The sequence below is a fragment of the Cupressus sempervirens genome, chromosome 4 (assembly GCF_028749045.1).
Source record: "Cupressus sempervirens isolate cs-2001-9-10 chromosome 4, ASM2874904v1, whole genome shotgun sequence".
In the NCBI taxonomy this organism is placed as follows: Eukaryota; Viridiplantae; Streptophyta; class Pinopsida; order Cupressales; family Cupressaceae; genus Cupressus; species Cupressus sempervirens.
The window spans coordinates 634,286,868-634,354,916 of record NC_143121.1 but is presented as its reverse complement, the minus strand read 5'-3'; the positions used below and the strand labels follow the sequence as shown (position 1 = coordinate 634,354,916).

Below are 68,049 nucleotides of genomic sequence, written 5' to 3'. Positions count from 1 at the left end.
TCTTGGTCTATACTGTAAAACTGTCATAAACATAACTTGCATTACATAATGAAAACATTATCAAATGTAAACACACATAAAACATTCATCATAGTTTTGACACTAGGATTTTATGTGGAAAACCAATTTGGGAAAACCACAAGCAACATGTTACTCTTTCAAAGTGAGCTCTGTTAAGAGCCAACCCTTTTAAAGGTTACAAAACACATTATTAAATGTGATCTGGTTAGAGGATTTACTCACCTTGTTAGAAGTGGCATTGTAAGAGGACTTTGATCATTCCATTTAGAATGTCACCTAGTTAAAGAATTTACACAGACTATTAAGTCTTCAAATGACTAGTAGGTTGATGCAGGAGCATCAAGTTTGGATTTTGGTGGAGTTATGCTTTTCATGGTTAGGGATGTGTTGGAGATACATTGGATAACCTTTCCTTGTGATTTCATAGAGATTGGATGGATTGATTTGAAGTTTGAGTTGTTTTTACCTTTATGCTGGAACTGTGTTTTTCTGGTTTTTGGGTGCCAATTATAGGCTATGTAACTAATTTTTCACAATGAATGAGAGGATGAACTTTTCAAGGATTGAAAAGGGCCAATATTAATATCTATGATCCAAGGTGAAAGTTCTAATTCTTCATAATTTGGGAGATATGGTAATTCTCCCGGAGTATCAATTTCTTGGCAATTTGCGAAACAATTTTTTGTGCTTGACTTTTGGAATGGATGCACACTTATCCTTGGTGAATCAGCCTTTATACACTTCACAGGTTATAGAGGACATAAATTAATAACCATGGTTTGAAGTGTGAGTTATAATTCAATAAGAGCTAGGAGATATCGCGATTTTGCTTGGATATTGATTTCTAGACATTTAATTGTTCTCACAGGCTGACTTGTGGCTTTTCAAGTATTTAATGTTAAGTTTTATTTAATTTGCAATTGCTAGGCTGAATTGTGGCTTAGATTGGTATAAGTAGGGGTTGTGGTGAAGTCTTTTAGTCATTCATTGATGGAGTAATTCATTCATTTAGAGGAGAAGTAAATATGGAGAGTAGTTGAAGTCTGTGGACAAAGCGTCGAATGTGAGGTAGTTTACAACAAGATTATGATGGAGTTGTGAGTGTGTGGATAGAGTGCCAAATGTGAGGTATTTTACACTTGGATCTTGGAATAAATTTTGAGAAGAGCTAGTAGTTGTGGCTTAGAAAACAACGAGATTGCTTGGTGGGCTTGCGAGCACAAGTTGAGATTTCCTTGGAGGTTTTTACTAGGGTGTGGATCTGGACTAGCTAGTGTTTGGGTTGGATCTTGAGGGATCTTGTAGAACTATTATTGTAATTTCTTTGTATTTGGTCGTAACCAAGAAGGCCTTATAGCTTTGCACATTGCATGTAACAGTTATTTTATGAACAAATTATTGCGATTTGATATCAGATCTTGCATTGTTGCTTCTTGTTGTTGTGTTTTTGTTTTGTGGTTATATTGCTAGGGGCTAGGACATCTCCATTGGGGATTCTCTTGCCTTGCACTACATCATAGGTCAACCTCTGTTAAATGGATTTCAATACAAACATTTCACAATGACTAGAAAGAAAACAATAGGTTTTTGATCTATGTGATTACAACTCACTTTTGTAGGTTCGTATCTATGTTTGGTCCTTATGTTGGTTTACTGATAAGCCTTCCATTGACATCTCTGATCTTGATTTTCTTGGACACCCTTCAAGAAATCATTCCACTATTCTCAATAATACTTAAGCCTTCTACTCTAATGTACTTATCAATAACAACATCATATTTGCAAGCTTTTTTCTATTAGCTTCACATCCACTCACACTCTTGTGTATTTTTTATCAACCTTGTTGATCTATATGTCTCTCTTCACATACACAATCACTCTCAAGTGCGCATGCGCGCGCACACATGCACACACACACACACACAAACTTGTACTCTTGTTTGTTTGGCTTTGTATCTCTTTACATAGGCAATTTGTGCTTTACCATTTTCTATATCCATCGTAGATCTTAGCATTTACAATCATATTCAACTTGATTCATTATATCTATCCATCTTATTGATCTTCTTCTAGAAACTTCTCTAGAATTTTTCTATTAGGTCTTTACCTAATCCTTTCCCTGAATTTAATGATCCAACTCAATAATATTATCTTTAGCATAGTTTATATCTTCCAAGAAATCAACTGAGTCAGCTTGATCTCATTATTTCCTTGAATTCATTCTTATACTATCACTCGACAATCTCTAAATTTTGGTGCTCGGTCATCACTAAAATACTTTGTTGTTGTAAAGCTTTCTGGCTCAACATCAACTGTCTTGCTCAGTCGATGCTAATGCTTGGTCAACACAAGATTTTCTCTGCACTAATTGTAGCTTGGTTGACACTAGCATTACTCGACACTAACTATATTTTATACTTCTAATTTGCTTTTCTTAGCTTGCTTGACATAAACAATCACTTTGCTTTATCAAAGTCTATCTAATCAAATATCCATTCTAACTTCCTTTTCATAACTCAACTTTTCCTCTAGGTGCTATTTTTATGAGCAACTTCTCAAATCCTCTTCATTAATCAAATAGATATGACATTCAGAATAGGTAGAACTATGTCTCATCAATATATTTGACATCAATGGCAAAACAACAATTATTCCAATTGTGAGTTTCCAACAATCTCCCTCCTTGGCATTGATGGTAACATCTCAAACATCTTAATTCTAATTGTAGCTTAGTTACCATACAATCCAAAAGATTTTGTTACTGGCATTCTGATTCTTCTTTATTAAATTTCTCTTTGAATCTCTCTTAGGAGTAATTACTCCCTCTTTCTGTAATCTCTCCTTCTGAAATTTTTTGAATTTCTCTCTATAGTGAGTTCTCCCTCTTTCTATAATTTCTCCTTTTGTAAATTTTTGAATTTCTCTCTATAGTAAGTTCTCCCTCTTAAGTAATCTCTCCCTCTTTGAAAACAATGCCAAAGACTTGTAGTTGTCTCAGCTTCAAAGTCTTCATACATCTAAATTATGTAGATTTAGCATGTGTGGCTAATATTTGTCATCTGTCTATGATTGAGCTTTTATGTTGCACTGGATTATCTACCTTAGACACTTCCCAAAGTAGAGTTGTATTGCATCACTGTGTAGGATATTCTAATTGGTATATGTGATGCAATGCACCTTGCCTGCTTAAGTAGCTTTATTTAGGGGAATCACCCCTAGCTTACCTCTAAGATATTCATGAGCATCTTTAGGTAAGGGTTTTGTGAACATGTCATCAATCTATTCCTTAGTATTCACATATTCTAGCTTCACTTCTTTGTCTTGAACTAATTCCCTCAAGTAGTGATACTTGATAACAATGTGCTTTGTCTTAGTGTGCATCATTGAATTCTTTGAAATGTTGATAGCACTTGTGTTATTGCAATTGATAACCATTGGATCCATGATTTCTTCTTTCATACCTTTTAGTAACTATTTGATCCACATAATATTTAAATAGTTCATTGTAGTTGTTACATACTTGGCTTCAGTTGTAGATTGGGAAATACAATTTTTCTTCTTGCTTGTCCATGACACCAATTTCTTTCTAAAAAGATTTCACCTCCACTAGTGCTTTTTCTATCATTAATATTTCCTACCCAATCTGAGTCAGTACACACACTTAGTTCAAACTTATCATTTCTTTTGTAATATAATCCATAGTCTTATGTGCCTTTTAGATATCTCATTATCCTTTTCACTGCCATCATGTGATTCTCTTTGGGATTTTCTAAAAATCTAGCAACTATCTCAACTACCAAAGCAATATCTGGCCTACTATGAATAACATATTGAAATTTCCAATCATGGATCTATATAGGGTCTGGTTCACATAAGTAGAATCATCAATCTTAGATAGCTTATGTCTAGTAGAAATAGGTGTACTCATTGGCCTATAATCTTCCATACCAAAAAAATTTAGTATCTCCTTGATATATTTGGATTGTGTAATAAAAAAACCAAAATTCATTTGACACACTTGTAGTCTACCAAAGAATTTGATTTCACCAAATATAGACATTTTAGATTCCTTCTTCATTTCATCAGTAAATGATTTGCATAAAGCTTCTCTTCCTCCAAATATTATATCATCAATAAATATTTCAGATAACAATACTTCATTGTTCTTACCATTCTTCAAATGTAGGTTATTATTATCATTTGTCCTTTCAAAACTAGTCTGCAACAAATAGTTTTGTAATCTATCATACCATGTTCTTGGGGCTTTCTTCAATTCATAGAGGGTTTTTTTCAATTTACATAGCATGTTATTCTTGTTTGGATCTACAAATCCTCTAAATTGTTCATTGTATACTTCTTCCTCTAGTATACCATTTGAAAATGTAGATATGACATCCATTTGATATACCTTGAAATTTTTATAGTTTGAGTATGGAAGTAGAGTTCTGACCCCTTCAAGTCTTTCCATTAGAGAAAAAGTTTCTCCATAATCAACTCCTTCTTCTTGAGCATAACCCTTGCATACAAGTCTTGCCTTGTTTCTTGTTACTTCTTTGTACTCATTGAGCTTGTTCCTAAAAACCCACTTTATCCCAATTACATTTTTGTCTTTAGGTCTTGGCACTAAGGTCCAAGTATTGTTCTTCTCAATCTACTCAATTTCTTATTCATTGCTTAGATTCAATCTTCATTATCTAAAGCATCCTTTATTGACTTGGGCTCAAACTCACAAAGTAGACATGCATTATCTTTGAGTCTTCTTCTTGTCATAACACTTGATTCAACATCACCAATGATTTGTTCAGGTTTATGATGTTTTCTCACATATTTTGCTAGCACAAGTAATTTCCTTCTCTGATCTATATGTTCATCTTGAAAATTAATCTCAAGTTCATTTTGTCTTACTTGCTCTAGTTTTGGTTTAGGTTTTGCATGCTCGACATTTTCTATTTGATGATCGACATTGCCTATCTATGACTCAACATCTTCAGTCTATTACTTGGCACCCACTCACTGCTACTCACAAATTTGCATTTGCATTCTATTAGTTCCTATATGATCGGAGCTTGTCGCTTGACTTGTCTGCTCATATTAACTTTTGGGAGCATCATCATACACATAGATGAATGTATTGTAGTCTTTGAGTTCCTCATTACATGAAGTGTCACCTCTTTCTGCAAACTCATCAAGTCTCACATTTGCACTTTCCACAACTTTGTTAGTGTTAGAATTTAAGCACTTATAAGCTTTTTTTTTTGTGGAATAATCTAGGAATATTCCATCACTTTTTTCATCGAGCTTTCCATTCCTATTATCTTTTAGTATATAATATCTACTACCAAGGATTTTGAAATATTTAACATTAGGAGCATAACCATAGCATAGTTCAAAAGGTGTAGCATTTTTACCTTTCTTGATTTGTACTCTATTCAGGGTATAAACAGTAGTACTAACTGCTTCTCTCCAATATTTGTGTGATACATTTTTCTCCATCATCAATTCTCTTACATATCCATTATTGATATGTTTCTCCTTTTAGTTATTCCATTCTGAGGAGGGGTCCTTGGTGATAACATCTATCTTTTGATTCCTTTGTCATTGTAGAATGTATTGAACTCATGTGAAATAAATTCACCACCTCTATCAGATCTCAAACACTTCAGACTCTTCCATGCTTCTTTTTGAACTCTGGCTAAATACCACTTAAATAACTGAAAAGCATCAGATTTAGCTTTAAGAAACATCACAATCATCATTCTAGAATAGTCATCCATAAATATGATGAAAATTTGATCTCCACAGTAACTTTGAACACCAATGGGTCTACAAAGGTCAATATGAACCAATTCCAAAATATCATTAGCAGTATATGTTTTGCTCTTAAAACTAGACTTTGTCATCTTTCCCAATTGACATTGTTTACACATAGCATTTTTAGGTTTCTTTAGTTTAGGCAACCCTCTTACTTTCTTCATCTTATTGATATTCACCAAATTGTCAAAGTTCACATGACATAATTAGTTGCCATAACCAAATATCTTCTTGTTGTGTAAACAAACATGTCTCATTTGATAGGTCTAGATAGAATAAGTTACCTCTTGTTTGCTCACTGGTTCCAATTAGATTACCATCACCATCATGTATCTTGGCCTTTCTATTGTGAAATTCAACTGTATAACCTGATTTTTTTAGTTGTGAAACACTCAATAAATTGTAGTTAAGTCCTTCAACCTTGTAAACATTGTCACATGTTATCTTGTCAATCAGTTTAATAGTACCTTTACCTTTTATATCACATGGGATATTATTACCAAATTTAACACATCCACCATTGTGTGAACCAATATCATCAAATTTATCTTTATCACTAGTCATATGATTGGAACATCCACTATCAATTATCCATCCATCACTTTTGTTCACATAAGAAATTAATGCAATTTCCTCATCTTCATCAGAATCTTCTTTCGTAGCAACATAGACAACTTCATCATCATTACTCTTAGATTCGTTATGAATCTTTTATTCAGCAATATAACAAGATTTCTTACCTTTTTCATCCTTGCTTCTCTTGTATTCTTTGTCATCTTTTCTTCATTTGTACTTGCTTTCCTTCCTTTCATCCTTATCATTTTTGTCAGGACATCTAGCAACAATATGACCAAATTTGTTGCATGAAAAATAAATGATACGTAATTTACCTTTGTATATATTTCTTCCTCTTCCAGACCTTTTTGCAATGAGAGCTTCAAGTTCATCAATCTCATCATCAGAACTATCACTTTCACTCTTCACATGTTTTCCTTTCTTCTTACAAAGAACTAGTTGTGACTTGAAAGCAGATTCAATTGTAGTAGGTGTGTAGTCATCAAAGTTAGACATCTCAAAAGTAGTAAGTCTACCAATTACACCTTCTAAGGTCAAATTGTTACCTGGTGTACATCTTACTTCTTGGATTGCAAAGACTCTAATGGCATAGATAGGGACTAGTGTCCTCTATACCTTACTTATCACTATTTCATCTTTGATTTTCCATTTGCACCTTAAATAGCATTAACAACCTCTTTAACTCTTGTGCAGTATTGAACCATGTTCTCACCTTCCATCATTCTCATCTCATCAAATTTACCTCTTAGGCTTTCTAATTTTTCTCTTAGAACATTGTCATCACCTCCATATATGGTCTTCAATCAGTTACTTAAGGTCAATATGTAGCACTTGAACAATTAAACAATAAACACTTCATTGTGTTGCTTATCCTATTGTTTCTTAGTCTATATTGTAAAACTATCATACATAACTTGTATTGCATAGTGAAAATATTATCAAATGTAAACACACATAAAGCATTCATTACAGTTTTAACATTAGGATTTTATGTGGAAACCCAATTTGGGAAAAACCACCAACAACATGTCACTATTTTTCACTCTTTCGAAGTGAGCTCTGTTAGGAACCAACCCTATTCAAGGTTACAAAACACACTATTAAATGTGACCTGGTTAGAGGGTTTATTCACCCTATTAGGAGTGGCCTTGTAAGAGGACTTTGATCATTCCATTTAGAATGTCACCTAGTTAAAGGATTTACATTAAGTCTTCAAATGACTATTAGGTCAACCTCTGTTAAAAGGATTTCATTACAAACTATTTACAATGACTATAAAGAAAATAGTAGGTTTTTGATATGTGTGATTACATCTCACTTTTATAGTTTTAGATCTGTGTTTGGTCCATATGTTGGTTTACTGATAAGCCTTCCATTAACATCTCTGATCTTGATTTGCTTGGACACCCTTCAAGCAATCAATCCACTCTTCTCAATAACACTTAAGCCTTCTTCTCTAATGTACTTATCAATAATAACATCACATCTACAAGCTTTTCTCTATTAGTTTCGCATCCACTCACACTCTTGTGTGTTTTTTATCAACCTTGCTCTGTATGTGAGCACACACACTTGTACTATTGTTTGTTTGACTTTGTATCTCTTTAAATAGACAATTTATGCTTTACCGTGTTCTATATCCATGTAGATTTTAGGGTTTACAATCAAATTCAACTTGATTCATTATATATGTCCATCTTTTTGATCTTCTTCTAGAAACTTCTCTAGAATTTTTCTGTTAGGTCTTTACCTAATCCTTGCCTTGAATTCAATGATCCAACTCATCAATCTTATCTTCAATGTGGTTTACATCTCCCAAGAAATCAATTGAGTTAGCTTGATCTCACAATTTCCTTAAAATCATTCTTATATTGTCACTCAACAATCTCTAAATTTTGGCACTTGGTCATTGTTGAAATACTTGATCGATGTAAAGCTTTATGGCTCAACATCAACTATCTTGCTCTGTCAACACTACATTTGCTCGACACTAACTGTAACCCAATTGACACTAGCATTACTTGACACTAACTATATTTTATACTTATGCTCAACTTTTCTTATCTTTCTTGACATAAATAATCACTTTGCTTTATCAAAGTCTATCCAATCAAATGTCCATTGTAACTTCCTTTTCATAACTCAACCTTTCCTTTAGGTGTTGTTGTTATGAGAAACTTCTCAAATCCTCCTCATCAATCAAATATACATGACATTTAGATTAGGTAACAACATGTCTGATCAATAGATTTTGACATCAATGAGAAAACAACAATTATTCCAATTGTAAGTTTCCAACAAATAAGGTGTAGACTTCCTATGCCTTATATTATATTCATTGACTAAGGTTGTAATAAGTGTGGAAGTAAATTGTGCCCCTTGATCTATTACAATTTCCCTAGGGAATCCAAATCTAGTAAATATTTCTTCACAAAGGAATTATGCTACCTTATTATTCCTAGCATGTTTCATAGGTTTAACTTCTACCCATTTTGTAACATAATCAATGCATACAAGTATGTAAGGCTTACCATTTGATGGTGGATTAATCGGACCTACAAAGTCCAAACCCCCCTTAAAAGGTGCAATAACAACTTGCTGAAACAAGGGCATTTCATCTGATCTGGTTGGCCTACCCATTCTCTACCATTTATCACAATGCTTGGTGTATTGTTGCATCTTTATGTAATGCTAGCCAATAATAGCCAACATTTAGAATCTTCTTTGTTCTTCTTTTAATAGAAAAATGCCCCCTACAGGGCTCAACATGATAGACATGCAAGATATCATAAGTACCCTCCTCTCTCACACATCTCCTAATATTCTACTTTGGTCCAATATAAAACATACAATATGCAAGCCAAGAAAAATTAAAACTTTTCTCGACCAACAACCTCTTCTCTTTAGGTGAGAAATGAGGAGTCCTTCCTACAACCAAGTAATTTGCAATATCTACACACTGTGGTTGAATTACTTGGATTGCAAACAAGTGCTCATCAAGTAAAGAATCTTCTATGACTTTAGGATCATCTTACCTTTGAATTCTAGTAAGAAAATCTGCAACTACAATGGCCTTACCTAGTTTTTCCACTTTTGTTATATCTGACTCTTGGATTGACAAAAACCACCTTGCCAACCTATCTATGATTGAGATTTTATTCATTAGATACTAGATTGCTATAGATCAATATGGACAAAGATGGAACAGTGTGTGATGCAGTGCCTGAACTTATTGAATGAATATATTATGGTCAATATACCCTTCTCTAATATTGTATAATTTAACTCTCCTCTTTGCAAATTCTCGCTCACATAATAGATGACATTCTCAGTTAAACCACTTTTCCATCCCAAAACAACTCCAACTACATAGTCTAATGCATTTGTGTGATTATGAAAAGGTAATGACCAATCTAGTCCCTTCAACATAGGTGCATTAGTAAGAGAAAATTTATGATGAAGAAAATCTTTCTCACAGTCTATTGTCCAAACAAACTCTTCATTTTTTGAGCAAAGTATATAAAGGTGCTATTGTTTGACTAAAATATTTAATAAATCTTCTCTAATAAGCAACATGGCCTATAAAACTTATTTCTTCCTTTTGCTTGGTTGGAGAAGGTAGATTAGAAATAACTTCAATTTTGGAAGGATCTACCTGTATTTTAGCAACAAAGATGTAATGACCCAACACAATGCCTTCTTTCATCATCATAAAACACTTATGATTGTTCAGAGATAAATTGTGGTCCTCACACTATTGTAACAGTTTTTCTAGATTATTCTTAGCCTTGTCGAATGTAGAACCATAAACAACAAAGTCATCCATGTAGATCTCCATATAGTCATTTGAAATATCTACAAAGATGCTAAGAATAACCCTTTCGAAAGTTGTTGGAGCATTACAAAGATCAAAAGGCAAGACCGAGTAAGAAGATGTACCTCAAGGGCATGTGAATGTGGTCTTTTCTTGGTACTCTGGTCCAATATTTATTTGATTATAGCCATTGAAACCATCAAGAAAAGAGAAATACTTTTTCCTTTGTAGGATATCTCAAACTTGATTATAAAAAGAGGAAGAAGCAAATGGTCCTTCTTTACTAATGTTTTAAGTTCTTTGTAGTCTACACATACTTTCCACTTACCCCCTTTCTTAGGTAAAATAACTAGTGGAGAAACCCACTAGTTGTTTGAGATGGGGTAAATAAAACCAACATAGAGTAGCTTCTGCAACTCTTCTTTGACTATTTACCTTAATGTTGAATTAACTCTCCTTTGTGGTTGTCTAATAGGTTTAAACTCACTATTAATAAATATTCTATAGGTGCACAACTTTGGATTTAACCATTTTATATCACCGTAATCCCAACCAACAAAGGTTGTTTTATGGGCATAGATCATTATTATAACAAAATTTTGTTGATTAATAGCAAGTTTACCATCAATGTTCAATGTTTTGCCTTCAACTACTTCTACTTATGAAGTTAACTCAAGCATAGACACTTTTGATAGGAAGGAAATCTCTAATTTATGAGGCAACAATGTGTGTAAATAGAAAAGGCTATAGGATAATGGGTTGCAACTGAAGAAGGAAGAATGGTCTACAAAGAACATGAGCTATTTTCACATTGAGGGGTTTCTAGGCCATAATTATTTTGAAGTACATTGGACATGACTATTTTTTCTTCTTCTTTTTCTTGTTTGTTGATAGATGGAGTTCTAGTAATCATCATCAAATTAGCAATAGAGTTGACCTCCACTTCTTCTTCAATGTCACCTAAATCAAGGCATGTTACTTCTTCTAATTCAAGTTGAGGTTGGGTTGGTGCATATAGGTTTAGTTTCTTGGAACTGTACCTATCTGAAATTGTCATTTTTCTATACCTAAAACCTATATAGGCATCTAATGGTTAGCCAAGGTCTTCCTAGGATTACCAGGTACCCCATTAATGTGGCTTTATGAGACACAAATCTCTTTTTCTTGCATGTTGCAGATATCATAAGGAAAAATATGTTGCAGATTCAAATACACTTTCACTATACTTTAGAGGATTGGAAACTGTTTCATATGTGGAGACTATTGAGCAGGTTCGCACTTGATCACTTTTGTTGAAAGTCATCCTTGCTAACAAAGTTGACTCTTCTAGACAACCAAATGATTTATGGGTTTTATAGATCTCGTAGTTTCCAAAGAAGTTAGTGGGATTCAATAGTTTTAGAGATCACTTGACAACTCGTTCACAGGCTTGTATTTTGCAAGGTATATCATCCTTCCTTTCTTCATTTCAATGCACATTTCTATTTCCTTATATTTTAGCTTTACATTGCATATCTATTTTCCTAAAACCCTCTTAAGGTGGAGGTGAGGGAGAAGTAAGTCCAAGCAATTCACCCTTTTGCATTAGGGTACAAATTGACACTTCCTCTTGTGTTAGTCAAGCTTACATTAGGAGGTAAATATTGATTTTACCCCTTCATTTGTGGTTAGGGTGGTTGATTATATTTCCCCCCTACATAATCGCCTTATCATGAAGAATCAAACCAAGATAGAGGATATTGATGATCAATGAAGGGAATGACAGGAGTAAATGCTTTAAAAAAAAAAAGATTTTTTTGAAGGTATTATTTATCCTTGATAACTTAGATGACACAAAAAAGAAATATCAAGAATACTTGGTGAAATGGAGAGATATAGCCATGGAAGAGACTACTTGGATGAAGAAATTAGAAATGGCTAAAGAAGGAATTCTTGTTCTAAAACACATAAATGTTCTTGATTCTTCAACTCATGAACAATTTCTTCAAATTGAGGCACTTAATGTGTGGAAAAATATTATTTTAGTTCTTGATTGTTGTACTAGGGAAGTAACAAAGCCTATTTTGAGGGCAACTAATCAAACTCTGTCAGGCTTATTTGTTGGTAGCTAGTGGAGAATGTAACAAGTTGGTTAGATTGATTTATTGGTAGCTAGTTGAGGATGTAATCGACTATTATTTTAGGAAACAACTTAGTTGAAATATTCGATGTAATTTATATGGGCATGTTGTAGGTGTTGAGAAAAGAGAGGATCATATCTCATAAGGAGTTTTGGTGTACAACGAAGGAAGTGGCAATTTATTGTAGATTTTTCTTTTTATTTCTAGATATCATAGTTGGTGTTGTGGCTTCTTAAAATTCTTCTTCTTGATCATTTTGTTGTTTGTCGGAGTTTTATGTTTCATGTAACAATGACCTCAATGAACAAGGACACAATGTGTCTAGTTCCTACCTCTAGTAGTTTAGTTGTTTTGATTTGTGTTGTGGATAGTAGTTTTGAGTTTTGTTGAGTTTAATAGAAAGAAGTAATATTCATGTAAAGTGTTGTTTAACAATTAAAATAAATGTTACCAATTTTTTTAGAAAAAAAAAATGTTTTTAGAATTTCTAATTATCTTGAAGGTACCAAAAATTGAAGATAGATTTATTTTATGAACATGCTAGATAAATAATTTCTTCCAAATTTTTAAAAAATCAACATAAATTAAAACTACATACTTAAAAAAAGATGTTGAAAAATAAAATGTTAAAAATTTGAAGAAAAAGTCGACAATTATAATTTTCTTTTAAAACTTTATAGTTCCAAAAAAAATTGAATAATAAACTTTTTTTTTTTAATGAATAGTGTCCTTTTCTATTAATAAAATATACTCAGATTACAATTCACAAAAAAAGGGCCGGGGGATACAAGATCACCTCGCAAAAGAGTTCACACGGGTGAAGTCAAACTAAAAACACGGCCGCAGCTGAAAACAGAAACTATTCATTAAAAAAAACATATAAGGCAACCTCAGGCTGCCAAAGTAGTGCCATCCGAGGGTGGTGGATCATCTTTGTCTTGAAAACCCCAATCATTTTTAGGATTGGGGGGTGGGCTGGGAATAATCCACTCATCATTAGCAGCAGTATCAATAGTGGAAGCCTTCGCATCTTTAACCTCTGGCTATGGAGGAGAGATCACTAGGTCCAGGCGAGGCCACTTCCCAGAGTGCACACGATGAGAACTAGGAGGAGGAGCTAGGGACCAACCAAAACCAACACAGGGTGAGAAAATTGAGTGGCGCCTCCATTTGCTATCACCACCACTGGGAGAGCGGTGGTGGGAAGCTTGGGAGCGCGGGGTGTGCGAGTGGTGGTCGGAGGGGTGGCGTCGAGGACGACGGCCGCGAGGCGTTGAGGTCTCCGCTGAGGCATCAAGAGGAACTCTGGCGATAGTGCAAGGAGCATTGCCCCAGTGATTGAGCATCTCCTGCAGGTGAGCTATTTCAAGTGCAACTTTGTTAGCTTGTACCTGAATCTGCATAATTACATTATTACAAATGCATGCCTTAGTGTACATAGCAATGTTAACATCCCAAAAATTGTGTGTGAAAAGAACAACATTCCTATATTTCCACAAAGAAAACAAAATCTCTACCCTAAAGGTATGCCAACTCTAGGCAAATTTCTAAGGAAATCTTGGAGAGTCACCCAGTAAAATCATGTGCCAAGAAAAAGACTTAGGTTTGAATGGCTTAAAAAAATCATGAATCCAGTGCCAATAATTCTAAGCACGCTTGCAAAACTAGAAAATATGCAAGAAAGACTCTGGTTGTCCACAAAAGGGGCATCTAAGATCAAGAACCCCAATGTGTTTGAGCCGAGGCCCCAGGGAAAGACCTTGGAAGGCCAGGCACAAAGCAAAATGCGCAATCTTGGGTTCAATGATAGCATTCCATATGGTATCAAAGCATTTTCTCTATTGAACAAACAAATAATTGAACCAACAAATTAAAAAGTTGAAGTGCATCAAATGCTATAATTTCCTCCCTAGGAGAGGAACTAATAAATATTGTGGAGGTTTCAAATAATGTCTCTCTTTGTTTGCAATCTACTTTATTTTCATTGAATATTGTAAGCTATCAAGTCAACATCCCTTATTGAATCATTAACTTTATATTGCATCATATAGAAAATTTAAATTAATGAATAGAAAGGATAAATATATTTTTATAATATTTGAATAAGAAATTAATTTAAATAATTTATAATTTATAATTTTAAATTCTATATAATTGATTAACTAATAAAAAAGTTAGGTAAGAATTCCTGAGTCGCGACTCTGGCAGACCGCAGGAACTGTGAAGTTCAATTCAGTTGACACAGGGTAAAGCCGATTTAAATATTTTTCTTTATAGAAATCATGATCTCGTGTCCAAAGCGAGGAATTATGCCTTGCACGACAATGCATATATAATCCTTGCAGTCAAAGTTTTTCCCTCTGCTACAGAGCAGGATGACTAAATAGGAACAAAAATGATCATGTAAAACAAAACGAATGAAGCAATCAGGGAAACAGGTAAGGAGGAAAATTGCGATTGAAATTTCCGGAAATTGATATTCCTTTGGTAAGAAGGTATTCGATTCTTTAAGCACTTGAGTCAGTACTTTTTATTATTCGGAGAATTTGATGCCTACTGGAACTCTGCAAAGCATATTTCGAAAGAAACTTTATCTGTTCTTTCAGCAAAGCACTAGGATGGATAGATAGCCGTCCACGAAGGGTGTAAAAACTCATTGTCGAATGACTTAAAGGCATATGTGTTTTTTGGTAGATTTGGTAGAAAAATATAAGACTGGTATTCCTGGTGCTCCATGTTTTAGGGTGGGCTGTAGAGAGCAGCCGCTGATGGCAAATGGGTCAATGGGTAAAGGCTTAATTCAATTCCATACTATTCGTATGTCATTGCCGAACATTTCTCCCCGCAAAATGTTTTGAATTGAAGGAAAATGGATTCTTTATTATGTTCTGATTAAATGTTGTTGGTATATGTATTTGGTCAATTGGTGGTATGGCTAAATTTATTGATACTGAATTGTTTAAGTATCTAAGGAGTTTTAAATGAAGGTCGTTTTGATTTGTCTGGATGGGATTGAATGTTTGGTGTGGTATTAACTGAATATTGTGTTGGCGGACTGAAACTCATTAGATATCTGAGTTTAGTATTTTTGGTTGTTTTGGGCAATTTCTATCACATGAAATAGTTTGGGGATTTCTACCCTTTTATCCGTTCGGTTGACCAGAAAATATTTTATTCATAAAATTGGTCTGATTACCATATCTTTATGGTTTGATAGAATGATTATTCACGTGCATTAACATGCCAAGTTCAATTGGATAGGGCAACCTGTTTGCCGAATGTACAGAGTTGAGACTACTGGGCTTAGGCTGAGGCAACTTTTCCTGTGATAATGTGTAATCCTGGGTCATAGCGATATCCTGTTTTCTGTTGACTGGTGCACCTCCCATGCAAGATAAGTCCTCTTTAGCTAGGCTTTGAAATCATGTGTCTTGGCGTCCTGGCATCCTGCAAACCCAACACCCCCCCTCTCCCCGCCGCCGGCCATCCCTGTCCAGAAAACTTGGGGTAACTTTGAAGTATATCTTGTTGGAAAATTTGGGGTGGGGGGAAAATCTTTAATATTAAAATCAAAAAAAATTACATGACATGGGCAGCTTCAGTATGGAGGGACTGATTACTAAACTCCATTGGGATGCAGAGTTTTCTCTAATTATATTTACATATACAATTCTCAAGTTGGATTTCTGTAGTAGGCATAAGCAAATACATTATAGAAGGTTGCATAGATAATTAATCACATCACAATCTTTTCCTTTGCAACAGGTTCATAGAGACTCTATTGAATCTACTTAATCTTTTTTCCTTGAGCAAATTTATATTTGGATTTTCCTTCGTAAGTTTGCCTAGATCCTAATGATCAGTTTCTTGATCAAATCAGCTACCTTATGCATCGTGTATAGTTACACCACACAGGGCTCCATGACAAATGTTAAGACTATTCTGAGCCCCATTATCACTGTTCAAATACATGAAATATAATATAATACCAGTGTTACGAGGAGACCCGTCTCCAGACCCCTGGGATGCGTCTCAGGTACCAGTACTCGTCTCCCATCTCGGAAACATCTCCGGAGACTTAGTGGGTAATTAAGGTTTGGGCAATGATGTCTCCTGGCATCTCCTGCAGTCTCCTATTGAAAAATCAACCTCTCCACATTGAAAAAAGTCAAAAATGAAAATTGATTTCTGATTTCTGTTTTTCTGTTTGTGTATCAGCATTTGCCATTTAACTATCAATATTTTTGGATTTCAATATGTAATGATAATCTAATATGAAACATTGAAATATGTAGTGTGAGTTTTAAAATCTGACACAATGTCATTTTACATTTGTTTATTTAAACTTAATATTATTTTCTGTTCTTTCTCTCAAAACTCCACGCCATGTTATTTTCTAGAGATTATGAAATTTAAATTATAAGAAACAAACATTGACGTCTCCAAGTACCCTCGTCTCCTTTTTTTGAAAATTTGACGTACCGGTACCAGTCTTCGAAGTCTCCAAGTACCCCCCCATCTCCTAGTAACCTTGTATAATACAATACACAAACTCCTTTTCAATTATATTTGAACTTGATGGAGGTTTTTGCTCAATCAAGGAATATCTTCTAGTCAGGACTGAGATTGCTATCCGCAATCCTATTTTCCATTTGAATTTTTTCATTAATATTGTGTCTTCCTCCCTTATGCTTTTTTTGGGATTTCTGTCTATTCTTTGACTAGTTGTTTCCTTCATTTGCTTGAAAGTCAAATCTCTGAAGTCCTGACTTGTGTATTCATGAATACTCAAGATAAATAGTGGATCCCCTTTCTTTCCAGATCTCAACATTATTTGCTACAGATTGCACCTTTCTATCTGGTACCGCATATTCTTGGTTACCTGGATCATTTGATATGTTCTTGATCTATTTCCATCAACACAATTTTCATCAATGACGTCCAAATTTTCTTTAAGCCACAAGCATCTATCTAGTATAGCTTCATTTTTCTAACCAGTTATGTTTTTCAATACAATTGAGTTTCTGGTGGACATTCTGTCTTTTCTATTTCTTTATCTTGGTTGTTCTTATCTCATTCCCCTCCTGGTATTTACCTACAAATACCTCATTTTTGGCCTGATAAGCCCTCATTTCAATCTGGGAATCTCTGATGGATTTCTGTGGGCATGTGAGTTGCTGGGCCAAAGGGCTTTTTCTTATTGAGTGTGCATTGTCGATTGCATTTGTTGTCTGCAATGCATGCCCAATATATTCCCCCTATGTTTAAGTCAATACTTTTTGGAAGTGGTGTAGAAAGATCTAGTAATTACCTAGCATAGTTTGTTAGCCCCTTTCCATGAAATGGTTTAAATCTCTCTACAATTCAATTTTCCTATGGAATTTATGGTAGTATCAGAAACATAATTGAAGGCCTTTCCTTTGATTTTAGAGATCTCCGCAATTTTTTTATGGAACTTCCAATAGTATCAAAAACATAAGTTAAGGCATTTCCTTTGTTGGTTTGAACCCAAATGCAAATGTTTAATGTAGAGGGCTGTTTCAGAAGGAGTATGGTCCTCCCCTAAGGACTCTACCATGATCAGATATATTAGTGAATACTGCAATAAAGTGTCATCTTGGACAAACAATAATCTTGTATTCTTCATAAATATTCCATTTTTTCTCGATACACAAGTATCCTCATTAGTAATTTATGCCCTAAGGAAAATGCATATCAGGTTCCTACCATATAGGATATTAGTTGTTCTTCTTGATCCTCATTTTCATTCAAACAAATTTATCTTCAAGGATTGTTTGCATATGTTTTTATAATTTTATTCTTTTATACACGATCATGCCTTTGCTTTCCTGCAACCTCCTTGAGTTTCAAACCTTCTCAGTGAGGGTGAATCTTGTGCTCTCACCACCATGTGTTTGTAAAAGTTATCTGGGAAAATGCAAGTCCTGCGACCTTAACCTCCCTCTTCAAATTCTATTCATCCTGGAAAGCCGAAAAATCCACCCTAACTAGAAACAAAGGATGGCTTCTGTTTTACAGTGACTGTTATTTACTCTTAAATATCTCAATTTTTGATCTCATCATTATTTATTATGGCTTTGTCACTATTAATTATTGTGTGCTTAAATGTTTCATGTTTCGAGGATCAGTCCTTTTGTGCAAGTTGACTTAAGTCTTACATGAACTAAAAATCTTTTTATGCAGATGAAGTGTGCTGTCAGACAAGGAAAATATTAAAATTTATATCAAATAGTGACACTCTTTCCATTTCTGATTCATACAGGCATACCAGGTGATGGTAGATGTTTGTTTCGGGCAGTTTCTCATGGTGCCTGCTTAAGAAAGGGAGAACCTTCTCCAAATGAGAACATTGAGAGAGAGCTAGCTGATGAATTGCGGAGTAAAGTATGAATTCTAAACTGTTTTCCTAGCATTTTGGGTCAAGGAACATCTTACCTTTGCAGGACTTCACATTTAGGCATCTAGCATTCAAGCAATTGAAGTTAATAGTACACTTAGTAACTATCCTTTAAGAAAAGATGAAGCATTTTCAGGAACCTAAATGGTTGAATTTTGGATACCCTCATGTGGATTTTGCTTTCATCGTGATTAAATGCTATAAGATTTCCACAATCTATATGTATAGTGCAGAAGCTTTTGGATCAGAATGTGTGCAAGTTTTTACACCAATGTGTTGGATCACACTCCGCGATCCATTGTCAGGATGCAAGAGAGATCAGGGAGAGAAACTGAGAAGTTACAGACCTTGAGTCCAAATAAAAGAAAGGAGAGGGAAGGGAAGAACACACAGTCCAAGGAGAAGAAAGACATGAAAACAAAAAACTGAATAAAAAATTGGTCTTTCTTGTCCTTGGACTTGCACACATTCTGATCCAGAAGCTTCTACGCTATTCATCATGTATGTATGCTCCAGGAATATTATTCCAGGAGCATTTAGAAGTATCTTCCCGTTTCATGGTAGCAGATGAATTTTGCAAATTAACAACTTGTGTATCTTTATATTTAAAGTTCTATAAGGTGCACCAAATGCTTATTTATAGAAGATATACATAATCATGCAAAATATATGAGCAGTCACTTATTCTTTCAACCTAATAGGGGAGAAAGGCACTTCAGACTCTCCCCATTTTTAGTTTCCACTTCATTTTGAGGCCAGAAAGTCTATTCTTGCAGTATTATTGCAGAATTAAATGTTAGCTTTGACTTGTGTACGTACAACTTCATTTCTTGTTGAAAGAAAGTTTGTTCCTCTAGATTTTATTTAAGATTTAGCCAAATCAACTGCTACATTATGCTTATTTTCATATTATGTTTGATGACAGGTTGCAGATGAATTTATAAAGAGGCGCAAGGAAACAGAATGGTGAGTTATTTGACTGTTTACTGATGAAAAGAGTTTTCGGGAATAATCTAGTTAGGGTTCAGTTATATTTGTTTCTGTGCTTTAACAAATTTTATTTGATATTATAGTTGCCGTTGCCACAAATTCATTTCAATTTTCTTGTACTTTGTATATGATATCTTCAAATAAGAGAGTAGCAAGTTCATCAATGTTATTTTATCTGTAGTGATATAACTGCCTATATTAAGATTTGACTCCACATAAAGTAGAAGCAACTATACAACAGTTTGACATGGTCATTCTGTTAATGTTCCTTGAGGATATTATACTGATTGTTTATACTTCATTCCATAGTTACCAGACTCAGCAGGCTGATTTTTGGCTAGGACTTAAACTCATAAAAAACCCAGCAATTTAATAAAATTTTGGATCAGATTCTGGTGAAATCAGCCAGAAAGGACTTGTTTTGGCCTGCTTGGTCTACATCTCAACAGCCTCTAATAATTAACACCGTAGGCCTTTCCTTATATGAAATGCCCGATCCCATTTGGAGGATGAACAGTTGATAGTGCTGGATAAGGGTGGATGACCATTGAAATCATCTTTGCCATTCAAATTATTACCTGTTCAGATATTATTATTTTAAGGGAAGCGTGGGTTGGTAGCTGTCACCATCAATCTCCCCACCCAAGTGTGAATGGAGGCACGTAAACAGTGTGCCTCCTACCCCAATACATGACAACATTCTCAATATTCCTGTGCAACGTGAGACCTGCGACAACGGGTGAATCAAACGCCCAACACCCACATTTAAATTCTTCCCATGGCAATCAATCAGAGCAACCTCTGTTTGACCCAAATTTGGCATCTGCTGAAGTGCAGCCTGTGCCTTCACTCCCTCACTGTCTCCCCTACTCGTAGTTAGACATCCTCAACAAACATCGTCCCTTCCATTAAGACTCCAGAAAGTTCAAAATTTGACCATTGTAGCTTTCGCAGACTCATCCATGTATTTTAATTATATGATGTTTATATTATATAAACATTGTGAGACACTGTTCAAATATACAGTGCAACAGTCAAATCAGTCGCTGGAATTCTGAGTTATAAATCAGGAGAGTGGAAGAAAGAGCAGCCAGAGGACACACAGACGTGGCTTAAATGCTATTAAGAAGGAATGGCTGGCACATCTGCCAGCACAACATTGACTCGGCAATTTCAAGAAATTTGTATAAAAATATATATGTACACATTCTTGATCGTTAATCACAATTTCCCTCTGTAACAGAGAGTCTGACAACATTTATAAGGAATTAAAAGAGCTAAGTAGTTAGTAGGTGACAGTTGTAACAAAACAAGAAGAGACTTTTTAAGAAACATGTGGTTTGATTTACTTATTAAATAGGGGAAATATAACTATACAAATGGATAGTTACAATGTTAAGTGGTATTATTTACATAATCATTTACTAAAAGATATATATTATTAGAATGTTAATAACTATAATTATAGGGTCATAATATTTATAAAAAAAATAATTATTTTGATTATATATATTATAAGTGTAAAATTTAAAATGGTCTTTTATTCTAAATTTGATGGTAAATAATAACGATCTTATAATGGCATTGTTAATAATTTTAATAATTTTGTTGGATAACTACCAAATTATCACAAACAAATATATTGTATAAAGCCTGCCTCACACTATTTAGAAAAATATAGAATTGATTAAACTAGGATATAAGATAAGGGTAGATTTAATTGTAATGAAGATTACAAAAATTAGTGGGGTCTCTTGGAGAGATAAGGTGCAAGTGTTGGAGTTAATGTTCCAACAGTAGTAAATAAATGATTGTTGCACAAGTGACAAACCTTATTTGAGTTGCTGGCAACATAAGTTTAGTTCAGGGGTGAGTCATAGAGTTTGAGTTGTAAACAATGACTAGTTGTAGATGTGTTGAGTTAGGTGTTCATAAGTTCCAGTTAGTTGTCAAGTTTATGTGTGTGTTGTCAATCACGAAATAGTTTGTTGTCAATCTAATTAGCAGTCATTTAGGAATGTTGGTGGGTCAATCTGTTGTATAAATATGCATCTATTATTCAAGAATAATGAGTTGTAAATTCTTTCTTTCTTTGTTTTAAATCTGCTGTTCTATTTTTTCCTAATAGTAAGGAGAGGTAAGATAAGATATGTGGGAAATAGGGAGTTGTTGGAATGATAAGGGTTGTATTATAGAGTGATAAGGAGAGTTGGAAAGATTAGGTGATGTAGTGCAAGGTAGGAGAATCCCCAAAGGAGATGTCCAAACCCCCAACAAATAACCACATAGCAGAAACACAACAACAAAGCAAGATCTGATACCAAATCACAATACTTTATTCATAAATATAAGTGTTTACATGCAATATGCCCGACTGTAAGGCCTTCCGAGTTAGGGTCAAATATAAAAGCAATTACAAATGTATGTAGGGTCAAATGGGGTTGCAAGCTTTGGGTTTAACTATGGAGGAAACTCTGTAGTTAAGCGCGCTCAGGCTGGAGTAGTACTGGGATGGGTGACCTCCCGGGAAGTCCCGGTGCTTCACCCCTGTGAGCATCACCTAGATCCAATGAGTGCTAAGTGTTCCATTTATTCTCATGAGAGATGGATTCATGTTGAATCACTACTCATGAAACATGGGTCATCGAGTTTGACTCAAAATCACACAGTTAAATCCTGATATTCATATCACAATTTGACTAGCTGTGGAAATTATCTCCTACTTATCAATTACAAAATAGTTCTGCAAGATCCCACAAGATCCAACTCACAACACTAATCCCAGCTAGTCCAAATCTGTAACACAACAACACTCTGGTCGAAACCCTCAAGATCTCAACTTGTGCTCGCAAACCACCAAGCAACCTCTTTGTTTGTAAACTGCAGTCACTAGCCCTTCTCACAAACGCGCAACTCTACCACAATCTTGCTGTAAATTGCCTCACATTTGACGCTCTGTCCATAGACTCGGGAGAACTCACCCTTCAACTACTCCACGCTGAACTCAAGATCCGCTCCCTCTTAAAAATGACTCACTCCATCAAATGAAATGCCTAAAGACTCCACAAGACCCCCTACTTATACCCAACTAAGACACAAGTCGGCCTAGCAATTACAAATTAAATAAACCCCTTGCATTAAATGCATATTTAAGCCACAAGTCAGCTCACAACAAACATTAAATATAAAATGTTAACCGTTGCATTAACCCATAGTTAACACACGATAACCACATAAAATACTTAGGACAAGCTCGAAGTTTGCAACATTGATTATATGCACATAGGAGAGATAACCAAGACCACACATAGGTCCATACAAACTCCCAAATCGATCCACGTCACGATCACATGCTACATGCATTAAATACACCAAATCGGCCAAGGAAATCCACAAGAACTCCAATCGGCACCAACACATTGCCAAGTGTCAACAAACTCCCAAGCGTTGCCGAGTAAATTATACATGTTGAGCACCCAGTACATGCCGAGCACCACAATATATGCCGAGTTTCCAGTGCATGTTGAGCACCACAGTATATTTTGAGCTCCATAATGAATGTTGAGCTCCCTTCAATGACCAAGCACCACTCCTTCGATGGAGTATTAGTCCAAGCACCCTCCAAAGCAACTACTGAGCCTCCTCCTATGAACTCCAAAGTAGCCACCAAGCAAACCCAAGATGTTCTTGCATTAGACTCTCTAGGTAAATAGAAAAGTGTGTCCCGCACTTTGATGCCCAAAGAAAGATCAACAACCATCTTCATCTTCACCAAAGGCTTCCACTCCAACATGGACAAGAAAACCAATGTGCAAATCATCCACATCTGCATCATTTTGTCAAACACTAGAATCTCAACCATCCAATCAACATGCTCACTCCCAGGATGAAACTGAACATAATGCTTCATCAACAAACCCTCATCCACATCAACAACTAATGAATCCACACCAGCAATAACAGACTCCATATCCACAACAATGTTTAAATCTCCATCAACACATTCCAAACTCACAACACCAACAATCTCATTACTCACAACAAGATGCTCTGCAACACAGAACTTACCACCAACAACAACTAGATCATCCACGACCAAGTGCTTTGCAATCTCCATGTCAAACCCAACTGATTGATCATGAAAACCAATCTCCATCCTAGCATCAACAAGGTTAGGAATATCCTCAACAACAACCTCAAGTTGCTCTATAGGTTCTGTATTAGACTCCACAAACTGATCAACAAAACCAACCTCTTCCACCTCGACCTTGCTATGCCATCTTCCCTCATGACCAAGTCTCTTAACCGGCCAGACAAATCTCTTCTGGATCGGTAGACTCCAACTCCACAAACATCTACAGAATGCCTTCCTTATCCTGTCCTTAACTCGATAAGCCAAACTAGCGTCAAATTGAGCACACACCTCCTTAGCTCGATCAGCCAATCTAGCTTCAAAACAAGCAGACAACTCAGAAAACCTCCTTTCCACCACATTATGAAGATTCACAATCATCCTAGGGTCCAATCCTCTTGGAGCCATGACCCAAGATCTTCACAAACGCTCTACAACAAATCTTTCCCATGCTCCTTGTGACAACCCGAATTGTTTGCAAGTCAAATTGCAACCTACCACCTTGCATGAACAATCAGGAACCAAATAACGTGTCTGGGAACACAGATCTGCAATACACAAACTCTCTGCAATCATGCCTCAACAAGATCAACCTTCCATCTTCGCATCCATCGAGGACTCCAAAAAGAACAATCCACCACTAGATCAAGATCTTCTCAGATCAACTTCTCTCAACCCAATTCCTTGTGCAAACTGCCTCAACTTCGGCGATCTATCTACACGCTTAGGAACAACCTTCTCTTTGAACCACCTGCTGTAGTGCAAGGTAGGAGAATCCCCAAAGGAGATGTCCAAACCCCCAACAAATAGCCACACAATGGAAACACAACAACAAAGCAAGATCTGATACCAAATCACAATACTTTATTCATAAATATAAGTGTTTACATGCAATATGCCTGACTGTAAGGCCTTTCGGGTTAGGGCCAAATATAAAAGCAATTACAAAATAGTTCTGCAAGATCCCACAAGATCCAACTCACAACACTAATCCTAGCTAGTCTAGATCTGTAACACAACAACACTCTGGTAGAAACCTTCAAGATCTCAACTTGTGCTCGCAAACCACCATGCAACCTCCTTGTTTCTAAAACTGTAGTCACTAGCCCTTCTCACAAATTCAAAACTCTACTACAATCCTGTTGTAAAGTGCCTCACATTTGACGCTCTGTACTCCATGTTGAACTCAGGGTCCGCTCCCTCTTAACAATGAATCACTCCAAATGAAATGCCTAAAGACTCCACAAGACCCCCTACTTATACCCAACTAAGCCACAAGTCGGCGTAGCAATTACAAATTAAATAAATCCCTTGCATTAAATGCATCTTTAAGCCACAATTCAGCTCACAACAAACATTAAATATACAATGTTAACCCTCGCGTTAACCCATAGTTAACACACGATAACCACACAAAATACTTAGGACAAGCCCGAAGTTTACAACACTGATTAAATGTACATAGGAGTGATAACCAAGACTACACATAGGTCCATACAAACTCCCAGATCGACCAACATCACGATCACATGCTACATGCATTAAATACACCAAATCGGCCAAGGAAATCCACAAGAACTCAAATCGGCACCAACACACTGCCAAGTGTCAATAGACTCCCAAGCGTTGCCGAGCAAATTATACATGTCGAGCACCACAGTATATGCTGAGTTTCCGATGCATGTCGAGCACCACAGTATATGTCGAGCTCCATAGTGAATGGCAAGCTCCCTTCGGTAACTTAGCACTGCTCCTTCAACCGAGTACTAGTCCAAGCACCTTCCAAAGCAACTACTGAGCCTCCTCCTATGAACTCCAAAGTAGCCACCAAGCAAACCCAAGATGTGACTACATCATTAGGGGTAATAATAGATGGTAAGAGACATAAGGAGACTTGAAGCGCTAGAGTAATAAGGGGAGTGTGAAATGATAAGAAGCTTGGAGCACATGAGCTTAGAGTGCATGCACATACATAATTTTATACAATATTTGTGACAATAAATTTCCTCGAACTACAACCTATCCAATACACTGTGTTTAATAATAAATCCTCTAAGAAATTAAGTAGTTTTCAGAGTTGGGGACATCTGAAAATATTTCTCTCTCTTCTTTGATTTTTCAAACCTAATATCAACAAATCGAAGTAGAGATGGAGATCTGAAGGACGAATTCCCCACCATGGAACTGAAGGATATAGGCAGCTTCTTGTGTAAGGGGCAGGCAAATATCCTCTATATTTAGGAAACTCTCTTCTCATCATTGCATTGGTGACTCTTTTATCTATTCCTTCCTTCAAGGACTACTTCAAATGTTGTTACCCCTACCCCTTATTGTTGCTTCTTCTATTGTAGTTTATATGAATATTTAATTCCTTCATTTCATTTTCATTTATCTTTGAATTTCGAAATTCTCAAGACAGGGAAGATTTGGGCTATTTTGAAGGTTTTGAAGGAAAATTATGTTTGGAAGATTGATGAGTGTGTTTTTCATTGTAGTTAGTCATAATACCATTGACAAATGCATCATTTGTAGGCACAAAAGAAGATGTAGGTCTTGTTTTAGTTGCTTGCACATGCCCTTCCTTGTTTGTAGTAACAGCTTATTAAAAATATTGTAGTGCTTCACACTTATGTTGTGCAATATTGGCAGATCCCCATACACTTTCAATATCCCTTTTTTGTCCTTTCGCCTAGGTGGAATTGGGGGAAAACCTAATAGATCCTCTTTAAAGATCCTATTTTCATGGCATTAAGCTCAAGGTAGGACCTACCCTCCTAAGTCCTCCCTTCCCTTCATTTAATCACTTGGAATCCGCTCTTAGTACTAAAACGACTATACTCAAACTCTGTGTCTAATTTATGTGGTCCCAGACTTGTTTTGGGATTCAAGAGGGATCTCAGAGGTTTTGGGCCCTAATTGATAGTGAAGTAGTGTGCCCCTAGCTAATTAGGGACACAGTGCGCCCTTGATGGGCCAATCAGGGACGTAGTGCATCCTTGATTGGACCCTATTTTGGGTTCTCTATTTGGGTCCCGTGTCCGGATAGTCTCAGGGTATTAATTTCTAGGCAGCTTGGCCTGCGGGAGTTAGTTAGTTCCGAACCCTTTATAAGCCCTTCCACTTGCTCCATTTCTCATCCCAAACATTCTATGATCAAAGGCATTTACAAGTTCAAGCACAATCATTCAAGGCATTCAAGCTATTAAAGGAGTTTATGTTAGATCTTATATTGCATTTTCAACATTCAAGATCCTTTGTTGCATCTTTTACATTCATCCTCTCAAGATCTACATTCAACTACATTCATAAGACAAATTTCAAGCACATTCATTCATGAAGGTTTTGGTTTCACTTTGATTTCCTTCCTAGTGTTTTGAAGTCGAGTCAAAGCTACTATATCTGCATACATGATTATATTCCAAATTCAAGAGCATATTCATAGATTTAGATTGCTTAATGTTAGATCCATCACTATTACTTGCTAGCATTATACCTTTTATTTCAATTCAAGGTTAATTCCTAAATTAGGGTTCACTGAGGCAACCCCCCTCAACAACAAACAAAAAAATCCTTTATTTTGCAGGTTTTAGATCTTGGATTGGTGATCAGGTTGCAGTTTTGGATACCCTTTTCGACTTTCTTCAAAATTGTGAGATCAAAATCAACGTCACACTCATTCCATCATGGCCGATTAGATCACCCTGATGCTTCAATGGTGAAGAGGTCACCCTTGATGATCCAGTTCGGCTCTGATAGATCGTCGAACTATTTCTAGGCTTTGTCCATCGTGTAGTCTTTAGCTAAGATCTTGGATTACATTAGTTTCTAACATCATTTGGCAGCCTGTTTTCAGGTTTGTATTTTGTGAGGTATATCATCTTCGCCTTTTCTATTTCCATACTTTACATCTGAGCATCACATTATCTATCTTCTTGCTTAAACCCTCTTAAGGTGGAAGTGAGAGAGAAATGAATCCAAGTTATTCATCCTTTTGCATTGATACTTCCTTGTGTGTCAGTCAAATGTAATCATACGGATAGATCTTGGTCTTTCCCCTTCATTAATGTGTGGGTTGGTTTGTTTCCATTTTCCAACCATACAATAACTAAACATGCCCGATAACCATAGGGTCAATTGGAGAATTATTAACATGCTTTCATTTCTCTTCAAAGATACATGTTATGAACAGTCATAACCGTCCATCTCGTGCCTCTTGAGACAAATATATATGATGATTGGACTCAAGAGATAAACATCTAAATCCATAAATGATTCTATCTCTGCAGTTCGGGACTCAAGATCAATAATCGAATTATATTCAATCTTGGCTAGCAGTTTTCAGTATTGATTTAATCCATATCATTTCTACTTTGATTATCACTTGCAAGCAAAGGTTAGATTAGTATCCATCAAATCTGTAAAAAGCCATAATATATATCAGTCTAATCATAGGTTCGATTTACATTCACATGGTATCAAAGCCAAGTTAAGGGAGATCCAAAATCAAACTTGAGAAATCAGATTACTTACCTCAATAGTATAGTCACATTCAGTTCTTTAAAATGACAAACATAATCAGATTTTAGGACTGCCTTGAAGGTGCTAACAAGTTCGCAACATGGAAGTTAAGAATCATGATGATATTAAAAGAAAACAGGTTAGATTCAGATGTAAAAGACAAAAGGACAGAAGTATTGTGGAGGCTGCAAAATCAATGATGTATGGCCAAAACTTAGACACCTCATTTTGCGCAAAAGCATCTAGACCAATTGTTTACATCCAAAACAGATGTCCACAATCATATCTTAATAACGAAATCCCTGACGAGGCTTTTACCAGCCTAAAACCTGATACAAGCCATCTAAGGATATTTGGTTGCCCTTTATATATTCATGTGCCCAAAGAGAGAAGAGGTTAAAACTAGAACCGTCCAAGAGGAAACAAATTTTTGTAAGCTATAGTGAAACCTCAAAAGCCTACAGGATTTACATTCCTGGACAAAGATAAATAGAACTGAGCTGAGATGTCATATTTGCGGAAAACATTTCTGTCAAAAGGGAAAAGTGCTCAAATGAGTTAGAAATTTAGAACTCACCCTCAAACATGGAGGACGACCCTTCTCCTGAGATTCGGAGGGAGTGTCCAAAAAAACCTCAAATGAAATCCAACCTAATCCTAAGAATCAGAGGGAGCATCAAGAGGAAAATCAAAACATCAACAATATGAAAATACCACAATGGGCTAAGAAGTTTGTTGAGGAAGCTGAAATCTTTGCAGCACCCAAAGTCACTTTTAGAAAAAGTAAGAGGCCTAACAAATTCTGAATTTATGTGGCCTAAATGAGCGAAATTATGAACTCAGAACCTACTAGTGTAATAGAAGCTTTCCAACAACAAGTTTGGAAAGATGCCATGACAGCAGAGTATCAATCCATTTTGAACAATGATGTCTAGGACATAGTACCTAGGCCTTCAGAGAAATCTGTTGTCTCATCTAAATGGCTCTTCAAAATTAAACATGTTGCAGATGACAGTATAGAGAAACACAAAGCACATTTTGTTGCTAGAGGGTTCTCTCAAAAGGAAGGAATTGATTATGAGGAAACATTTGCACCTATTGCCAAATATACTTTTGTTAGAGCAATAGTAGCTATTGTAGCAGCTAAAGGTTGGAAGATACATCAAATGGATGTGAAAACTGCATTGTTAAACGAGACTGTCAAAGAAGAAGTCTACTTGGAACAACCTGAAGGGTTTGTGATTCAGAATGCAACATCTCATGTGTGCAAATTAAAGGAAGCCCTATATGGACTGAAGCAGTCTCCCCGAGCTTGGTGCGAAAGGATTGACAACTATCTCATGGATTTAGGGTTCACAAAGAATCTTGTAGATTCAAACCTTTATTTTAAAATTATCAAAGGTGACATGCTAATACTAATCCTTTATGTTGATCATCTATTAACTGCAGGAGAGGATCATCTTATTGCTCAATGAAAAAGGGACTTGGCTTGAGAATTCAATATGAAGGACTTAGGTATTTTACACTACTTACTAGGTTTGGAAGTCTGGTAGAAACCTGATGGTATTCTTCTGAACCAAGGAAAATTCACTAATGATATTCTGAAAAGATTTGGGATGTTAAATTGTAGACCAATTTCCACACTCATGGAAACAAACTTACATTAGTTAAAAGAGGCAACATCAAAATCCAAATTTGTAGATCTTACTCTTTATAGATAGATTATTGAATCCCTGATGTACTTGGTCAACACTCAACCTTACATTTGCTATGCAGTGAATGCCTTGGGTCAGTTTATGTGTGAATCACGCGAGATACACCTTGTTGCTATAGTATCTAGATTTTCAGATCCTACTCTTTATAGACAGATTATCGAATCCTTGATGTACTTGGTCAACACTCAACCTTACATTTGCTATGCAATGAATGCCTTGGGTTAGTTTATGTATGAACCATGGGAGATACACCTTGTTGCTGCAAAACACATATTGAGGTACCTATAGGGTACTATTGGATATGGTCTCAAATATAAGAAAGTTGACCTAGATCTACATGGATTCTGAGATTCAGATTAGTCTGTGAGTGTGATTGATTGAAAGAGCATGCCCGAATGTTACTTCAATTTGGGATCAGCCATGATTTCTTAGATAAGCAAAAAATAGTCTTCAGTAGCACAAAGCAACACGGAAGCATAATACATTGCAGCCTCTATGGGAGCTAGAGAAGCAATATGGTTTATAAAGTTGATTGTGGGACTATTTGGTGAGCCCCTGAAACCTACCACTATCCACTATGACAATCAAAGTTGTATCAAGCTCTTAGTGAATCCAGAGAGATTCCTTATCACTACGTGACAGATATGGTTGAAAGGAATGCAATCCAATTAGAATATATTAGCACAAGTGATCAAACAATAGATATTCTCACCAAGCCTCTTTCTAGAGTTAAAGTGGGGCACTTTAGCAAGGAACTTGGTATGTTTGAAATGTAATTTATTAAGACTAAGTCTCAAAATTATTTTATTTGCACTAATATATAGTCTCAAAAACATTTTTTGGTTAATTTCAATTTGTGATATTGCATCTAGATTTAATTGTGTAGTTTTTTGAGTCAAACTCATTGACTCATGTTTCATGAGTAGTGGTTCATATGAGCCCATCTCTCATTAGCTAAGTTACCATATTTGCTAGATTTGCTAGGGATTTGAAAGTCGATTCGTCAACATTCAAAGTCAGTGTGAATTCGGTCCCACGTCGATTTTTATTTGTGTAATTTTCTACAAAGTCACAACGCGGGACTCTAGATGAATGGAAAGCAAATTTGATCTAATTTTAAACTTTCTAGGCGAGTTGAAAACGCATTTGGGTGATGTTGGTATTGTCTTTATTAGAGTTTTTTAATATTCTTTTTTGGTCTTTCACTTTCATGAAACCTAAAGTCTTTTGCATTCTCAAGTTTCAATGATACATGACATTTGCATTCTCAAACACGGGAATTAGGAAAAATGTGGACATCAAGGAAGCATCCACAACAAAAATGCGCGCACAGGTTAAATTCGTATGTTCCAACATTAATCGATTCTTCCCTAATATGAATATTTATACCAATTGATATTATGTAGTAGCATAAAAATCTTCTTGTCTTATTTTTAAAGAAATAGTAATTTCTTTTTCTATTTGTAGGGATGCTCTGAATATATTTACTTAAAAGCAGAAATATCTTAGTGTGATTTTAATTGTTCAACTTTTTTCTTAATAACGGTGCTACTGCTATATGCTCCCTTTCATATTTATTATTTATCAATGGCGAAGCCTCGTTGGTAGTACAGCATAGAAATGGTGATCCATTGTCGTTACCTTTTTGAGTAAAAATCTATATATCTTAGATTAGATTTAAAATGATATCGAGTGACACATGGCAAATGCCTTATTAGCATGCCCAACCATTTGATTAAAATCTATTAACTTGGTATGATAAAATTTAAAAATATAGGATTTCCAGAGATTGAATTCAGGAGCAGCAGTAGGGTGGACGACAGCCAAATTATTTAGAGATCTCTGAGGAGTTTAGGCCATGGGCGACTGCCAAGGTTGCTGAAGTGCCTCAAAAGGGGCTAAGGCAAAGATGATTAACAGTGTTAATGCCGAATGCTGTTCAATGGGGAAGAAAGGTGCTAACTAAGTTTGCGTACATAGTCCAAAGAGGGGGGAAGAGATTTTTTTATTTTGGAGCAATTGGGAGGAATGGTGACATGGAAAAAATATGGTGGCAACTGATGCTGGTTGCAGCCATGTTAGCATAAGAAAGGATCAAGGTGGATGTTCATGTAGTTCGGATGGGGAGGCAAAAACCTCATTTGATGATTCAATAGTCTGGCAGGAGGAAGCTGCAAAGGTGGAGGATGGTTGGCAAGTTGTGAATGGGAAGAAGGATAAGAAGACAAAGACGGAAAGAACCTTTTATATGCTCCTTCGTTCATAGACTAAGGGATGAGAAAATAAAAATGTTTAATGTTTTGACCTGTCAATAGGTCTTTAGCACTGGGGTGCCTTGTTTATTTGGGGAGGTGGTTCTCTGTCTGTAGCCACTCCTGGTTTGGGTCAAGTTCAAAATCCTAACATTAAAAATTGTGCAGAGACACCTTAGTTTGCTTTTACAAATCAAAAAAACATTTTGTTCTACCAATTATATATTATCTCTAGAAGAATGGTTTGCATATTTTAAAATGTCATGAAATTAGACTCAAAATAAGTTTCAATTCTATACATGGTTACGTGGAGACCCGTCTCCCCCCTAAAAGTCGTGTCTCAGAGACTTTTCGCATCTCCAGAGACCTCAAAAAAGATTGGAGACTTCATGACGAAGTCTTCTAAAGTCTCCCAGTCTCCTAATCCAAAGAGAGAAGTCTCCCCGAAGTCTCCTAATAAAATATAAATATAAATTATAATATTAAATAATTTTACGTATTTTAGCCCTCAATTTTAATGTTTTTAATGCAAAAATTAAGACCAATGAGATACAATATGTTGAGTTTTGAAATATTTGGCTCTATATTAACGTGACATTACTATTATTATTTACTTTAGTCTTTTAGTTTTACAATATTACTATTTTCATATTTTGTATTTAGTATTAGCCTCTTTAAACTATTAAAAAAAAATTCGTCTTTAAGTACCCCCGTCTCTTATTTTTGAAAATTTGCCATACCGGTACCACTACCAGTATCAATATTAGAGACCTCTAAGTCTCCCCATCTCCCAGTGATCTTGATTCTATATTATAAATTAGGATAACTAATTATTAATATGTCTGATATAGAAAATTTGTGAAATTACTTTTCATTATTTATTGTTAAATTAAATAAAATTATAATAAATTTAATCATGTTTATTCAATTTAGCATAGATATTTTGAATACATCTATATAAGAGATATGGAGATATCAAAATCGTTATTGAGAATAAACAAGCACCTCATGCTGATATCTCTGAGTGTCTTTTGGGTAGATGTATATAAGATATCTAAACTAGGTAGATTTATCTCACAAAGTTCTTTTAAAATTTAAAGGTCTCTGAGTTTGGACTATGTTTTTGCTAGAGTGAAAGGGAAGTAAGAACATTGAAGAAATTTAACCCATCAGTTTGTTTCTTCAAACTTATTTTGCAGCAATCAATAAAATTTTCCAATACTTGTGATGTTAATCTGATAGCTCTGTAGCATCTCGAACTACAAATTTGGAAAACTAGGTTATAGACTGACTGGGATTCTCTCTCTCTGCTACTGACTGCTTTGTTCCTCATGGCATACTTCCCCTCTTTGAAGAGGCAATTCCTATTACTGCTCTATTCTTTGATATGGAGCCAAATTAACTTCTAAATCACGACCTTATCTGGGGCATAGAAAAGTACCTTACCAACATTACTCTACAGCAATAATGAGAAAAACTCTCATGCATCTGGTGGTTTTGATTTTGATAACACGTTGCCTTGCTTTTATTAATTTGTAAATAGAATTATGTTAATGAACTTATTTGTTCTTTTGGATGAAATTACATTTTGCTTCATTTCAAGGTATCAGGATTGAAAAGTTTATTAGGCACTAACTTTTCAACAGTTTCTTATACATTGATTTAGTGATTATACAATTGCTTCAGTGGCTTGCCTTTCCCAACTTTTTAGAGGTGTTTATTAATGATTGCACGTTGGCTGACATTATATGCAAATGTTCTTGACACTTGTACAAGATAAAATCAGGTTATACAATTTTGCTGCTGGTTTTTTTTAATCATGTATGGCACTTCAAGCCATGAATGTTTACATCAATGGTAGCTTATAAATTTATAGCATTTTCATTTATTTTAGTTGTTTAACTTGCCTACATTGTTCTTTCGATAACCTGATTAATTGTTAACATCGCTAACCTGTAGTAAATGAACTAAGCTTTGTGATGGGCAAGTCCAACCTATTCCGATATTGCTTGTGACACTTGAATTTTACAATTTGTGATTTTGTAACATGCCATGCTTCATTCTGGAATACCTTATAGTGTCTGTTACGTGGGGCTACTTTTCAAGCATTTATGTTCAACACACTAACAATTGGCATATAAATTTCCTTTTTTAACTGGCAGGTTCTTGGAGGGAAACTTTGATACCTATGTGAAGCAGATAAGAAAGCCATATGTTTGGGGTGGAGAGCCGGAATTACTTATGGCTTCACATGTCCTCCAGTAAGCCTTTTTGTTTAGCTTGTAGCTTGATGTAGTTTTTGTCTATATTTCAGGATTTTTTAAGCGATTAGGATGTGCATTTCTGTCTTGAGCTATATGCTATTAGCAAATTGTTATAATGACATGGCTTGTGAGAATTGTAATTTTTCTGTCATGATCTTTACTACAGATATTTTGAGCTCATCAATTTAGCTCTCTTTTTTACACGTGCAGGATGCCAATAACTGTCTATATGTATGAGAGAAACTCTGACAATCTTATAGCAATCGCAGAGTATGGTCAGGAATATGGAAAAGAAAATCCTATTAGAGTCTTATATCATGGATATGGTCACTATGATGCTTTACAAGTACCAAACGAAGGGACTAAGCGGAAATTGTGAAACTGTCAAGGCTGCGTGCCAGGATTTAGTCTCTTTTAAAATGAGAGAGTACAATATTAATTTTATACACAGCTGTTGTAGTTATCCTAAAATGAATTCTACCAGAGTGCATGCACCCCACAAAAGTGTAATAATGTTACACGCACCTTGCAGAGTCTGTTCTATTCTGATTCTTGGTGGCCCACAGAAAGTCAGGATGAACATTGGAGTTATAATTATACACAACGTTGAGCATTTTTAAGGAGCATAGTCCTTTGGCAAATTTAAACTTTGGTTGCTCTTTATTTGACTGTGGCATGGAAATAGAACTGTTTTTAATCTCCAGGAAACACACCCCTATTCATTATGGGAATCACTTATTTTTTCCTCCCATCTTAGTTCTAATAATTTTTGCACCAAACTGAAGACAACACCTTACTACAAAGTGGATACTATTTTTGGAGGTTCATGCAGAATGTCCTCAACTTTTCTGAGTAGAGAACATTTTGCACAGGAAAAATGGTATGGTTACTCAATGCACATACACAAAAGGAAGAAAACTAAAATGAGATTCAACTTGTGCTTGAACTTTCTTCTGAACTGATGTTCTACATCCTATACACACCCAAAATCATCAATCTTTTTCCCCACGACAATGCATTTTGTTCTCAAAAGATTCTTTCTTCCAAGGATCTTGTGGATAGGGGGTTCCCAGTACAAATACATTTAGTACTTTAAATTGTAAGAGAGAAATGTTAATAGAATCACAACTTTGAAATACCATTGGCCAATGGTCCGATACCTCTAATCATCGACCCCTAAAATCTGCCTCAAACTTCTCATCACTTTACTAGTGGACTCTCAAGCTTCTCCAAATCAGCATTGACCGTCCTTGTTTGTGTTGCATCATCATCAATTTGTGCTCACACTTTCTGACTCTACATTCTGCTGAACTGTTTGACTGTTTTTGTACATTAGTGTATTGTTGTCAATGAGACATTATGCACAATTACAAGCTTCTCCATCCTCTTAGAGGCTGTTAGGTTCCTCTTAAATTTTGATGAAATTCTAAGTAAACCAATGCCTCTAAGTAACAAAATAATAAGAAAGATGAATTGCTATTGTGGCTGTCAGTTAGGCCCACGCATTGTCCAACATAGCCCTTCGTCTTCCTAGTTGCTGTGGCCTCTTTTTCACATCTTTTAATTATAATTTTTTCTACTTTGGTATGAATCGTGCTAGCCTGTGTAAAATCATACATCTATTCAATGGTATTCATGAACTGCATCTTCACTTTAACATCTGATATAGGGGTAAGTTTGCTAGGCCTTTGCACTTACCATTTTAGATTGTATATTGGTAACAATGTCCAAGAAGTGTTTTTCTTCCATTGGCAATGAATGATTGGCTAAATATATCCATTATAGAACTACAATGTAGGGTCATTTTCTTATACAATGGCCTTCATTGGGCTAAGCATACCAGTAATGCATTAATCCACCTATCTAAAACTAGGTGTATTATCATTTCCATATCTAAAAACTTTGAAGATGGCATTAAATTATCTTACATTACCCCAAAAAGTGTCACTGTTAACTTTTTCCACCGTCCTCTCTTGCTCTAGTTTAGAGGTAGGTCATCAACACCACATTAAGGTCTTAAATAGTAGTTGTAATCTCATATAACTCAATTATCCTCTTCTAGTGATTGTATGTCTATAGCATTATTAATCATCTTTTCTATCCAACCATTTTTATTCCTATCCACGAGTGCATTTTTCATGGCATGCACACAAGCACTAAATATGCTTGTAGGTTGTTGCAATCAATTTACTTTTAGTTTTGCAGTTATAAGCTTCATTAGCCCAATCTGATCAATGCATCTCGTAAGAATTTGTAATTGAAAATCAACATCTTTGTCCTACCACTAACAATCAATAGCCATAAAGATATATGTTTTCTCTGTAAATGCAGCCATACATTGGTGCGTCGACAATGACTGGTATTTATCCACCCACTCATGGTTATGCTCAATCGCTAGTGGCCTAGGTAGCTTTCATCTTCTGCATTAGAATATGATTACTCATCTTCTACATTAAAATATGATAGTCCTACTCATGATTTTCAATGGCATTATTCATCTCATAGAAGTATTACCTTGAATAAAATAATTTGTCAATGGCATCATTTCTCTCATCTTTCTTTTCCACACTGAACAATTTTATCATAGTCATTTTATGTTTCCTCTCAATTTTAATTATCCTGCAAGTAGATAGGAAAAGATGTAGAATGAACTAAAATTCGTAAGTATTCCTAGGACTATTAGTGGTAGGAGTCTTTAATGAAAAAGGTACAAATGGTCGGTCATTACCACAACCACAATGTGTTTATTTCAAAACAAAACAAATCAAGTGGCAATCCCTTAGATACTCCTCCTATTTGCTTGGGATATGAAAGATGTGTGAACAATTTTTTTATTTGGAATTCAAGTTGATAGAAATTACATCTCCACTACACAACTCCCTTCAAAATGACAAATTACATCTTACATCTTCACAATACAATTCCCTTGACTTAAGGTTTTCTCATATTTTTGTTTTAAACTGCCTTAAAAGAGGAGTTATTATTGAGAACCAATTAGGATATCTTCAAATAAAATTGAAGGAAACAAGAAATATGACGAGTAAAACTAGTCTTTTGCAACTACTCTCCACACCTTTATCTATGCTCAAAGTTTAAATTTAACTTCTATATACTTTTCCTCAACCTCTTCATCACACATGCTATGAGCCATAGAACTCGTGGCATTATGAGAAATGAATTAATAGTTACTATAAATATAGTCATGATGTCATTAAACTTAATAAATTATGGATGTGTTCAAGACTGATTCTCATTTGTTTTTCTTTGTATTTCTCTGTATTGTGTGTTATAAAAAAACAAGGATATACAAAACTATGAAACATTGCCTTTAAATTTTCTTCAAACAATGATTCCACCTACGTTTGTTTTATTTTAGTTTAGATTGTACAAAGCATAGAGCTAAGGAAGGATACACAAACAGGGGATTCCATAATTTATTGTTTAAATCTAGTAAAATAGTTATCACATTTCAAAAAATATATCAAAATAAATTTAATAAATAAAATGAAACATTTGAATATTTCTATAAAATTTAAATTTTCATTTATAAAGGAAAATTGTAAATCCTAGGTTAACCATTGAATCAAAACAATCAATTCTCTTAAGAAAGAAATTATATATGATTATTAATTTGATATTTTATATTTTGAAATGAATTTTGAGGTGCTAATTTTTTCCTTGATTTTTTACGCTTGCTACTTATTTCTCTTCAGAATGCTCTCACTTATTCATTGAAAATTTGACAAGTGCTTTTATTGTGTCTATCTCAATGCTCTTGGTATTACAATCTTCGCCACTCTTGCAAATTTAACATTGGAATAGAAATTTGTGAGTGATTTTGGTTAGTTTTAAATGTCTATTTGTAGTTTTTTTAATAATTACTTAGGATGTGGGTGCAACACTTAGACTACTAGGGTTATGCTTATAGTACAAGGGCACGCACAAGTAACTTAAACAGTGAGCTTTTCACTTGAATTGATGTAGGGATGTTTAGGCATATCTAACATGTTTAGGAGATGTAACAAAGTCTCTTGAGGGTTTAAAGGACATCCTGCCATCTCTATGGAGTCATTACAATAGGAGGATATCCTACAAATGTCCCTTCTTTGAGGAATATGTTCTTGAAAACATGGTGAAGGATGATAGGCCATTTTACTAAAATCCTTGTAATTCAAGGGCATCCCCATTCTAGATGTCTCAACTTTTGTTTTTCTTTTGGAGGGTAGAGGGAGTGCATCCTTGTGGAACATTGATTTTTTCCTTCAATATATAATTAAACCCCATTCCAACAATCCAAAGGGGGCAATGTTCCTTAGTGGGTCCCAGTTTTAGAGAGGGAATCTCAAAGAACAACTTGGTGGACACAAAATACCACATGTATTTTCTCCACTAGCATAGCCAAAAAGTTATTAGCAAACTAAAGTGTTTGGCCAAATCTAGGATGGGAAACATAATAGAATTCTATGTAAGAAAGGAAATATAATATATGAAAGGGGAAACATGGTTTGAATGCATAAGGAAAATGTTGTAGTCTATAAATGTATAGGAACTACATAAGATCCAAAACTCAAGTTATCAAAGACAAGTAAAATCTAGTTAGATGTGTAGATATCTCAATGATTCAAACAAGTACACTTCAAGGTGGCTTTCTCCTTAAAACATTGAATAGATTAGGCCTTTCAAGTCATTGAATAAAGTTAGTTTCTTCTTGAATCATTTGATTCTAAATGTCAATTTAATAGAAGATTTGTTCACCAAAGTTCTAGTTTGAGTCCAAATCTCACTTCTGAAGGATGCTTAGTAAGAGTAATGGGTTCAAATATTGATGAATACATAAAATCATCATACTTCACCATGAATCAATAGTTCTTAGCTATGTTAGATATGCATGAATATGGAAACACCCTTTCATCATATGCTATCATGCATTATGGTCATTAGATAAGGCTTTTTCCTCATTAGTACCTAAACCCACACCAAGGCTTAGAGATTTTTTTATATAGAAAAACACAAGTATGACCAATCAAATCATAGGAGATGAAAAATTTAATAAGCGTCATATAGATGCTACAAACTAGTTTTCCATAAAGATGCATCCCCATAAAATCCATATGATATTGAGACAGGTACATACTTTATACATAACCTAGAAAGTACATCCCATTGTTATCCCACCATCATTGTTTAAGACCTAGGGTCATTTATAGGATGGTCTCATTTGGAGACTTATTTGGAAACTTCAAAAGATTTTGAAGATGCCTAGAGAACTATAAAGAGTCACTATCTTGAGGACTTCGAAGCATCTCTCATGGTGGAATGAATAAAAAATTATATTGCAAACAAGCATTTGAATCCATGATGAAAATAATAGACAAGCATACCATAAAGATATCACATGATATACCTTAAGAAACCCTTCAAGAGTGAGAAAAGTAGACTTCAAAATTATCCACCCAATATACATCTACAGAATGCCCATCTATAACATCAATATCCTACATGCACTTTGTACAAACAAGAAAATGAGAATAATGTAACATGTCACAATCAATACTTCTCACATATGAAACATACAAGAGATGCTCTATCTACCCAAGGTCAACTACTCATGTGCTTGTTTTTATATCTAAATAAGATGTATAAACCACAAAGTGGGATTACATAAACCATGTGACTAATAACATGATCTTGCAAAACTATTTTCACCTTCATTTACTTTTTTATATCATTTTTTCAATATTAAATATTTTGTCAATGTGCAAACCATCATTAAATGTTTATCCTAATGTTATGTGCACCATAAAGTGATCCGTACACCCTTTAGATCCATTAGGTACACCCCAAATATTTTAGATTATAGCATTCTACAAGGTGCACAAGATACACCTTCCCAAATAGTTTTCACTTGTATACATTAAAATGGGATAGAACTGAAGTCAAATAAGAGGAACAATTATTATAGATAGCATGTACCATTAAGAAATAAAAGTGCTTAACATGCAGCATTGAAATACACCAATATTCAAGTTGGCCACCATATTAAATATTTTTAGGATTAACAAGACAAAAATAACAATTACATGCAAATATAACAAATATCAAAAAAAAAAAAAATTGCATAGAAGAGAACACAAGACACAAAAATTTAACGTGGTTCACCTAAACCCTAGGCTATGCCCACCAAACAATGAGTCCAATATTATAATTATCCAACGATTACAACTTGATTACAATCTATAATCCCTTACAACTCAATCTGTAATCCCTTATAGCTCAATATCACCACAAGAAGCTACGATCTCATCATACATTATGAATTCCCTAACCCTAAGGCATTTTATACAAGCTTTTTGTTGCTTACAAATTAGGGGTAGAATAATCTGACCAATAGAAAAAATATAACTTTTGACGCCTTTTAAAATAGTAAATTCATTCTTGGCTTCGAGGGCATTGCCCCTCGACCCTACCCTATATCATGACAGGGAGCATGCATGGGGCCACCGACCCCATGACCTTACAAGGGGTGTTGCCACTTGACCCCACCTAAGGCATTGCCCCTTGACCTGTAGAGCATGGGGGCGCTACCCCCAAACCCCCGTAGTAAATAATGGGGAGAAACTGCATCAAATGAAGTGGGGGAAAATTAATCTCTAAGTTTGATTAGGCTCATCATAAAAAACTTGAATCATCTCATTCTCTATCATGTCAATTCTAAATAGACAAGATCATATCCAAAGATATATCACAATACTTATCACATAGAAATATGCTCAATCTCAAAACTAATATCTAAATATATATGTTAAACTAGTGTTAAAAAATATGCAAATGATAATCATTTAATTATCTTGGCCATTGACTCTTCCTTTGATGGCATCTCCCTTATGGATGATGCTCCTTCTATTATGATCTCCTATGTTTTATTGGATCTATCTCCACCTCTTATTGTTGATGTAATCCCCTTTGGTAGTGTTAACTCTTCTCCAAGTGGTATTGCTCCTAATATGGTCCAACATGTGGCCATTGAGGTTCAACATTGTCAACACCTTGGTCTTGTTGATGATGTCGATTCCCTCTCTAATGGTCCCATCATCTAGTGTTGGGGATCATGCTAATATTATCACTTCAGAAATTGTTCATTGAGAAAGGAAGAAATCATGTTTATGTCATGCATAATTTTTTTATTCGGTGCAATCTTTGTAGAGGAATCAATATGTTGTTTCCTCACTCATGTTTTGCTCATTTCCTTTCTACCTCCACCAACATCAACTTATTACCCTTATTGTTAGTTCTCCCATTATTCATTTTAATTGATATATTCCTTGTTGCTCCAATATTATTAACTATAGTTTCTAGTTGTACGCATAGAATTATCGCATTTGTAACATATTGTTGGTCATTAAAACATACTATGTCATCACGGATGCTCATACAATTTTTTTGAGACTTACTATAATTAGAAATTTTGTATGAGTCAACTTGTTATAAATAGTAAGTCATTTTGGTGACTTTCCTAAAATAGCAATTTTGACTAGTGTTTAACATGTAGCTGTACGAGTCATACTTGCTAAATTTAGTAAGTGAACTATAATTCAAACTCTACAACTTGGTTGTTATATGCAACTTGATGTCATGATTGTTCATACATTTTTTTAACATTTCTACAGCTGTGAAAATTCCTAAGAAATAAAGTTGAGAGATTGGCTTGTGATTTTTTACTAGTATATTTTTATCGGGATTTTCTCCATAAATAATATGTTATGGGTGTTTTCTCTTCTCTACAATTTTCTACACTATTATATCATTAATTTCACATAAAACATTTGAATTTTCATATTGTTGATTATCTTGGTTTAATCTCAATTTGCATTCCTTTGCTATATGACCAAAGTTGTTGCATTTAAACAAGTGGTATTTTCTTTGCTTATAGATTTGTTCTTCTTGGCTCTGCATTTATTCAATATATGCCATAATTCCAACATGTAAAGCAACAATGAGGAAAAGGTGGTGTTGTGGTATTATTTCTACATTGATTTTCCTTGTGACCAACCTTGTAGCAAGTAAAACATCTTCATGTGAATCTTTTCCCATTAGTTTGACTTCTAGGCATCTCCTTAGGTTTCTCATTCTGATTTTCATTCTCCTTAACAGATTTAGAACATTTTCCTTTTTCATAACCTAATTCTTGTGTATCTCCAATTGGCATCTGTCTTTCCAATTGCTCATCAAGATTTATTGAATTGAATTTAACTCAAGTTTGTTGAATTCATTAGCTACAATAATCTCTCACTCTTTCAAGTTCATGTTCATTATATTTGGTCTCATCTAAATCAAATTGCATGTAATCAATCTAAAAGTAAACTTATGACATTCCTCATATTTCCCCTTCAATAATATTTCTAGAGTTTCTTCTTTCTTTTTCCTATCTTTAATCTCCTTGGACATCCTTAGAATCATGATCTTCATCTCATGCTTCAACTTGTCTCTTTCCTTCACAAGTTGTTCATATTGATTGACTTTTCTTTAAATGAATCATGTTTGAACAAAGTCATAAGCTTCCTTAATCTTTTCTTTCAACTCCATGTTCCTTTCATAATACTTTTCAACATCCTAAAGAGCAATCAAGAGTCGTTTCTTTACACTATTGCCTAGTTCACCCATTAGAACCTTCCTTAAGTGATTAGACTTTCTTAGAGACACAAAGCTCGAATACCAATTGTTAGGATTGTGGAAGACTGAGAGGGTGGTGAATCAATGTTATGAACTCTTCAAATACTTTAAACTAATTGCATAATCACGAAACCATACCAATAAGAAATAAATTTCCAAATCATAAAACAAACATCTAAGAACTTGTGACACCGTGATTTAAAGTAGAAACTTAATTAAGGGAAAAAAACATAGTGGGGATGCCACCAAAAACTATTACTTTGCAAAAGTAATTAACCTTTTTAAAGGTTTTAGTACAATAGGGGTGAATGCATAAGCATCCAGGCTTACAACCTAGAATACACTTCTCAAATACAAATAGAGTGAGTTACAACCCAACTGATTACAAATATAGGGCTAAAACCCCAAGATGGACAACAATTCAAATATTGAACCAAATAGTAGCATCACCTTATGCTTGAACAATTCCTTATAAATACAATTTGATTAATTTGACCATATAAATTTATCTTTTGGTACATAAAACATGTCAACAACACATCATCAAGTTTTCTTATCGTGTTGCTTTTTAAATCAATCAAAAAATTAATCAGTTATACTTGAGCTCAATGCTTATTCAAGTCAGCTCCAAAAAGTGGATAATATGTAGAACATACCATAGCTCACCACTCAAATCTTTATGCTAACCTTAATGAAAAGTACATATGATATATTACGGTTGTTTTAACCATAATCAATCATCAAAATGGATGTATCATTGATTTATAGGATCTTGATTAATCCAACATAACTCTACCTGTGTATAAATATTTTTTTGTGAATCTAATACTCAAATCATCATAACTTCCCCAACTTCATCATCAAAATCCACGATCATAGAACTGCATGCATGATAACTTGTACAATCATCATGTAACTGTGTAATGAAAGATTTTCTAGAATTTGTTTACATGGATCCAAAAACTAACCTAGTACCACCATATATACTCTTACTTAACTAATTTCTACAAGTGACCTTCAATAACTTCAAAAAATAATAGCAAAACAAGATAATACAATGTAGTTACCATCAACCACAACATACAAAGTATCTCCAATACTGTCTCTTGACAACAAATATAACATATATCTTGAAATATCTTCAAGTGGGGGGGGGGGGAGGGAAACAAACCTTCAAAAGAATCCTTAATCAATTTATTGTCTTAAAAATAAAGATTACAATGCATATCCAAATTGTACATGGATACTTTGAAAAAATCAAGCTTTTCACATGTAGTCCATGTGAACAAGCAAATGCGAAATATTGCAAGTGAGAGCATTGCAATTAGGATTAGTGAATGGAAGACCAAGAGTGATAATGCCTTCAATCCATTACAAAATTAAAGAATTCAAAGAATTACTCAACCCTTAATATATGTTTCCTTTATTTAATTTTGTAATCAATTAGTAATTGTCAAATTTAGTTGAAAGTTTTGTAACGCCCCGCTCGGGAACCCAAGAGAAATAAACCTAACATGTTACAATGTTTATTGAACTATTTTTTTATTTTAAAGTTTAAACAACATCAAGATAACATTAATGTGGAAGCAATAAGAACATACACATCAAAAACACATTTGCAATTACAGATATAGTTTCAATTCCTCAAGGGCTCCTTTACGTTGAATCACATTTAATAATTTTAAAATTAATTAATTTAAGTTTCAAGTACAATGTCTCACGAACATAAAGAAATAACAAATACATAATCGCATAAGCAAATGCATAATTATAAACAGTACAATGAAAGTACATCCAATTAATAACATCCACTACACATGTCGCAGGGTATGTGAGAATAGATACAATACATCAGAATACATGATAACATATATACATCATCTGAAAAGAAGTCTTCGAGATAAGGAATAAGAATGATAAAGGTACATCTTTTGCAACGAACATCCAACAGTTGGCAATGTAAAGGGGAACCCAAATGGTAAGAAGACACTACCTCTCGACTGCGCGGTTACCTAGTCAGGCTCCCACTCCCACCGTGCAGGGAAGATAATGAACGATCCACATACGGCTAATCAAACATAAAACATTCCTAGGCAAGGTACCCCTAATAGCCAAAACTACCTCAAAGGTAATACATGCTACTCAAGAAGATAAAATAATCCAAAAGTAAGAACACTCAATCCAATACCAACTCCACATAACCAAACATCATACACAAACCAAGTATAAACCAAATACCAAGATCATAAGATAAAGTCAACGAAAGATAATCACCTCAAGTCAAAAACCATATGTCAAAAGTACACCATCCATGAATCACCAATCCTCATCAATGAAAGCAATAATCACAATAAATACATCCAACAATAAGTACACCACCAGAGGTACACACAAAAATCTACAGAGAAGACTCAGGCTACATACTAGGGAGTGTCATCACATGGCTACTTGAGTTACCTTGGACTGATCTTTTAATAGACCCCGGACCCTCAAGCGTTGAGTTACCCTGGACTGGTTACTCTAAACCCCAGACCCTCAACATCACACATGTGGAAACCAAAAAGCCCTCTCAAGAAGACGAGGCACTCATCCCATTCCCATCCTTAGTCTATACAAGCACTCAAGGCATGGGTGGATCAAATATCTCTAACTTATCTTTTTAGTGTGTTTCCCCCCCATAAATTTTAATTACTAGATTATCACTTATTACATAACTTGCATTAGGTTACCCTGGCACTGACCACTTTGGGTCTCGGATCCCTATGCAAGCCACCCCCAAGTCACGTACCTAGACAACCTCTCCTAAGCACATAAAAACACAGTTTTGTCCCATACCACAACACTCATAAAGATCAAACTCGGTTCCTTAATAGGCAACCTGATAATAAGATGGTTCTCCCATCCAAGAACAAATAAAAGTTCCACAAGATAAACCTCATAAATATAATCTCCAATATGAATCACAAAACACGTCATAACATCTAGCCACATAAATGGTATAACAGAAATCCCACAAAACCTCTGGTGTACATCCTAGACTTGTCATCACCTAATCAACTTGAAAATCCAAAAGCATAGATAGTACAAGCAACATCACAATTTCATAGTTTAGGTTTGATTTGATAATACACAATAAAGTCAAAAGTAAAGTTTCAATTTTGTGTTCAATGTACGTTTCAAGTGTAGGAGATTCTCGATTTATTCCACCTAATAACCCATTCATTTATTCGACTTAAATATGTAAAATTACCATCATAATAAAAGTCATTTCCTAGTAGAATAATCTGGAAATAATCGTTTTATTCCATTTAGGTTATAAAAAGAAAATAACAGTTCATTGATTTTAAATAAAATAACCATAATTTTAATAAAATCAATATTATTAAATATGATAAATTAATAACTTCATTGATTAACTCTTATCGTTAATAGATCCTAATTAAATCAAATTTAATTAGATTAATTAATAATTAATAAATTTATTTAAATTTATTTAATTACAAAACATTTATAAAAATTAATAGTAAAATTATTAACAAATAATTATATAATTGAATAATACAAAATGTTATTAAATTATAATGTAAATCTATTACCATTTAAATTAAATAAATTTTAAAATGTATTAAAATTTATTAAAAATGAAATATTCATATATAATGGCGTGTTTAAAGGCCCGCCGGCCTGGTACCTGCGACAGCAGGGTACCCTGTTGCGCGCAGCAGCAGTACAACTGTTGCCAGCGGCAGCAGCGGTACCGGCTGCCGCGGCCATTAATGCCGGCAACAGGTAGGGGGGGGGGGGGGGGTAATATCCCCACCCTTTGCATTATAATTTATTTATTTTTTTTAATTTTTTTTTTTATTATATACAAAACCAAAAAAACCCATTTCGCCCCCCCAACATTCAATTAAATTTTTAATAATATTTATTTATTTATTTTTAATATATATGTATATATATATATATTTTTTAACATATTTTTCTATTTATTTATTTTTAATATATATATATATATTTTTTAACATATTTTGCAAATATGGTTCATTAGAAAAATTTCTATTAACCATATATATATATAATTTAAAATTTTATTTTTTTAATAAAATTTTAATCCAAAACAATGCCCCTTCAATAATATGATTTTTTTTTTTTAATAAACGATTGCCATTTAAATTTGGTAGGAAAATTTAAGTTGAAACAATTGAATTTTCAATCTACGATCAAACCCTTACCAAGTTTAAATTTCTCAATCAAGAACACATAATTGCATACCAGAAAAACAACACATGCAAAAGACACAGAGCAGACAAAAACTTGAAGGGTGAAAACCACTATACAGTCAAGCCACGAGATCCTACCTGGATCTGATGCTAACCTCTGACAACTAGATGCAAATTCCTAGCGCAAGAAAAATCTTTCCAAGCCACGTAAAATTCTTTTCTTTCCAAACCCTTCGAGTTGCTCTCCATAAACCTGTGTGTGCAATAATGACCCAAAAACCCCTAATATAGACTCTAATTACCTTTTAGGGTTTCTGTCACCACCACTTCTAAAATTATAATTATTTAATTTTAATTAATTCTTTCATGCACAATTAATTTTCTTTTTTAATTAAGATATTATTTTATTATTCCTTTCATGCACGTTAAGTGAATTATTAAATTACTTTATTTAATTTTCCACTTGACATCGCTTTAAATTAATTTTCTATATTTTAAACTCATTCATGCGAACTTAAATCTTTTTTCATAAATTAATATCTTTTCACTTCTTAATTTATTTTTGAACATTTAATTTGATAAATATTTATTAACTTAAATAACAATAATATTTAGCATTTATTTAAAAATGAACTCTAAATATATTATTATTAAATTAAATAAATATTATCACCTTCTAAATTTATTCTTAAAACTTTTATCTTCAAATTCAATTCTTTATATTTAATTAATTTTTCAATTAATTAAATATAATTAAATATTAAAATGTCATAATAATTTCCATTAAATTAAGTTATTAATTTAATCTTTTAATTAGACTTAATTAACAAAAAATTCACCAAAGACTCACAAAACAACATACACACAAAATACTCACGGGTTTAAAAAGGGTAGACAGTTTGTTACGAGTCCTCCTTGTAGGACAAGTATTTTAGGCTATGGCTAGGATTGGACCTGATCATTATCTTCTCATTCTCACCATTTGAGTATATTTAATAGGGCACGCTCATCCTGGCAATTCAGGGAAGTCGATGCCCGGTACCTGCATTCTGCATAAAAGATGAGCATGTACATGTATATAATATATCTAAACTAAACAAACAATGGCGGGGAGTGGTTCATCGTGTAGATCCTGACTAGCAAGTGACTATGACTCCCTCCTTTAACCACATCAAACACGTCAGACAAAAAGATAAAATAAACACGCACACCATACACATGCAAGTATGGGGTAAGTATCGTAAAAAAAATCACAAGTCTAACATCAAATGTGTACATATAATAATGCATCTCTATCAATACAACATAATCATCATTAAAGACATCATGTTAACATTTTTATGAAAGAAACCACACTTACTAACTAGGAATCATTATTAACGTCATGTGAAATGAAATCAACTAAACAATTATAACCGATATATTTGTAATCAAAGTCAAGAAATAATATCATAGTATTGTAAATCCAATATCTCTAAAACTAATCAATGCATAAAATTAGCCTAAGGAATTTGACAAAGATATAGAAATGCGAACTAGGGGCAGGCACTACAAGTTTTAGAATTAATCAGTGGCTTATATTCTACACTGCTACAAATCTTAATATAAAATTATTAATTTGACTTTTGCAAATGGATAATTATTAAATTTTAAATTTTATAAAAAAATTATTTTATTATTTAAGTGTTTAAATCATTAACAAATCAAAATTTTGAATTTTGTATATCTTTTGGTTTTGTGACTCATGTGACTTGAAATAGGTGAAAATAAAAGGAAAAAATACATTGACAACAATTAAGAACAATAATTCATATTTGTATATCCTTTTCTTTCATGCTTCAAATGACCTAGAATTAAATAATAATAATATAATAATCCTTATAGGCAAGAGCCTACAACACAACGGTAACTTGTGAGCCTCTCCTGTGGGAGGTCTTGGGTTCAGATTCGCTTAACACTTTAAAATGATGAATTACAAAAAATAACAATAATTAATCTAAGCTTCGGTCGTTTACCAATCCAAAATAAAATAAAAAATCCTTGTATTAAATACTTTGCATCATATATAGTTGAATATTAATTTTTAAATAGGCAAGAGCCTACAACACAATGGTAAATTTTGAGCCTCTTATCTGAGAGGTCTTGGGTTCGAATCTACAGAAGCTTAATAAATAATAATAATTAATCACATCACATAATAATAATGAATCTTGGCTCTGGCCTCTTACCAATAAAAAAAAAAAAAATATTAATGTTTAAATTATAAAGATAATTTTATCTACAATATAACCACATGGCCCCAACACAACACATACATAATTAATTTTCAAAAATTAAATTGGTGCATGACGATTGTCTTATAAAACCTTCCAACTAAACAAACTAACTCATAACTAATATTTATATTATTCATTTATTATTTAATAACCTATGCTAAGAATTTGTTCTTGACAAATATGAATTGTTGAGATTGTGTGTTGCACACATTGCAAAATATTAGTTATATTGTGTTATTCTATTTTATTAAGTAATGTTGCACATAGGAGCACCTAGATGGATGTGTTATATAGGGATTCTCATGGAGTTTCCATGATGACTTGTATTGACGCATTGTGATAAAATTTTATGTAATTATTTAATATTGAGAAAAAAATTAAATGCCCAATATTAAATGTGGGTCAATAGTTGTTTGGTAGCACATTGTTTATGTTTTACCACTTGGTGATTTTGGGGGTGCTTGGTACTATAAAAGCAACCACATGGGTAGTTGTAGAGGCAAGAAAAGTCAAGAAAGACAAGGTGAGACAGGTTAGCCACACAACATTTGTGAAGATTTGAAGCATGACATGGTGTCTGTGATTCATGCTTGTTCACATAGATTGCATGGTTGCAGCTATGGTTTTGAAGGCTTCCATGGTTGTATTGTGATAATGTTTTGTTGAAATATACATGGTGATGGATGATTTTGGACGTTGTGTTTTTATCTCAATAAGGCTTTCTTAAGGTATATTTGGTGTCATATTTTTATGGGTATGTTGTCTATTCTCTTGCACGTGGATTATAAGTGCTTCTTTATTTCAAATTTATTATGGTTATGTGGAAATAGTGATATTCTTTGTTGCAAGTGTAATGCCTCGCCATTTGACCCAAAAGAAGTAAACCTAAAGTTATCCTAAGTTTGACAAACTTTTTTAAAAATAAAATAAAATATAACAACAGTTATAAAATAGCAGAAGCAATTAACATACACTCATACATACCATAAAATAGATTACAACTCTTAAGAGTCCCATGACATTGAATCACATTTAAGCTTAACTAATAATAAATCTAATATATAATAAATCCACATCAAATAATAATATACCAATATGAATCCATTTAAATAATAGACAATTATATATGATGCCATTTGGCAATAAACAAAATGCACAAACACACAAGAATCTTTCTTTTCCTTCAAAAACCATCTTTTCGGAAATTGGCTCCTCCAAACCTGTGTATCTAGAAATGAGCTCTAATTTCCTTAATAAAGAGTTTTCCCCCTAAATCAAGGCTTTGATCATGCAATCATGCAAAAACTCTTTGTCATTAATTACTATATTTTAATTTTCATGCACACACTTTATGCAATTTAATCAAAATAAACTTTATTAAATTAAAATTTTCTCTCCCTTATTAAATCATGCAACATTTTTAATATAATATTTATTAATTTAACTAATAATATTTTTTAGAGTTTATTAAAAATAAAACTCCTAAATCAATTATTATTAGATTAAATAAATATAAATAAGCCTAAATTATAATTTTAATCAAATCTTTTAAATTTAATTCTTCTATGCACATTTAAAGAACTTTTTAATTAAAATATTCTTTTATATTTTCTTTTCCTCCACTTATTAGTTAGTGTAAGCACTATTTAAAGCATAGTTTATTATATAAATTAATAATATCTAGCAGTCGCATGCTTTTATACATGCAATGAGTGCGCTGATATGAGATGAGATTTAAGAGAAAAATGTAGAATGAACATTAAATAATGTAAATATAAGTTCTTTTAAAATGAAAATACAAAAATAAAAAAGTTAAAGATTAAAACATAGATATAAAATTTACAATATTTAAAAAATTTGAATATTGGTTAAGAAACGTGTTCAATAATTTTAATATTTTACAATTAAATTCGATTTATCAAATATGAAAAAAAAAACCATTTAAAAAAAAACCCATAAAAAATTCATTACAAAAAATTAATAAGAGAAATACAAATAATAATAATAATAATAACGACATCTCTAACAAATATTCTATTGACTAAATAAATTATAGAAACTAAAAAAACAATATTTAAAGGAAAAACTAAAATAATAATAATAAAAAATTTAAAGTAATGTAAAAACTAAAACATAAATCAATTTAAAAAATCAAAAGTTTAATAAATAGAGATCACAGCATAATCTAATGTGGAGATCACAAGTAATTATTTTTTAAATAAATAAGAAAAGAAAAACAATAGTTAAAAGTGAATATTTAAAGTATAATCTTATGTGAACAAATTAGATTATTAATAATTTTTTATTTAAATAACATAATATTTAATAAAATCTTTTACATAGATTAATAAATATTATTTATTTGAATTAAATTTATCAAACATGAAAAAAAAATCATTTAAAAAAACCCATCAAAAATTCTATTACGAAAAATTAATAAGAGAAATACAAAAAAAAATATGCCTACAAATATTCTATTGACTAAATAAATTTTTGCAACTAAAAAATAATATTTAAACAAAAAATTAAACTAATATAAAACTATAAATAATTTTCTTTTAAAAAAACTAAAATCTAAATCAATTTTAAAAATCAGAAGTTAATTGAATAGATCACAACATGAGCTAATGTGGAAATCACAACTAATAAATATCAAAACAAGAGTTAAAAGTAGACGGAGATAAAAACTGACTGGTAAATAATTAACGGGAAGGATTTTCAATTTTCCGGCCAAACTCTTGCAAATTTTCCATCAAAAATTTAATTTTCAGGAACAAAGTTCCCACAAATAGCCTATTGGCTAAATAATTAAAGCTCATTATTTAAATGTAACTCTAATTTAATAATTATCATAATAAAACAATATTAAATCTTTAATCTTTTAATATTTTAATTCTATTTTTATCCAACTTCTTAAATTAGACTTTTAAAATAAATATTTTAAACTAAAGTACACATTTAATTAATTTCTAACTAATTAAATAAATCATATTCTAATCTTTCTTTAACTAATTTTCTAAATTTAGACCTCTATCTAGACTTCTAATTTTAGAATTTTTATTTAAAGCATAAATTTAATTAATTTTTAATTAAATCAAATATTAACATATTTTAATATTTTCTTTTTAATCAAATAATATTTATTACTCAACTAATAATATTATTTAGAATTTATTATTAAAATAAAACTCTTAAATAATAATCATTAAATTAAATAAATATAAATATACTAAAATTAGAACTTTAATTTAATCTTTTAAATTTAATTCTTTTATTTAATTAATTAAATATTAAATTTTCTATATACAATTTTCATGCAACAACTTTAAGCAATTTAAATTAAAATATCTTTATTAAATTAATTTTCTTTCTCACTTTAATTAATCATGAGACGTTTTTAATATCATAATTATTTATTTAACTAATAATATTATTTAGAATCTATTAATTAAAATAAAACTCCTAAATAAATTATTATTAAATTAAATAATTATAAATATGCCAAAATTATAACTTTATCTTTAAATTTCTTGCATACGCTTTATGCAATTTAATAAAAATAAACTTTGTAAATTTTATAATTTCTCTCTCAAGTTAATTACGAGACGTTTTAATAATATATTTATTAATTCAAGTAATAATATTATTTAGAGTTTATTATTAAAATAAAACTCCTAAATAATAATTATTAAATTAAATAAATATAAATACGTCAAAAATAGAACTTTAATATAATCTTTTAAATTTAATTATTTTATTTAATTAATTTCTCAATTAATTAAATATGATTAAATATCAAATTCTTTATAAAATTTCCATTAAATTAAATTATTAAATCATCTTTTAATTTGATTTAATTATAATAGCACTAGTAAATTTAGGCCTAATTTGCGACACGAAAAGGTCTCAATTTCGACACAAGTTGGTCGCTAAGCCACCAAAGTCGTCATCGGACAAATTTGGTCAATTTTTTGCCACATTCATTGTGCGTCAGAATTTTGACTACATAAACGTCGATTTACCGACACAAATTTCGTCCATTTCTCTATCCAGCCTAAACTGTTATTTTCCCAATTTCGACGTAAACTTGCCCAATTTTGAGTTGGAATTCCAACGAAAAACCCTTAGCTTTCGACGCCGGAGCCATACTCGCGACGTAAATGGTGCCAGTTTGGTGTCTCAATTGTGACGAAGATTGGTCACAATTGAGACCAACATATGTCGCAATTGAGACGCGTTGTCCCATTTTTTTTTTAAAGCTTTGCTCTCTTAGGAGCGTTCAAAACTGCACAAAACTTGATTATAAAGTGTAATTTCTTGATGCATGAGAGTCAAGGTATCATGCACATTTCTTCCTCCACACCATTGTTTCATTAGTCAAATGATTTATTTTATACAAAACAATGGGAAGGAGGAAGAAATGTGCACGATATCCTGTTTCCACCAAGCAATTATGCTTTACAACTCAAATTTTGTGGAGTTTAGAAAGCTCCTATGAGAGCAAAGGCTTTGCAATAATTGGCACAGCGCGTCTAAATTTTGGTTCCTGCAGGGAAGAATAAAATTAGGAAATAATTATTTATCAGGAATGAAAGCCAATAATTTCATCTATTTTTCAAACAGATAAACGTGACAAAAAAACTTACAGTCCCAATCACATCATCATAAGAGCGCATATATAACAATAACTATAACTGTCTAAAACCAACATAATTTACAAATATCCACAATTCAAATATTATCCCTTGATGTTTTCTTTAATAATGCTCCAATGCCTTAGGGCATTCAGTTAGAAACTTCAAAATTAATGCTATCAAGTTAGATGTCGTTTCATAGCCACTAAGGATAAGGTCCATAATAAGATTCAATATCTCTTCATCAATATACCTCTGGTTCTCGATGGAGACGTGCTCCAATCAATAGGAAACGTCATCATGAAGCAGGAGGTGAGGTTGAAGGATTTTATGGAGACATTTGGAAGTTAATTACAGAGGAAGAGATTTTAGCCTGGAAGAAGTTGTGGCCAAAAGAATCGCTAGAATGATTGATTGTTACATTAGAATTATCTTCATTTAACATTAAAGCTGCATGCATATTGGAATGGCTGACATCATCATTAAGTGCATTTGATGATAGCACATTTGTTTAGGATATACATAGAGAATGTCAAGAGTGTTGTTGACAACTTTTGTATTTCTTTTGGCTTTAACATTGATGACTGTGTTCCAACTGTTTTGAGCTAATATTTGCTTCACAAATGGCTGATGTATATGAATCTTGTGCCAATAGAATGACTTTTGTTGAAGTTAACCATAATGTATACATATATTTGTAATCATTATAGTCAAGATGACAACTGTTGCAGTTCACTTGCCCATTGAAGAGTTGATTTTTTTATGACGGCACAACAAAATGTTCTGAACCATATATTGCTTATCCTAAAAATCTTTCATCATCCTCTGAAACTGATCAATAATAATGCAATATATTGTAGTACTAACTGTTTAAAGTATTCCTGCAAATGAGGAACTTAATATAATTTGATTGAGCAACCTTACGTTTTGTACGTCACCATTTTGTATTATACCTCAAACAAAAAAATGATGGTGCCATGTGATCAAGACAGCAAAAATCTCTATGGAATGTACAGACCTTGGCACTAGACTTCTTCTCCATCTACGAGGCATTCAATGCTGGAGACAGAACCTTGTATCTAATCCACAAATAATGTGCTTACTAAAGTTGTTGCGGTAGAAAGTTCTCATAGGTTAGTTCTAATCAGGTCTGGTGAATAATATGTGAAAACATCAATACAACCAAGGCACTAATTTTGCCCCATTTTCCTCATGTATGAGAGCTTTGAAGAGAAGCTCGAATAAAAAGAAATTAGTCGTATGGATTAACTTAATAGTAGCAAAACTGAAGAGAAAAATTATTGGCAGTGAACCACTTAAGCTGCAAATACAAGAAAAAGACTGGTTGCAATGTATGGGCTATCCTAAGTGGCAAAAATGGTCATAATACAGTGAAGTTCACAGTTTCAATTAATCTAATTTGTAATTAAAAAGAAATTTCACTGTATGGAAATATGAGGGCTTCTTTTACAAACTTTTTTTCATTTATAAGAATTTTAAGAAACTTTTTTTGTCAAATTTTAAACCAAAAGGATTGCATTGAGCTAATGTTTGAAACTCTACCAAGAGGAAATTGAACTAAGGCATCCAAATCTTAACACACTATATTATAACAATTTCATAGTTAAGAGTTGTGCTTGTAGACAACATCCAAATCTTATCTGGTGGGTGCCTCTCATATTAAATTTTAAAATTATTTTTTTCTAGTTCAACATGGAATGACCTTTCATGTTGGTTAGTCTACTAACCCTAACTCATCTCATCTAGGTCATATCAAATCTTGATAAAGGCTAGTTTGCAACAATTTAACTTCTAATAGCTAGTTTGTAAAAGTAGTTAAAATAACTTGTTAGTAATACAATTATCTTCATAAGGAGGTCTAATTTGCATTCTCAGTACAACACTCACCCAAATATGCTTTCAAAAGGTAGTTAAACAACAATTAGATCTTGACAAAATTAGATATGAAAGTGGAAATGATAATCAGGTCATGTACCTCTTCTTCATCTCGTTTGCGCTTGTTTTCCTTAACCTTTTCGTGAAGATTTGCAATGTACTTATCAAATATCTCCCGACAGAAGCTTTCATCACTAATTTCCCTGAATATTCATATCCAATATATTTATAGCTACTACTAGTGTAAGGTACATGATAACTACCTTTAATTACTCACAATAAGATTAATTCCTGATAGTGGCTCTTTTACCTATATGCTTCCGCATCTTTGAGAAAAGGTATGCAATCCTCCCATTCTAAGGAAGCAACAATTTCCTAAAATGGAAAAACAATATATAACTAATTTATCGTTACATAGATAGAAATTCATTTATGATAAGAATAGAAATTCATTCATATTCAGGATTTTTAATGTACAAAACTCTGTGAAATTTTACTCCAGGTGTAAAAGTAGTAGAGGAAAAAGAGACTGCATTAGAAGGATTTTTTCCAAAATGAATAATGTAAACCTTCAGAGAATAAAGCAAAGCTGTGAAATCATCTGCCAACCTTTCCCTCCTTTTTGCTTCTTTCTCTTCCTTTTCCTTTACTTGTTCAATCACTTCTTCAAACACAAGCTACAAGCAATACACAGGATGTCAGTAAGACCTAACAAAATCATATATCCCAAAACAACTTGCATTACTTTCAACATTTGCAATTGTTTCAGTTTAACCTAATAAAAATCCATTATCCACTAATGAGAACAAACTAATGCATTTGTGATAGCGATTCACTTCCAGCAACTACTTACCAGTGCAAATGAGTCAAAACATAATATAGTTGATGCAATGATCGAATCAGTTAGGAACCAGTCATATGGAACATAAGGATAAGATCCTTGTTTGTATAAATAGTAGTTACTAGGAACATAACAATATGTGACAACATTGTTCAAAGGCAAATACCAAATACTTTTATTGTGAAGTCTTATGTAGCTGAGACAAAAAATCTAGAAATGTAACCAGAAAAAACCTTAAGATTTGTTTCAGATGCAGCAGCCAAATCATATAGTTCCCCAATGGAGGCTTTGAACTTGTCAAGAGTCCATGCTGATGTTATTGTGAGCTACAATCATTACATCAAAAAGATTACAATATATTTTACATCCAATGGAAAATCTTAAAGCACAAAAGGTACACCTTTCCTGTCTCCATAGCATCTTTTATGTTTGATTTGTCCTCCTGGTACTGCCAAAGATACATATTCAAAAAATGGTTACATCAAAGGAATCAAACATACATTGCCTTGAGTAATAATGATTGCAAGACTGATTGTGACAGTGCAATTAAATCCTGCAATCAAATCATTAAAATATATGCAACTTTCTTACTTGATTTTTCATCCCTTCTGCAACATCTTCAAACAAATCCTTGGATGGTGAACCAGATGTATTTGAAGCACGCTCTTTGCTTTATGATCCTCCAGTTCTTTGCTTTATCAAAGAATTGGAGGATCATAAAGCAAAGAGCCTGCTTCAAATGAAGTGTGTCTTTGCTGTAAGCAGGCCAATTGCTTTATGATCCTCTAGCAATCTTCGAAATTCATCCCAATTTTTACGTTCTTTTTTGCATAGTTCTTCCTGCATTTAAAAATATTCATTCCAATATACAAAAATAAGACAGATGAAAACTATGGAAGCACACTACTCTCTCATTCTAGACAACCTTTTGAATTGTTTGTACAACCTTGTCAATATTTTATAAAAGAATGCAATTGAAACTACATGCAGTATATAAATATATAGTGAATACAAAATAACATGAATTACCTTAATAAATGTATGCCAATCGTGTGTTTTCAACCCTGGCCCAAATTCACTTTTATTTGATATGACATTGTTTATGTTCGCAGCAAATCCTGTGGGAAATCGTATTTTTTTTATGACTTCTTTTATAGCATTGCTCTGCTGCTCTGACAATAACCAACTAAGGGCACTTGTATCAATCCGGTCTCCATTGTTATTTGGTCGAATACCATCTTTCATTGCATGGTTGGATTCTTCAATGTCACTACAAGTTTTGACAATTTGATCTTTGTCACGCCTTCCATCCAAGATTTTCCATAATGTCTCTACTACATTCTTTCCAATATGCATAGGATCAAACAAATGCACAATTGAGAGTTGCTCATAGTACGGCAACCTAGTAAATTGTGTAGGATAAATTTTTAGTCCTTTTGGAAGTTGGATATTAATGTCTTGACGACCTTCACAACCATCAATCACATCATCAGTAAAAAAAACACAATATCGAAATATAAATTTGAAACAAAAAGCATCAAATGGATGACATTACCTCGACGATTTATTTTATTGTATGCCAACTTCCATAGGTGAGGTGTCATTCTTTGTGGCTTTGATGTAGTCTCTTCTAGACCATTGAAAAGATGTTTTTCGGTAATTCAGTACTTATGATTTCTGTGCAGAAAGTGTCTATTCTCATCAAACACCTGCTTTCTTAAACTTTTTGAATGACGAGATTTCGTCTTTGGACCACAAACTAGACATGCAAATTTACCCTTTGTCTAAAGACCTACAAGATCATGTATGATTGGATTAAATGTGTTAACTTTGACATACCAAAAAAGAGGTGTCAAGAAGAGAACATACCACAAAAATGTGTTAGCCCAGGGGCATCGTGTATTGTCCATACAAGCATTGCATGAAATTGAAATTTTTTTTGTCCTATTGATCTACAAATGTCATACATAGTAACCCCATTCCATAACACCACCAACTCGTCGATAAGGGGTTCAATATATACGTTGATATCTTTGACTTGGTACTTACCTAGTTGAATGAGCAAAAACATTACATAATTATTTTGACCATTTGATGGATTAGTAATAATAAATTAATTTAGATGACCACTAAATCAAAAAATACCTGGAACAATCAGTGTCAACATTATGTGCTCTCTCTTTATGGACAACCAAGGAGGTATGTTATTGTTGATAACAAAAACAGGCCACACTGAGTAAGTAGATCTCATCTCTCCATAAGGATTGACACCGTCTGCTGCCAATGAAAGCTTGAGATTACGAGGTTCTTCTTTAAAGTGTCGCCATTTTTCCTCTATTTCCTTAAATGCCGAACCATCTGTAGGCATTCGCATAATGTCATCTTGACTTCTATTGTGTGCATGTTAATCCATAAATTGTGCCAAGCTATTGCACTTGAATAATCGTTGCAGACGTGGAATAATGGGAATATGTCGAAGAACCTTGCGAGGCACCTTTTTTGTTAATAGATTTGATTGATATCTACTGATATGACAAGTAGGGTATTGTGTTGCAAATTCATGTTGTTTATAATATATAATATGATTGTTCGGACATGCATCTATTGTTTGATACTCCATTCCAATATCTTTCATGATGGCAGATAATTCTCGGTACGAGCGAGGTAGAATGTTTGATGGTGGTAACAAACACTCACCTATCAACCTACGACCAAAAATATAAGTTCTTAATTTAAAGAATATTAATTGCTACACGAACCCAATGTTAATTGTAAGAGAACTACGAGTAAAATAATGAAAGAAGATGACATACCTTAACATACGTGTCATTGCTACATTGGATAAACCATTCATTACCTTCAAGTTCACCAATAGCAATACAGCAGCAAGAAGAGTTGTTTTGGATCCTTCATATAGGGGTTGCTCTGCCTTCTCAAGTAAAGGTACATCAAACTCTGCATCATCATCACCATCATCATCATTATCATCTTGATCATCGTGATCTTCTTCCGTGGTATCATTACCTTCTACTTCAATATTCACACCTCCATGTTCCCTCGTTTGGAAATCCGCATTCTCCGAATTGTCATGGTCCATAACATGAAACTCAAGGATGTTGACCTATATGAAAATGATGACCTTATATTAAACATGACCATGATGTCATCATCAAATCATGTCTCATGTAATTTATAAACTATTAAAATACATACCAATGGGTGATACTCGTTTCCCCCTTCAATGTGACCATGTTGCCTACAATGTTGCTCAGCTGTTGTGATTAGATATCTTTGAGTCTTTAAGCCCTTACACATTTTGCAAGGACAATAACATTTTCCATCACCTTTTATTTTTAAGTTAGACCACAGTCTAGCAATTGCCTCCCTATTTTTTTGTGCATTGATACCGTCAGACATGGTCTTTCTTGAATGGAATGACTCGTTGGTGGAACAAGGATGATTTGTTTGCAACCTGTAGATGGAGTAGTAAGAGGAAGACACATATAAAAAGGAGTTAGGTCTCTGAACCAAGTAGGAGTTAGGACATGCTAGAGTGGGGTTAGCCCAAGATATTTTGGAATTTTGAAGAACCTGGTAAAGGGTATCTGGAAAGGTGAAAATAAACAAGTATTTTTACAGCTACAAAGGAGGAGTTGAGAGCATTATAAATAATGAAGAAGAAACTTAAATCCATACAACTTCACCTCTATTTACAATTTGACCTTTCTGCAAGTGAAATATGACAATATACAAAATTTCCAATAACATTTTCACTTAAAAAAAAGAACACCAAATATACCTTTGCTACAATATCTTCTTCAAATTCTTCGCTATCAGATTCTTCAGAACTGCAAGCTCCTGTGCAGAAAAAAGATAAGATGTACTAAGTAATTTTTGATGGGCAATATTTAAACAAATCGACTATCAAAAAAACAATTTATGAAATTTAGTTGCTTTATTATGTACTGAAGACTTGGCAAGATGTTCCCAAGTCTATCTATAGAATGCCTATCTGTATGGTTGTTTGCAAATAGTCTAGCATGGTGTCGCTTTTGAACAACAACAAATGTCACTGGGGCCTTAAATTCATTGACTGTGATTTTAAGAAAAATCTGCGGCGAGACTTTTTTTTCAGATGCATGATCAGAAACAATTTCCACATTGAAAAGTTTTATAAGAACTCCTAGGTTCAACAGCTATGTCTTTTCTAGGGCTTATATCATCTCTTTTTTTGAGCTTATGCAAGTGACAAAGTATGAGAAGGGTAGACTTTAGCAATGGCTATTTCTTTTGTTATTATTCCATTGTTTATTATTTTTCTTATCTCATATCTATGTTTATTTTACATTTTTTCATTTCCACGTAAATTGTGGCCTGAGGGGCCACACCTTTTTATATTGATTTAAGAAAAAAGATCACACATAAGGGTGCATCTATAGCTAACTACTTAACATCTAGAATCATATTAACAAAAAGGTTCATATTCATTCTCAAACATATTAAATTGTACATCAGCATAGTCACTAGGGCTAGCCTCCAAGAGCAATCTAGAAAATTTCCACTATTCAGAAGGGTGACAAGAATCATAGTCCATCTTGCAAAAATCATTTTCCAGACCAATACACAGGCTTTCTCAAGAGTATAGAGAATAGCCCAAGCTTCCATCTAATTTTTAGAATGAGTACTTAAGGAAGTAGAAAAGAAAAACTAAACAGGGCTTAAAGTTCCACTACTAGTACCACCCATTCCTGTTGGATGTGGATTACTCCTTCAAAACCCATCTATATTGATTTTGAGGAAATCATTTGGGAGGGGAGACACTAACCTAAATGGTTCACTTTCTTGACTTGCTGAACTCTGGGACTAAACCTATTTTGTGAAGAAAGAGAAAAGCATTGATCCAAGTGATTAGCAATGTGGAGATCCAAATGAACAGTTGACTGAGATAGCTCTTGTTTCGACAAACCACCCTCTCATGAAATCTCATTCATATTATAATCTTGCACGATCTTATCATAGCAAAGGTGATTATGAAATTGCTGGCCGCTACTACTATTTGGCACCCTCAAATTACATGTTACACTTTGATGTTGGTGTTGCCATTCAGAAGTTTTCAACTTCAACACTTCAAAAGCAAAAACATACTGCTGATGAGGTTATGAAAATGTCACCTATGCAAATAAATGTTACTTATACAAATGTCGGTTATGACATCTTGTACATATGTTACTTATTCTAGGGTCACTTAATCAGTATCACTTTTAAAATTTGTAAAACTAATATTGTTCTTCAAACTTACTCTTTTGTTGGTTTAGAGTCAACAATTTATTTTTTAAAATTAAATATTTAAATTTATATTGGAAAAGGTATAAATGAATACTTATTGATTTAACTCAATTTATAATTGTTATTTACATATTTCTTAAAATAACATAATCCTTAATCTTTTTTTAAATTCTCTTCCAACTATCTCTATTTAGTGCCTACCATGTTTATGTGCATGTTTTTTTATGTGTTTTGGATAATAAGTCTAATTTAATTTGTCTATGGACTATGACCTTAAATTATTGAGCTTCTCTTTGTTTTGTGAAAACTATAGCATTCTCTACTTAACAGGGCCAACCACGTGAAGGTGGAAGCTCATCATGGCCCCTCCTAGGAATCTCTTATGACCCTTTATGACATTTTAAGAGCTCTAAGATTTATTCTTAGGGATCATAAATGGTCGTAAAGGGTCATAAGCGATCTTAGGACACAACAACTAAGAAATATAATTGTAAGCATCATGGTCACATTTTTTTGGAATCAATGTAATTGAGTTGTATACCCAAGCGACGAAGTGCATCTAGAAAATGAAACTACAGCCTATTGGGATTGAGACAAACCTTATAAAACAAAAGCAGCTAGGAATGATCGCTTGCCAATATCTATTAAATAGATTTGTGGGAGGACCTTGTATTCATGACCTACACCTTGTATTCATGAGCTAGGAATGATCGCTTGCCAACAGTTGTTGAATACATTTGTTGGAGGACCTTGTATTCATGAGCTACAGATGTATTCAGCAACTATTGGCAAGCGATCATTCTTACAGATCAATTAGACTTGGAATCGAAGGTGTGGAAGTTGCTTTGCATTGCTTGGGTACACAACCCAATTACGTTTCCAAAAAAATGTGACCATGATGCCTAAAATTATGTTTCTTAGCTATTGTGAAATCTACATATTTGATAGGAGAAGCATTTGAAGTTTATGTTGTGAATCCACTAAATAGGGTCAAGATTTGATTTGGGAATGTTGGTTAGATGATCTGAGAGAAAGAATGGACAGACAAATGGAGAGAGAGATAATACAAGTGGTAGAAAGAGCCATGCCATTTGCAGGACGCCACCATCCTTTTGGTAGATCAAAGGAAAACATGGTAAGGACTATAATACTCATTGTCCTCAAGAATATTATCTAGGAATCTTTCTATCACTTGTATTATCTCTCTCTGCATCTGTCTCTCAACTCTTTCTCTCAAATCATTAGACCATACTATTTAATCTTGCCAGGCTGTTTGAACATCTACATGACACTAAAAAAGAAAATCTTTTGTACAGGCTAATATTGTTCAAGTTTCCTGATTATGTGGATGCATATCTACGACTTGCAGCCATGGCCCAGGCTCGAAATGAGATCCAACTAAGCCTAGAATTGATTGGGGAGGCACTTAAGGTGGATAAAACCTCAGTAAATGCAATTACCATGCTTGGCAACCTGGAATTGAAAACATATGACTGGCTTAAAGCAAAAGAAACAATTAAAGCTGCACAAAATGTATCAGATGGTAAGGATGCTTATGCTGAAATTAATTCTCTTGGAAATCGGAATTATTTTGCAGCTTCACGCAATGAGAAGAAGGGTCCAGATGCGGAGGGAATACATCTTGATAAGGTTAGGGAACTGTATTGTAAAGTGTTGGCTCAGAGACCTAGAAATGTCTATGCTGCAAATGGGGCAGGCATTGTGCTAGCCGAAAGGGGTCATTTTGATATTGCAAAGGAAATTTTCACACAGGTTCAAGAAGCTGCAGCAGGAAACATCTTTGTTCAGATGCCTGATGTGTGGGTAAATCTAGCACATGTTTACTTTGCACAAGGACAGTTTGGGCTTGCAGTGAAAATGTATCAAAATTGTTTGAGGAAATTCTATTTTGGCACTGACACCCAAATTTTATTATGTTTAGCTCGATCACATTATGAAGCAGAATAGTGGCAAGATTGTAAAAGAACATTATTAAGAGCAGTAAATTTGGCACCCTCAAATTACATGTTACACTTTGATGTTGGTGTTGTCATGCAGAAGTTTTCAACTTCAACACTTCAAAAGCAAAAACATACTGCTGATGAGGTTCGTCAAGCAGTGTCTGAATTAAAGAATGTGCTCTGTGTGTTTAGACAACTATCAGTAGTGCCAAGCCCTCATACACATGGCTTTGATGAGAATAAGATAGATTTGCATGTGGACTACTGTAAACACTTGCTTGATGCTGCCAAAGTTCACAGAGAAGTAGCAGAACGCAAAGAACAGCAAAGCCGTCAAAAGCTAGAAGTAGCACGCCAACTTGTCCTGGCTAATGAGCCAAAATGGAAAGCTGAGGAAGAACGAAGGATTATGATGGAAAGGAGAAAGAAAGAAGAAGAATTGCGGCGGGTGATGCAACAATAGAGCAATTTGAACGTGTGAAAGAATTATGGAAGAGTAAGCGTATGGACAGGGATGATGATGATGATGAGGCTAGTCAGTCTGAAAAGAAAAGAAAGAAGGAAAAGAAGAAAAAGAAGAAGGATAAGGATCACAAGGCTTAAGATTCTAATATGGAGGAACCTGATATTGCCATGGAAAATGAGGCAAATTATATGAGTGATAAGGCAGAAGCTGATACGAAAAATGCCCAAGATCTTCTTGCAGCTACAGGTCTAGAAGACTCTGATGATGGCGAGACAAATTCTCCAGTTTCAGCAAAATCACAAAGGAGACGTGCATACACTGATTTTGAAGATGAAGAACCCTTACAGAAACAGAGTCCGAGAGAAGACAATACTTTTGATGATGATGTCTAGGCTTCCTGAGGATTAACTAAACAGATTCCAAGAGAAGATGATGCATAGAGTGATGATGGATAAGCTACCTAAACATTTAGTCAATCAAATATGCCTTGTCCCTTCCAAATTTGTTTGACATTGTTCCAAGTCAAAAACATCAATTGAATCATCTATATGGAATCTTTTCTTTTTTTCCATTTATTGTTTTATATGGGCAACCTATTCTTGTCCTTATTCTAGAACATTTTCTGTGTTCTTCAATGTATATGTTGTATCTTCCTATCAGATTCTAGATTAGAAGAACACACAATTGAAAATAGATTATCTATTTTCTTGAGGTTTAACCTAACAGATTCCAAGATAAGATGATGCATACGATGACGATGGATAAGATACCTCAAAGTTTAGTCAATCAAATATGCTTTGTCCCCTCCAAATCTGTTTGATGTAATTAAATGAGATCTATTCAAAAAGCCTCAAACGAATCATCTGTAGGGCATCTTTACATTTTTTCTGTTTATTGTTTTTATGGCAGCCTATACTTGTCCTTTTTTTATATCATTTTTTGCGTACTTCAATGTATATACTTTATCTTCCTATCAGAGTAACAAGTAGTTGGTGTTGTTGTTTCTATTAGTGTGAATTATGCAAAGTAGCCAATTGCGTTTGATAAGAAACTCAATGTCAATTCAAACGACATCCATTTCAAAGGAAGAAGACCGTAATCTATTTTTTCAAGCAATTCTTCTTGATGTGATAAATCGGTAGATATAAATAGAAACTAAACTTTGATCAAATTAGTACATACAGTTTGAACCTAGAAGACTTTTATCTAATTCATCAATTGTAGCAATATTAATCATACCATAATAGAATAATACTGAAAAAATAAATTACAAATTATAATTTTCATACCAGCACTTTTCATGGTGATCCACGAGAATCACCAAATGCATTGCAGAATAAAAATGTAAACATATTCATATTCTTCAAAAGTTTTCAATTGCTTCCATCTAATTAGTTTCACAATAAAAATTCTATGAATCCAAAGTTCTGAATCAGCAAGACAAAAGATTTTTAATAAAATGTATGAGTTAGAGCTTCAACCAAAGATTTAATTCTAACAATTAAGCAACATATATACATTCAGGTTTTATACAACAGAAAGAAGGCAAGATTAGAAGGGGTTTAAGCTTCTATGTGCACGATCGTAGCAAGAATGAAAGAAATTTTGTTCATGTAGACTTCATTTTTTTTTGTCACTCACAGAGATAAGTCGGAGTCTTGTTTCAAAGCGTAATCCTACAAGAAGGGGGTCTAAAACATAGGAGAAGAAGTAAAAGAGAACCACATATTGGAGATATTACATGCATAACTAAAAAGAAAAAAGTGTATGAGTTTTCAAACACTTGCAGACATACATGATAGTAACTAGACCCAAATAGCTATACTCATGAAATGCCAACAAAAATATCTAGTGAGAAGTCTCTAAGAAAATGAAACTTGATTTCTAACATTTGAGATACTTGCATGTGAGTTACAAATTGAAATCTTCTATAGGAAAAAATGTTGGGTTCAACAATAATAACAGATTTTCAGAACCCCATGATTTTCTTCCAACTCCTACAATGAAGATGGAAGAATCATATGCAGAGAATAGAAAGGAAAAACACAACTTTTTCTATGGAGGAAATAACCCACTATATACCTTTAAAATGGTGAAGACCGCCCAAATGTTTAGTAGGAAAATCCACAGATTCTACTCCAAACATAAAAATGAAATGCTACAGGAAGACGATAAGGGGTTTGTTATTATAAAGGTTTGAAAGCAACAGGATACCATATTCTCATTACTCAAACATAGTTACCTTCATATAAAAAGTATGGAGAATATGGCGAAAAGCTCTAAACAATAGTGGCAAAATCATCCAAAAAAAATTCCAGGAAACCACATGAAGGCTCAGTAAAAGAATCAGTGATTATGTTCAAACCCTAAGGAGAGGCTCTTTGTATTTAAAGTTTTCATATTCCAAAATATTGAATGGTAAAAATGATTCATTTAGGGTTGAAAAAACACAACATATATGCTCCTCAATTCCTTTTTCATAAATTTAGGAGTCTGAATGCGTTGATGGGATTTTATTTTTTCCAAGTCCATGTTAATAACACAAACCGTGGGTGTTTAGTGGGGTCTTAATTTTATGTCCTTAGAAAATGCCTCAATTGCTAAGTGCACCCAGCTACACTCAAAGCTGATTAAAGGAGCAGACGAGCAGCTGAATACAAGAAAAATGCAGTGAAAGCCGCCCATACAACAAACAGAGAGGAAGCTTATTGAAGAGGTTCCCATCTCACACATAGATTAAAGACAGAGAGTAGGCCAATGAAGAAATTCATGCAAGTGATAGAAAGATGTGGCCATTGCGGGAGATTTCAAGGCACCAACAAAGAGAAGTCGCGTTAAGAATGTAGCAAGCGTTAAAAGGGAGAAACAAGCCAACTAGGGGAGGCATTTTCGCAGCAAAGAGTAGTCGGCAGAAAGTTTAAACACCTTTGCTAAATGGGAAGTCAAAAAGAAGAGCAAAAATGCCCATAACATGAATGATCAATACATAACAATAAGTCGCAACTTGGTTTAACACACTCGTGCCCTTGTGCCCTTGTGCCCTTTTTGCGTAAATGTTGACGCAGACGTGCCCTTGTGCCCTTTTTACACAAATGTTGATGCAAACTCGCAGACTCACAGCGCAAATGAAATGTGAATTACATTTTTGCCTTTTTTTTTTTGTTT

General features: G+C 33.6%; 1 protein-coding gene and 1 pseudogene across 2 annotated transcripts; both read left to right on the top strand.

The window, feature by feature from the left end:
* The first annotated feature begins 14,518 nt into the window (after positions 1–14,518).
* Positions 14,519–35,278, top strand: LOC149562839 (Cysteine proteinases superfamily protein). 2 transcript variants are annotated; one of them, XM_089826289.1, is made up of 5 exons: positions 14,519–15,159; positions 18,626–18,747; positions 19,686–19,726; positions 34,530–34,628; positions 34,842–35,278. In XM_089826289.1, the coding sequence occupies exons 1-5, from the start codon at positions 15,021–15,023 to the stop codon at positions 35,008–35,010; spliced, it is 570 nt and encodes a 189-aa protein (XP_089682415.1). In that variant the 5' UTR covers positions 14,519–15,020; the 3' UTR covers positions 35,011–35,278. The 2 variants fall into 2 exon arrangements, with proteins under 2 accessions (XP_089682415.1, XP_089682416.1); XM_089826290.1 differs by having other exon boundaries at positions 14,852–15,129.
* A 1,705-nt stretch (positions 35,279–36,983) lies between these two features.
* Positions 36,984–65,385, top strand: LOC149562838 (protein CTR9 homolog; annotated as a pseudogene).
* Positions 65,386–68,049: the final 2,664 nt, after the last annotated feature.

Coding starts and splice junctions, on each gene's coding strand:
- LOC149562839 (XM_089826289.1), top strand. CDS start 15,021: ATGTGTTTTTTGGTAGATTTGGTAGAAAAATATAAGACTGGTATTCCT. Junction 15,160..18,625: donor AATTCAATTCCATACTATTC/GTATGTCATTGC, acceptor TGATTCATACAG/GCATACCAGGTGATGGTAGA. Junction 18,748..19,685: donor CTGATGAATTGCGGAGTAAA/GTATGAATTCTA, acceptor GTTTGATGACAG/GTTGCAGATGAATTTATAAA.